Here is a 72,089-nt window from a genome sequence, read left to right as displayed (position 1 = left end):
GGATGTTCAAATGAAGTTTTAGAGTGTTAGGATTGATGGTCTTGAAGTTTAGAATGCCCATATATATAGGAAAACCAAAATATGACCGTTCAGTGGCATTATGGTAATTCCTGAAAAAATTCCCAACGGCTAAAAATCCGACCGTTATAGTGTTCTCGGAGTTCCGAGAATATTTCTCGGAGTTCCGAGAAATTCTCGGAGTTCCGGGAATACAAACAGAAGTGAGAAAATGTTACTGGACCATTTCTCGGAGCTCCGAGGAATCTCTCAGAGTTCCAAGCTCGGAGCTCCGAGAAGCCTATGTCAAGCAGATTTTTACTTCTTGTTTTTAGGCTTCCAACTTTACACCAAGATGGGATTGCTATGAGAGTTCCAAGGTGTTGGAACACCACAAGGACAATCTTTTATACATTTAGGGAGTGTGTTTATTTACTTAATTATGCCTCTTAAAATCTAAAACTAAGATTGGATCTTATACATTCAAATATGACTTTGATCTTCAATGGATTCTTCAAGTCTTCATTTGTCTTAGACTACGATGTCTTTGGCCTTCATGATGTGGTCCAATGAGATCTTCTTGGCCTCAATCCAAGCAATGTTGTCTTAGCACCAATGTGATCTACAACTTAGATAATCAAACACATTAGTGATCATAAATCGCTTGTGTATTGGAATCATCAAAATAAGATGGGAATGCCAATGTGAAAACCATTGGGCTTACAATCTCCCCATTTTTTATGATGACAAGCACAAGAGATTTTTCAATAAAAGCATACATATTTTCCTTACACTAGAATTCTCTCCCCCTTTGGCATCAATCAAAAAGATTGGGGTAAAAGAGAAATAAAGGGATGAAATATGCAATTTAAGGCTGCCCCTTTTTCAAGGAAAAAGACAAACCTAGAAATCCCCCTATTAAGAATTTTTATTCAACATAAGAGGGGATATTTTAATTATCCATAGAAAGATATTCAATTTTAGAGCAAACCCCTAATCTAAGCACATATGATGAAAATCATATGAGGGTTTTGGGAACCCAAGCTTTCTTGGATTCACCACTATCCCTAATCTTAGATGCACATTGGAATTTGTAATGACCATTTATTCCACAATAATGGCATCTAACATGAGGGTTAGATACGCTAGTCCTATCATAACATGCATGTTTAGGTCTTTGACTAGTCTTCTTTAAGATTATATTAATAATTTTGTCACCATTTAAGAATCCATGGAGACATAATCTTAACCTTTCATTTTCATTATGAAGATGGGTTATTTGATTTAGAAAATCATTAAAATCATCTTCATAAGATTTGGAAGAGCTGTGCTTGAGATTTGGAAGAAGATTCATTTTTCAAAAAATTAAGTTCATTTTCTAATTTTGAAATGGATTTCTTTTGAACTTTATTTTTAGAAATTTGAGAGTGCAAGGTTGAGCACAATTCATCATATGATATTTTTTCACTATCACTACTAGATGAATAACAAGAGGGGTTAGAATTTACCTCAACTTCATGGGAGAGTGTCATGAGGCAAATATCATCCTTCTTTTCTTCCCCTTCACTTGAGCTTTGTCCCGAGGTGCTCAAAGCATCCCAACCGGCGGCAAGAGCCTTGTGCTTCTTCCAATCCTTCTTTCCCTTATACTTTGAGGAAGATGACTTGAGAAGTGGACAATCCGGTCTTTTGTGTCCAATCTTCTTGCAATTGTAGCATCTTAAAGCTCCCTCAACTTCACTTTCTTCTTTCTTCTTCTTTTTATCCTTTTTATGCTTTTTTCTCCATAAGCTTTTAAATTTCCTTAGAGCTTCTTCTTCATCACTATCCGCCTCGCTTGAGAATGATGAGTCCACTTTCACCTTGAGTGCTAAGGATCTACTCTCTTTTTCTTTCTCTTTTGGCTTCTTCTCCTCTTGTCGGCTTGTGAGGAGCATCTCATGAGTGATAAGAGATCCTACAAGCTCCTCCATGGTTAGTGTCTTGAGATTCTTTGATTCTTGGATGGCTGTGACTTTTGGGTCCCAATAAGGAGGAAGTGACCTAATCAATTTACTCACAAGCTCATCAGTAGGATAAGATTTACCAAGATTTGCTAATTCATTAGAAATTTTAGAAAATCGAGTATACATTTCGGAAATACTTTCATGTTGGTCCATTCTAAACATTTCATATTTGCTCTTTAACAAGTTTAAAATCCTTAACTTGAGATGTTCCCTCATGGGTAACGGCAAATGTATCCCAAATAACCTTGGCGGAATCAAAAAGAGCTACTTGATTAAACTCCTCCATAGATAGGGCGCAAAACAAAGAATTTATAGCTTTGTAATTTAAATTTGCATGCATTTTCTCTACGACATTCCATTCTTCAAATGGTTAGGAAGGCAACATGTATCCATTTTCAACAATGTGCCAAAGTTCCACATCTATCGAAAGAAGATATATGCGCATCATTGTCTTCCAATGTCCATAGTTGGACCCATTAAAGAAGGGAGGTATAGTTGTGGAATGGCCCTCCGGAAGTCCGGTTCCATTTCTATCCGGCATTTCACAATTAGAAAGTTGTCAAAGATCTTATGATCTTTCCCTTGTTGAAATTTTTAAAGAAAATTTACCAAAGATTTTAAGAAATGAAAATCTTTTAAGAGCCAAGGCTTTGATACCAAGTGAAATTCCAAGGGTGGTCCCGAGTACGGCAACTATGAGGAGTGAAAATTAATTAGGTTTCTAGCAAGTTTTAATCCTTTTAGAAACTCAAACCCAAAATGGAAATTAAGAGATCAACAATAAAATTCAAGCACACAAGTTAAATCTAGAGGTGCAATGCAAAATAAAGAACTAGAGTTCAAGAGAGAGTGCACCCGAGATTTAAAGTGGTTTGGTCCTCAAAACGCGAGGCCTACTCCACTCCACCAACCAAACACGTTGATTGCTTCACTATGCGATCTTCTTAACTTCGGCGAAGATCAATGCCGATTACAATTCCGAATGCCTTTAACCTTGGTGGCAATCTTCACCACGGAGAGTGGGCTACGCTTCTTCGAACACTCGCCCAATACAAGGTCTTTGAATAAGAAAGAAACAAACAAAAATCCCTCACAAGGGTTTACAAGAATTGTAGAAGATGTACAAATTGAGCCTATGATCCAAATCCTAATCTTTAGAGGATGAGAGGCATAATCAAGTTTGATTCACTCTTTGGATGTTCAAATGAAGTTTTAGAGTGTTAGGATTGATAGTCTTGAAGTTTAGAATGCCCATATATATAGGAAAACCAAAATATGACCGTTCAGTGGCATTGTGGTAATTCCTGAAAAATTCCCAACGGCTAAATATCCGACTGTTATAGTGTTCTCGGAGTTCCGAGAAATTCTCGGAGTTCCGGGAATACAAATAGAAGTGAGAAAAATGTTACTGGACCATTTCTCGGAGCTCTGAGGAATCTCTCGGAGCTCCGAGAATTCTCTCGGAGTTCCGAGAAGCCTATGTCAAGCAGATTTTTACTTCTTGTTTTTAGGTTTCCAACTTTACACCAAGATGGGATTGCTATGAGGGTTCCAAGGTGTTGGAACACCACAAGGACAATCTTTTATACATTTAGGGAGTGTGTTTATTTACTTAATTATGCCTCTTAAAATCTAAAACTAAGATTGGATCTTATACATTCAAATATGACTTTGATCTTTAATGGATTCTTCAAGTCTTCATTTGTCTTGGACTACGATGTCTTAGGCCTTCATGATGTGGTCCAATGAGATCTTCTTGGCCTCAATCCAAGCAATGTTATCATAGCACCGATGTGATCTACAACTTAGACAATCAAACACATTAGTGATCATAAATCACTTGTGTATTGGAATCGTCAAAATAAGATGGGAATGCCAAGGTGGAAACCATCGGGCTTACACTCCTAAATTTTGATGGAATATTACGAGCACCCTAAGGTACTATGTGTATCAGTTTCGGTCCGATTGGATTTATATAACCACTATCGGTAGCACCTTTTTAAATCTTGAAACCACTATCTTGGAAACAGAATCACTATTTCTGACTTAGGGACCACTCTTTTCATACTGAAACAACTCTTTTGATATTGGAACCACTCTTTTCATAATGAAAAAGCCAATCTTTTCCTACTAGAAACACTCTTTTGATATTGGAACCACTCTTTTCATAATGGAACCACTCTTTTGATATTGGAACTACTCTTTTCATCATAGAACCACTCTTTTCATACTGGAACCACTTCGTTCGGGAGTTCGAATGACCTTTCAGACTTCCGATAAGAGTCCAGTAGTTTGTGATGGAAATGGTACCCAATCAGGAGTCCGATGGAAATAATCGGAAGTCCGAGTCGGACTCCCGATTGGGTACCACTTCCATCACAAACTACTGGACTCCTATCGGAAGTCTGAAAGGTCATTCGAACTCCCGAACGAAATGGTTCCAGTATTAAAAGAGTGGTTACAATATGAAAAGAGTGGTTCCTATGTGAGAAATAGTGGTTTTAGCTTCTCCCTGGTTTTAATTAAAGGCTTCAGTTTAGTTGTTTTTTGTTTAAATGAACAGTTTAGTTGTTACAAGCTTTGTTTTATAATAATGGAGGATTCGGATCTGAATCACCATGACACCCTTAATCCTGTTGAATCATCAGATGATGAGTCTGGGTCAGATCTAAAACCCTCCTTCAAGAATTTAAAGAACTGGTCACCAGGCTTTGAACCAACGATCAACCATCCTGGAAGAAAACCTGAGTCTAGAATATCTGATGCTAGTGACTCTGAGACCCAAAATTTAACCTTCTCTCAGTTAATCAAACACAAGATTGACTTATTGCCAAATCCAAGCAAGAAAATGAAGGATCTACTGGACCTTCTAAACGATGGAGATGTATCATATTCAGCTATCATTCCAAGAGAAGATGAGGTACCCGAAGCTCATAGATAAAGAACTTAGCAACTCTCCATCAAAGCCTAGCTCTTCTATTAAAAGGAGGAAGAATGGCAGGAAGAAATCAAAAAATCAGAACCAAACCCACATAGAAGAAGAGGAAGACATCTATGCTCTTCTCAGCTACAGCTTGAAACCTCAAAAAGAAGCTCTATTCCTATCTGAGTCCGATCCCTCTTTCTCGGTGGAGGAGAAACCCTTTGAAGTAGAGATCATCTCTCCCAATGACAAAACCACCTCAGCACTAGTTCAAACCGTTTTGAATCCAAACCAGAGTACTGAAACCACCTCGAAATTTGAAAGCTCTGGTTTTCCCTCTTTGGTGCTAAACCCTAAAAACGTTTCTACCCAAAAGGACAAGCTCCCTCTCGACTACACTCAGGCCCTTAGTACGAACCAAAATCTGCCCCAAAGTTTAAATCTTGGACTCGCAGATATTGCAGCCTATCCTCTGTCGTGTACTTCTCCCCAGCCTGTTGTAGACACCCCATTTTGACCGGACCCTTTTTCCCAAAATCGAATAAAATCCCAATCCTGAAATTCCCGAAACCAAATCCAAACGTGAGAAAATTCCAAAATTTTATCCAATTCATCTTGTCCTTCAGTGGATATAAATCTCCCGAAAAATGGTTACTGCTCTAAGGAATACCCCTGCAAATTTTCAGAAAAATCGAACAAAATCTGGAGGAAAAGACAAGAAAAGTTTGTCCCATTATCAATTGCGCTAAGCAGAAGAGGGGTCAATTATTGAAGCGGGGGTGTGTCACTACCAATACCCGTGTACGAGCAAATAAAGAAGACAAAAAGCAAGTGGGGTGTGCAAATATCAAGGCAAGGGTGTGCTAATATCAGCACACCCTTTTCTTATAAGAGGCCCATCGACTAGGGTTTTAGGAGAGCCCCCATTTTCTAAAAAAAGAAGGGAGAGCCTCATATTTGGGCAGCTGCAAGAAAAGAGAGGGAGTAGCAGAGAAGGGTCTTGACCTCCATCGGCCACCATTTTCGCTGGCCAACTTTCTCCCCCTTGCCACCATCTTCCATAGCCACCACCACCAAGCTACCTCTTCCTCTTCCACCCTTCTTCTACCTCCACCATCTCCTTAAGAATTGGTTTGGGAATTGAAGAATTGGTTTAAATTTCAAGGGTAGATGAGTTACTGAGAAGAAAGAAGAAGAAAGAGGAGATCGATTAAGAGCTTCTAATTTTTCTTGGAGGAGGAAGAGCTGATCCAATCCGCAAGGGTAGCATCGAGATTAGAGATCCAAAGCTAATCTATTTGACCCAAGACTCAAGTAATCTCTTCCTTTCTCTTTAATTCAAATCTAATAGGTGAATCATATTCTTTAGAATGATGTAGGTCTGCAATTTTGGTTTGGTTATCGTGGATGGCTGAGATCGCTTAATCTGTTAGATTTCTTCGTGTAGTTTAATTGTAGGAGTTAAAAGGGGTTGGATCTCAATTGGTTCAAATTATTAAAATCCAGTTATACATAAAAAAGAAGCCCCATTTCTTGACACTGTCTCTGGGCTATACATCAACATAGCCATGTCTAATGATTCCATAGAGTATTTCCTATTTTGATTAATTATATGGAGTTTCCTTTGTATCCTTACCCCTTTACCCTCCTTGTCCTCCTCCTTATACTAGGATTTCTCATAGGGGTTTAGGGATTTCTCTTTCTTTAGGACCTTTGTTTCTTATAGGATTCAGGGGTTCTACCTTGTCTTCTTTCGGGACTACTCTCCTCATGTTCCTAGGGATCCTACTCGAGCTTCAGGGTTCTTTCGACTATAGGGACATTTTCTTGGGTTTCTTTTTCATTCAGAGTCATTCTCCTTATGTTCCTCGGGATCCTTTTCAAGCTTCAGGATTTCCTCGATTACAGGAACACTCTCGTCGGGTTTAGGCGATGACGGACGGCAACCTCTTGAGCCAAAACCCCCTTTCGATCAAAAGGGAAAAAATACATAAAAATCAAATAACAAAAATCCAAAAAACATAAAAAAACACTCAAAGCGTATTTCGAAATGTTGTTTCGAACTACGTTGGCTTGATCCCTTTCCACAGGGTACGTAGGCATCTTGGGATTTTCGTCCCAAGTTCAGTCAAACTTTTCAATAAAATCATTTAAACCCTTCAAAAAATCATTCAAACATTTTCTAAAAATTCTTTCAAACCTTTCACACCAAAAATCAAAATGGGCAAGGATGAATGATTACCAAGTCACTCGGAGCCTTCCTTTCATTTCATTTCCAATTTTGATCGTGGTTTTCCAGTTTTATCGGTTTTCTGACGTTTTATCGGGTTTTGGGACGGGCGACGACGTAGCGTGGCCCCTTCACAAGGATTGTCCTCGCTGAGCCCAACGATAGGCTATGACGATCGTGAGACTTATCCGATCTTTAGCGGATCAGGATCGCTGAGCTTGATTCATTAGAATCGCCCCCTGGGCCTATCGTGCGCTCCCTTTTCTTTTCCCTGGCATTCTTGGTCCTCATGTACCATTGATTTTCCGATTCATTTCTTTCCCTATATCTTTTAGCTCATTGTGTGTTTATCTTTGATTTCTTATGTGCTACTGTTAGCTTGCTTACTTTCCTAGCATGAGATTGATTATTATTTTCTTAGCATTATCTCTTACATAGGCTCGCATGCTAGTGTGTTTATTCTATTGCTTTGGTAGTTTACTGTTGTGCTTATCTCTCCTCTCACCTGCTTAGTTGTAGTATTTATTCATCTTATCTTGATTATTTGCTTAGCTGTAGCTGTGCGTTCGGATGTTACTGCTTTTCTAGATGTGATGGGTTAGGATTAGATGCGGTGAGTTAGGATTTGGATGTTTATTTTCTTTTGCCCATCCCCGGGTCATGCATGCTTAGATAGACGTTTTCTCGGGGATACTCGTTCCCATTTCAACAGAGACCAGGTGCTTGCACTTGGGCGAATTGGGGGCGCTTAACACCTTCCCCATTCGTCATCAGGCACGGACTTTTGTATCTCTGGTTATCCGTTGTAACAGAGTATTTCATAGGATCCAGGGCCTGCTTCCTTGGATGGTGACTCTTCTTTGTTATAGGTACATCTTGGTTCCGGGCTAGTCCTTGAATCGAGAGGTATCTCATTTATATCGCCACCCATGCTATGAGTGGCTCCATTTCGAGAGTTCCTTGGTAGAGCTCTCCTTCACATTGTGGAGATCTTAGAGGATCGGCGTGGGATCTCGTGTCCCTCACCATTCGTCCTCGGGATCGGGGTCCACACCTGTCCTTCTTGATCAAATCAACATTGGTACTACTCCCAATAAGAAAATCCTGCAAAATCTGGTAATGGGAAAGATATTCAGCTAAAGTTGGTAGCAAAAGGCACTTCGGGAGAGAGGAAATGTAGTATTAGGGTATCCTACCAGGAAATAATATATCTATTGTTGAAAGGACAACAAATGGAGAAATCTTCTTGAAACGAAGCCCAATGAAATTTCAAATTCCCGCCCAGATCCTTGTTTTGAAAAGACCCCCGCCTCTGCTGAGAACAGGTTTGTTTGTAGTACCCAAAAACCTTCACACATTCCTCTGTTTTTAGCTGACAAGTAGAAAAGAGACAGAACTCATGTGCTTTGAGAAAAGTACGGAATGCGGGCCGATGTTTAGTGAAAATACGGATCACGGGCACCTTCTAAAACAAGAAACAAAAAAGGGCTAAGCTTCAAAATCGGGTGGGAAAAAGACCCCAATACCCTTCTGACAACAAGAGGACTCCTCTTATTTTGCGCTCTGTGGTACACCTCAATCATTCTCTTCAAAGGTAGTTTTTTCAGTAAAACAATACACTTCTTTGGGGAAAAATGGCGCTGCATTTAATGCACATCCCGTCCTCATTAATGCATGACGCGGCAACGTGCTGCACAATCCACGTCGTAGAAAGTAGAAGGGGAAACGCCGGCGTACAGGTGTAGACGTCGGTGCCCATAACTAAACGCCGACGTCTATATGTAAGCTGCTGGCATTTTTAGAAAAAAAGGGTGGCGTTTTCAACGTAGACGCCAACGTACCTATACAAGAAACCGGCGTTCACTTAGATACGCCGGCGTCTTTGTTGGTACGCCGGCAGTTGTATGACAAAAACATGTCCAGAAAAGGTACAGAGCGCCAAATTTGAAATCTTTGACACTAACGTGAAGCATGGCAAACAAAAGCACATCTCCTTAGACTTGCAAGTCTTCCACAAGAAGATATTTGCAATGTGGTGATGGAAAAAACTAGGTAAGAGGTACTTGAAGAAGCTCTCCTTGAAGTTTGTCTGCGATCAAAGATGATCCCCATCCCAGAGAGTTGGAAGGTATTTGAAGTTCTCTTTCAAAGTTTGTAGAATGTCTGTTTGAAGCTCTCTTTTATGTATCAACAGTAACATTAAGGGTTTAAGTCACACAGTTCTTTACACATCACTGGCATATTTGTTGTTGTGAGTTACTGCTGTGTTTTCTCTTGCTTCTGTTCTGCTGAATCTTGGCAATCAGGGTTAAGAAGATGGAAGGGGGTATAGTTACTTTTATGGTATACTATGATGGATGTTTGAGGGAGGATGGATTGTTTGATTACATTGGGGGTACTGCGAAGGCAGTAGTCTTAGACAGCAGAGTTCGACACTCTAGATTTTTATATGCAATCTGTAATATCATTCGAACGAGGAAAAATGATGTTTCACTGCGTATCCGTTCTCGATTCCTTGATGGATCCGTATAAGTACATTCTTTACGATATCCATGACGATCAGGATCTCTCTGCGGTTATGAGAATGTTTGACATGCAAGGGTTGAATGCTGTCATTATATATATATCAAAAACTGGGGTGGCTGCAAGCCATGCAGTGTCTCCTATACGTGTGAAGGAGGAGACTCATCAGGCAGCGTATCATGTACGCAGCAATAATGTGACAGAGGAGACCAATAAGCAGCGTATCATGTACGCAGGAATAATGTGCAAGAGGAGACTTATAAGCCAGCGTATCCTGTATGCAACAATAATGTGCAAGAGGAGACTTGCCAGCCAGATCATCCTTTGGAAGATGATACTTAAAGTGTACGCAGCAATAATGTGCAAGAGGAGACTTATCGGCCAGGTTATCCTATGGAAGAGGATACTTATACTGTGCGCTGCACCAATGTCTATCATGTGGGCTGCAGCTGCCCCAATGTGCAAGAGGATACTTCTCCTCCACTCTGTAATGTAAGCTGCAGCTATTTGAAACAAAGCCCTAATCTTCCGGAGGATAGTAATCCGCTGCCCGATGCATCCCTCCCCGATTCAAGCAGTCCCATTCTCCCAATTTTGTATGCATGTGATGATGTTGCAAGGTGAAATATCACGATTCATTGTAATTTTTATTTTTGCAGGTATCATCTTAGGAATGGAATCTCTTTCATCATGATGTTTTATATGTTCTTAATATAGGTTTGACTTGAATGAAGATGTGGAGGAGGAGGTTCCTTTTATAGTTCCCGATGCTAATTATAATCCAACGGGGGATGCAATTGACCTCGGTGATGATGACATGAACTACTTGTATGATATGGGTTTTTAGGTAGGCGTGGATGAGGCGACCGACGGAGACGACAATGGGACTGGGAATGAGGCAGGGAAAAATGCTCAGTTATGTTACTCACCTCTACCCAATGATGACGGTTCCAACTCGAACGCATATGATGACAATGGTATGATCAACTACGAGCTTGGTGATGCATTTGGAAGTGAGGAACAGGAATTGAAGGTTGGAGCCATATTTGAAAGGATATTTTTCCGACGACCATGGCTGATATAGAAGCAACCAATAAAAAGCATATGAATGGATATGCAAGATTGATAAGCAAAATTGGGCTAGTCTCTTCTTGAAGGGGATGAGATTCAATATTTATACATCAAATGCATGTGAGGTCTCGAATGTTGTCCTGAAGAATGCCAGAGAATATCCTATTGCCACACTAGTGGAGCACACGAGGCTGAAGGTGTCTTGATCATTTGCAAAACGTAGAGAAGCCAGTAATCGTTGGAAAGGTCCTCTGACTTCGTAGCGTTAAGATCATCCAATCGGCCAGTGATGCGGGAAGGAGGATGAATGTTAAGGCTCTCGATTCTCTTCTCTTTCAGGTGTCCTCGAAGTTGCACCAAGACAGAGTTGACTTAGGAGAGAAGACCCTGTTCATGTCATGCGTTCCAAACTTTCGAGATTCCATGTGCTCATGGCAGCCATTGGTTTTAGAAAAGCTGATGCGTTCAACTTCATTGAGAAATAGTACTGGTCGGAAACTCTGCGTGATACGTATAGAGAAGTGATTGACACAACACTAGACAGGTTGAAGTGACAACAACCTGAAGCTAGATTGCTGCCCATCGATCCGCCAAAATTTGAAAGACTTCCTGGAAGGCCGGAGAAAAAGAGAAAAGAATCAGCGTTTAGTTCTGGAGAACATAACAGATGTGGTAATTGCGGTCAACTTGGCCACAACCAACGAAGGTGCGCGAATGATCAGATCAGGAGACCTGTAGTTGATGTTGACCGCCTCCTACATTCAGGCCGTTAGCTAGGTAAAATCTACACCAAGATTTTTTTAAAACAGTATAACTTAGTGTCGCTTGTAATCCAATAATGTGATACCCTTTGTCTGGTTGATTGCAGGTCAGAAATAGTTGGGCAACCGCCTTTCTATTCGTGAGTATGTACATAGAATACTCATTCCATTGTCAGTTGTCTTCCTCCAAACTCATCCAAGAAATGCAATGAATTTTATCCACTTGGTAACTTCAGGATTCCCCACTTGGTAACTGGGTAAATTTCAGTCAGAATTCCAGTGCCGTTCCCAGGTTGATCATGTGGTTCATTCACGATGAAAATGGCTGACAGATACATGTGTATGTGGCGTAACGGTGGCGTAATAGTGGCGTACCGGGTTGATTTATTTCTTTGGTCTCTGTTGCGGAAGTTTGTCTCTACTTAATGTGTCGGTGACTTATTATAGAAACGACAACATTAATATGTATTGAACACATAACCCTAACCCTAAGTCGTTTCATTTTCCCTCTCTCTCTTTCTATATATATAAATATATATAAATATATATAAATATAAGGACTCTAAGGAAACCCTAGAGCAGAATTGTTGCCGCAGCTCTAAGGGTTTCTTCAATTCTCCTCCGGCATAGATACATTTTCACCAAATACCTTGGAAAATTATGGGTAGGAAGAAGTACTATTTAGTTTTCAGGGGACACCAACAGGGAATCTTCACTTCATGGCCTGAGTGCGAGCGCCATGTAAGATGCTACAGTGGTGCCGTCCATTATTCTTATACCACACTGGAGGAGGCAGAACAACAACTAAGGGAGTACAGGCTTCGGCAATGGTAGTATCAGCGATGTTGAGGGTGAGGAGGCGAGCAGATTGCCCCTGGGTGGGTAAGTAGTATCATTTACTCCTAATGTGCAGGCGTAGTTTTTGGTGACGTATTGTTGCACGGTTGAAGGTATTAGTAGGAAGAGGGGGTGGGGAAGTAGTAGTAGAGTCTGTACGGCTCCTTATAAGGTTATTGTTCCCACTTCTCTGTAGCGAGTAATCATTAACGTTATAAGTAGTTGTACACTCTCTACTATTGCTTCCTTATCCCTTCTTCCGACTAATTCCTTCAACCGTCCAAATTTAGGTCAACCAAAAACTACGCCTGCACCTTAATAGTAAATGATACTACCTCCCCACTCGAAGACAATCTGCTCACCTCCTCACCCTCAACATCGCTCATACTAACATCAATATATTCGTGGGAATGTCAATGTAAATGTGTGGAAATTGTTAGTGACAAATGACATCGTATGATGTAATGCTTGATAATTTAAGCGACTGGATATATTATAATTTGCGTTCGTGAAAAATATTGTACAACTTACTCCTGTTTCCCCGCCCCTTTCGTCCGACGAATTCATTTAAATCATATTATATGGTATAAATCCATAGAGGGAAATAAACTCCCACGGAATAAGTGGGGTAATTTCATTCCAAATTACATTGATAGGTTGTTGGTGGATTTTTTTGCAAGGAGGTGATGGAAAATTACATTCCCCCTTTAGCTTGTTGCATGGTGATAGGGTAAAGAGCGAATGCAATCAGGAACAAACATAATGTGGAGCTCGACGAGACGCTAAGTAAAGTTCAATGCGCCAGTAGAATCAGTACGTACATCACCGGTCTTTTTAGTACGCCACCTGATATTCTTAATACGCCACCGGTTCCTAGTGGTACGCCACCGGTACATACTTGTATGTCGCCAGTACATACTGGTATGTCGTCGGTATTACATGAAAACCACTGGAAATTTGGTACGCCGGAGTAAACGCCACATGAAACGCCCCCGGAAATGACAACGCTATTGCTTTTACCCAGTTGATGGGCAAAGAAACTTCATGCAGAGCTTAACCAAGCGCTACCTGGAAGTTCAATGCACCGCTGGACTCGTAGTGGTACGCCACCAGTTCTTAGTGGTACGCCACCGGTATGTAATGGTACACCGCCGGTACATAATGGTACGCCACCGGTATTAGATTAAACCACTAGAAATTTTGGTACGTCGGAGAAAATGCCACATGAAACGCCACCGGAAATGATAACACTATTGCTTTTACTCAGCTGATGGGCAAAGAAACTTCATGCGGAGCTTAACCAGGCTCAACGTGGAAGTTCAATTGGCACATTAGAAGAAAGATATTGGTTAAATATACGCTTTGTCCAGGTGGGAATCAATTAGCACATTAGTAGAAAGATATTGGTTAACAGAACCCATTGCCAATGAAACTAAAAACAGAGTTATTGGTTAACAGAATTAACTACTAACAGCGGTCACAAAATACCATTACAGGTCAAGAGCGTACTCATGCTCGTACAGATGAAAGAAATTAGAAACTATTGTTAAAATACAACTTTAGTTCATAAAGAAGGTGATCAATTTAACATCCACCCTCTCACCGCCCACAATTAAAAGTTCCTCAGTGCCGCAACCAAGCTCCTTCTGTTTTCAACGGTGGCGTACCTTCTGTCAGTTGCTGTTGGTTAGATAATGTCCTTTGTAATGAGCTCATATCCATAGTGCCTTCTAAGGTAAGGTATATCTTGCTGATAGGAAGGAAATATATTGTAAGATACATGATATAATAAATATAACCTTCTGCTGAAGAGATGGAAAAATATGGACAATAATTTTACCTGCCCGAAGTCCATACCCTTGAAAATTGAAAGACGGTCAATGTAGCGCATCATGAAAATACCGCAATCGGACATGCACCAATTGTTATATCATAAACTAAGCATCATATCATAAACTAAACTCACAACATTGTTGAACAATGAGAGTGCTATGTAAACTTACTCATTATGTTGTTGCGGACAGTCAAATACCTCTGTGATAGGCCAACAATCAGCTTCATGACCGCCCAAAACTATCAACCATCTAACAACATCCAACTGCGGACATAGCATAGTAAAATCAAATTACATTACAACACATAAATAATTGAGGCAATGACAAATACTTACAGTTTTGCGAACCGGTGCTTCTTCTACCCACTGTCTATCTTTGTTATACAATGAGTTGTATATAGTGAACACCATTCCATCGACATCGGTAAGCAAAAGTATGTAATGTCCTGAATGCAGAATTGGGATGAAAATTCTGCGAGCCGGTCGTATTTCTTCCAGCGGAATAAACGACTTCATATACAAAGTAAAGTCTTTATCCGGATTCGTCACGGGGAGCACATGAGCTTTCTTCTTACCCACTTTGGGTGGGTTCGTCGGGACTTCTGGGTTAATCAATTGCTGCATAGTCATACAATCAGAAGAGTAATGCGAGGTTCAATTTGTCAATGCCTATTGTGCATTACAAGTATCTTGGTAGAACACGTGCTTAAGTGAAAGGAGACAGGTAGGACGTGAACCCTTCCCTCCGATTGAGCCGCCAGTCTGCGATTCACTTTACGAACATATGCATCGATGCCTATGACAAGCAAACATATAGCACCACTTATACAGACGATTATCTAAGTAAACAGAAATCAATAGTTTTGTCTCATTAACACTGGTAGGAACAAAATTTCTACTCACATCGTTGATCACCTCCTCCCCCATTTCAATGACGGTGCTGAGGTTGTGCTTCTTCTTGTCCTCGGAATGTTGTCTCTTAAACTCTTCAATGACCTTCTCTTTGTCACGCTCCAACATTTGAGGAAGCGGAGGAGGGTTTCCACAGATGGGACATGGACAGATTCTGTGCTTTGTTTCTCAGTCACGTCCTTCTCCTTCCCATCTTTCACCGAGGTTGGAGGCTTCGCCAACTGACTTGCCTTCTGATTCTTCTTCCTGTTTTCCTTCTCATGGGCAACAGCTGTGCCTTATTTGGTCGCCGGCTCCGACTCCTCCTCATCTTCCATCAATGTCGGAAGCTTCAACTAATCACATGTTTTCTGCTTCTTCAACCCTTTATGCTTTTCCCCAGGGCCAACAGTTGTGCTTCCTTGGGTTGCTTGGTTATTTTTCTCAACCACAACCTTGTCCTTCGTAGCTTCCGACAAGGTTGGAGCTTGGGCACATGACCTGATCTCTGCTTCCTCATAAATTTCACCTTATCCTGGGGGGATCCGTTGTCCTTGGTTCTTCGGCTTCCGGCCGTGATCGTTTATTATTAAGTGTCTGTTTCCTGTCATTAATAGCACCCTTGAAAGGGTATTCATTCTCAACTGTCTCTGCAGCCATATCCACATCCTCCCCCTTGGTGACCTTAACTTCTTTCGTCTTCTCCCCAACAGGTAAATCTTTTCTTTGCTTCTTTGCAGCCTTGCCATCTTTCAGCTGCCCTTTCTTCGATCTCTTCTCCCCAACAGATAATTCACTGCGGAGACGATTGTTTTCGGCCCGCAATTCCTCGACCTCCTTAAGGTCAGCCTCCAACTTCCTCAACTCTGCTTCTTTTCTTTCCAATTCCTCGGTCGTCTGATTAAGAAGTGTTTCCTTACTACTTACTTCTCTCTCTCTCTCTCTCTCTCTCTCTCTCTCTCTCTCTCTCTCTCTCTTAGAGTCAAAGCAACATCCCTGTTCTGAAAATAAACCTCTCTAGAAGCTACCTCATGTGCAGCTTCAGGGGCAATATTTGGGCTACCCTGAGAAACAAAGCATGGCACAGAAGTGATTACAAGTAAAAGAATATGGAAGTAACTAGTATTGAGAACATCTACTATACCTCATCAGTGGGTTCCTGATGTTCAAAACCCCAGTTTCCAGCTGCCTCCGCACCCTCCTGCACACCACCATGCCCTATCTCTTCTGCTGCAGCCTAATTACAGAACATGTTCACGTACATAAAAAAATAGTGTAACGTTAAACATTATGTGGTAATCTATATCACTCACTGTGGGTTGGCTGGCTAACAACTCCTTATTTGACAATTGTAGCTCAACAATGATCTGCAAAATTTCAAACGACTCACATACATGTCAAAGCTCTATAAATAATTACGTATCCACAAGTTAACACTGCATCAAACAATGATATTTTCTTACCTTCTGACCCTCTTCAAATCTAAAATACTTTTTGTACAGTTCCCGGTCCGTCGACTTCCCGGCTCTGTATCCCTCCCATCTAAAATACCGTGGAATGGCATTCGGATTGGAGGGATATACGTAGCCGGTGTGCTCATAAAACCAGACCTGTGATTTCACGAGCAAGAAGATTATACACTTAATCAAATGTAACATATTGATCATTGAAACTTCAGAGTGTGGAATAATAAGTATGCGATCCTAACCTGGTATGCAAGTACCGCACGGTAAAAATATGTAGTCTTGTGTCCCGCCTCCGACTTTCCCTTATTATCCACTAACATATCATACACCTTATTTCCCCACGAATAGTTAGAGATCTCTCCAACATCATCAAGATAATCCCAAAAGAGAGAATCGACATTGTGCTTCGATGTAACGAATAAGAAAGTCGAAAACAAAAGCAAAATAAGTAGCCGTACACTCTCGTCCACTTTGAGAGGATCGACTACACATTGTTTCAGCTTATCAAATATTACAGCACTATCAATGGAACTAAATGTGGCAAATGTCTGCCTGAATGGGGTAGTTTCAGGCTTACCCTATTTAATTGGCTCCCCCTCTATGGGCAACCCAAATATGGCACTAACATCAAGGGCAGTAAATGGTATCGACTGCCCACCAAGTTTAAAGGACTTGCCCCCTGTCTCCCAAGTAGGAATCAACTCTTCTAGAAGGGCTTTATTTATAGGCATGTCATCTATTCTCCGCACTAGCGTGGCGAATGGAGTCGTCCCCAACAATGCCAGATGATCCTTCGTTAAGGCTAATTGTTTGTCGTAGTATTTAAATTTCTTAGCACTGCACCTCGAATCATACGGAACCTGCAAACAAGACAACCGAATTAAGTTATTAAACTGCAATCATAATCAAACCTAACTTAATGACCCAACCCATCTCATGTAATGGTAGATTTACTCTTTCTCACTGCCGGGTCAGTGAGGAAGAGTTAAATTTTTATGTGGATTTAAATAAAATGCCAAAGTAGATTTTCAAGTAATGGTAGCCCTCTGTCGCCATGTAAAAAAGCCAAAGAAGATTTAAATAACGCCAACAGGAAGCGAGTACACCACCGAAAACGTCCATGGATACCCTAGCACTATCAATTTTACCCATAAATTGAGGGAAGGTCAGATCGAAAACCGCTAGCGGAAATGCCACCGGAAATGCCAACGCTCTCAAGTAAACACTGGAGGTGCCACCTGAAAGCCAGTGCTCTTAATTGAACCCCGTTACTGCAGAAGGGTCGAATCGATAGCGCTGCAGGAAACGCCACCTGAAACGCCAGCGCTATCGGATGAACCATATGACTACAGAAGGGTCGAATCGATAGGACTGCAGGTAACGTCACCTAATAAGCCAGCGCCATAGGATGTACCCTAACACAGCGACAACACTGACTCGATATCGATTCAAGAAACGCCAACTAAAACGCCAACGTTATCGAAATTTACCCAGTAATTAGAAAAGGTCGAGCAGATAGGTAAGTGTTTTTTTCACATGACCATTTAACCTAAAACGCCAACTAAAATGCCACCGGTTAGGTAAGTGTTTTTTCACATGACCATTTAACCTAGAAAAGGACGTTACCCGGTGTGGTCCCCGCCGTCTCTTTTCAAATACCACGTTACTTACAGTTACAGTGTAAGAAATGCAGGAAAAAAATCATTCGTACCTCTCTCTTCATCCTTCCAGGCTTCACTGGTGTTTCCACAGGAGGAACCTGCGCCGTTGGTGCAGTTGTTGCGGCCTTCTTGGATTTCTTCGGTCCCATTTTGCCTTTAGATTGTGGGGGGATTTGATGAACGGAGGGAGTTTGATGAACGAATGCAAGGGTGGGTTGAACAAATCGTTGAAAGGCAAGGGTTAATATGAAGAAGATGGTGAATACAGAGATATGGAAATGGTTGAAATGACAGGGATGCGCAAAGGGTGGGACGGTTTTAGTTTAAATTTTTTACTAATGCCGGCGATATTAATAAAGGATGCCACCATTCCATGTACATGTCCACATGTTGTTGATTCCACCGTCTATGAATATTGGCGACGGCCAAGTTTTAAACGAACCCAAGGGACTTTGGTTCACACATTTTTGAAACCAAACCAGCTGTCAACAAAGGCGCCACCGTTCGAAAAAGTTTATTTAGGACGTGTCAAGCATCCTTCCGTCTACACTTATTTCCAACGGCCAGAATCCAAACAAACCCACGCTTCTGTCTGTTCAAATACGCATTGAGACGAACCCAATGAAACCTCGTGCAGTGCGCCAAACGTAAATGGGGGTGAGATGCATTAAATACAGGGGGTTTTCCCTAAGAAGAAACTAGTAAAACAATGAAAAAGTGAATGATGAGGACCAACATACGAGGATCCCTCTTGATGTCAGAAGGGTATTGGGGTCTTTTTTCCACCCGATTTTGAAGCTTAGCCCTTTTTTAGTTTTAAAAGGTGCCCGTGATCCGTATTTTCACTAAACATCGGCCCGCACTTTCTCCCCCAGATTTCTGTTCATGAAGGTTCAGCCAAATTTGAAAACCCAGTTTCAAATGAAAAATCCAGCCTTCCTCATTCTGTGGAACCTGCTTTGCTTCCTGGCCTTGGAAATTCTCAACCTAGATCTTCTCCCTCCTTATCACAAGTCCATAGTCCAAACTTTGATCCTGAAGCTCAGAGCAAGATATCCAATGGTGCCATCATCAGCGAAGGATCACCAAACCCCTAGAGAAATCTTTTTGCTGAATCTCCAATCTCTACCACCCCCACAAATCTTGACCACATTATCCCCAATGATGCAGAGAAAACTAATTTGGATCTTCCTTTTGAAGATGAAGTTATAACAGAGCATGGGAAAAATGGCTAAATTGTCTTGTTGGTCATTTTATTGGAAAATGACCCTATTTTGTCTCTCTCCGTGAAGGTCTCACCCGTAAATGGAAACTCCAAGGTACTCTTCAAGTGTTCACCATGGGCAATTGTTTCTTCCTTTTAAAGTTCTCTTGTGCGGAAGACTGACTCGCATTCTAGAACAAAATGGCCAAAACTACAGTGGAAGAAGACCTTTGATTCTTCAAAGATGGGATCCGAATATCTCGATGGAAAAGTAAAAACTGAAGGAAGTTCTGGTTTGGATCAGATTACATGGGTTCCATCTAAACTTTTGGAATTCTCATTGCCTTAGTAGAATTGTTAGCTTGATAGGGAAACCCCTCTATATGGACACTCATACGGCCGAGTCCTCTAGGCTTAATTATGCTAGATTTTGTGTGCTAGTCAATGCCGACCAATCCCTCCCAGACTCTATCAAACTCCGTACTTCTTCGAGGGAGATTATTCAGCAAATAGCCTATGATTGGAAGCCTAGAGCTTGTTCCTTTTGTAGGGATTTCAGCCATAGATCTGGAGAATGCTATCATCAATCTAAGCAGGCCCATTCCCAGCCTAAGAAAGAATGGAGGCCGGTCATTAAGACCCCCAAGGAGGCAGGATCTGAATTTCAAATTGATTATTCTACCACCCCCAGTGCCAAACAGATTGAAGATCTTCATGTCCCTATTCATCCCAATGCTTCTACACCTTCAGATCTACAAGATCAATCCCGCCCCAACAGGTTTGCCGGCCTTGAAGATCTTGAAACCACCATATCAGCAAATGAGAATCGCAACCAGCTGTAAATTTGTCATAAAAACCATCCTGATGCTCAATCCACTCCTTTGGATCATGGTGCTTGGCAATTAGTTCAGAGAAAGAAGAGCAAATCACCCTTCACCTTTCCATCCACCCCTGCATATAGACTTCCCCCTTTCCCCAAGTTATCCCTTGGGAGAAGTGCTTGATGGATTTTGCTGACTTTTGTTTGGAGTTTTGCCATTGTGCCCTCTTGGTTGTTATTTTGTTGTTTTTTGGTTGGGCCTTTGTTTCTTTTCTTTGATTATTTTGTTCTCCTCTTGCCCCTGATGGTAGGAGTTGTTGCTTTTAAGCTGTTAATCTTGTATCCTTCTTTATCTTATTAATATATCTGGTAGGGGTCCGCCTAACCCCAGCTTACCTATCAAAAAAATAGAAAAAGAAATATTGGTTCCAATATCAAAAGAGTGGTTCCATAATCAAAAGTGTGGTTCTAGTAATAAAAGAGTGCCAAAATCAAAATTGATGTTCCAAAACATGTACTCCTCGGGCCAAATAGTGGCTACAAGGTCTAAATTCTACCAATGTAAGTATCATGTGCAGCAACAAGGGTCCCCAAAACAATGCGAGTTTGTCCAAGGACGCAAGGTCAACATTTTGAGTGTTTCCAAGTGTGGTTCCGACGCATAAATTGTGGTTCCAAGTGTTTACTTAGTGATTATGAGTGTTTAAACCACTAATGATACACTCATGATCACTTTTACAACCAGTGGAATACTATTACAATGTATGAACCACTATTTACACCCTTGGAACCACAAGTTACACTCGTGGAACCACTATTTAATCAATCGAAACCGCTAAATTGTGGTTCCGATGTCAACATAATGGTTCCAAGTGTATACATACTGATTATGAGTGCCTAAACCACTATTAATACACTCATGATCACTTTTACAACCAATGAAATACTATTACAATGTATGAACCCCAATTTACACTCTTGGGACCATAATTTACACCCTTGGAACCACTATTTAATCAATCGAAACCATTAAATTGTGGTTCCGAGGTCTACATAATGGTTCTGATTGTATACATACTGATTATGAGTATCTAAACCACTATTAATACACTCATGATCACTTTTGCAACCAATGAAATACTATTTTAATGTATGAACCCCTACTTTTACACTTGAAACCATAATTTACACTCTATGAACCACTACATAATCAATTGAAACCATTAAATTGTGGTTCTGATGTCTACATAATGGTTCCGATTGTATACATACTGATTTTGAGTACCTAAATCACTACTAATACACTTATGATCACTTTTGGAACCACTGAAATACTATTACACTATATGAAACCCTATTTTACACTCTTGGAACCACTATTTAATCAGTCGAAACCATTAAATTATGGTTCCGAGGTCTACATAATGGTTCCAATTATATACATAGTGATTATGAGTACCTAAACTACTATTAATACACTCATGATCACTTTTACAAACAGTGAAATACTATTACAATGTATGAACCCCTATTTACACTCTTGGAACTATAATTTAAACTCTTGGAACCACTATTTAATCAATTGAAACCACTAAATTGTGATTCTGAGGTCTACATAATGGTTCCAACTATATACATGGGTTGTTCTCAATGTTTAAACCTACGTTTGATAATGTTTACAACCATTGAACCATTGAGAGAGAGAGAGAGGTCAAAACATACATGTACCAAAAAAGACACCACTGTAAAGAGGATGAAAATAAACCCTATCACAAAAAACAGAAAAACATGAAAAGAACATGTGAAACCTAAGTAAGTGGAGGAGAATGGTCCAACCGGAGCATATGTTTATCACCCAAAGCAAACTAAAGAGAACCAATGGAGCTTTTTTTCAAATGGCAATGGCAATGGACTTTCTAACGTATGGCAATGGCAAGCTTCAATGGAGTTTCTCATGTTTGGTGAGAAAGGGGGTAGGTGAAAAGTCCATGGGGATTAGAGCTAAAAGGTGGAGCGAAAAGCAAGGAGGGTATTCCTGTCCTAAAGCACTCTAAAGGTACCTGACAACCCATCTTTTATGATTTTAACAACTCTACCCTTGATTCACAATTTCAGCAAATTGTGGACCCCAATCCGAGAGAGGCAGGGGATGAGACCCCAGAAAGTCTCTAGATCATCCACGTGAAGAAGAGCTCTACCAAGGAACTCTAAAAAATGTGCCTCTCACAGCATGAGTGGCGATGTAAAGTAAGATACCTCTCGATTCGGCGACTGGCCCGGATTCGAGACCTACCCTAAACAAAGAAGAGTCGTCATCCAAGGAAGTCGGCCCTAAATCCCATACTATGCTCTGTTGCAATGGATAACCAGAGATATATAACAGGTTCGTGCCTGGTTACAAATTTGGAAGGTCCGAAGAGCACCTCATCCGCCCAAGTGCAAGCACCTGGTCTCTTATGCCATTTATTTATCGATTTTGAAGAGTTTTGAGCAGAAATCATGTGAAATGGGAACATATATTTGCGAGATGACGTCTATCTAATCATGCATGTCTTGGAGATGAATAATAAGCACACACAAAAAGATAAATGAAAGAAGTGTCACCTAAACATAGCTAGGTTATGAGTGTCATACCTAATTGGTGTCTAAATTCTGATGGACAAACACATGCATGCTACAGCTAAAGGTATAAGGTCTATACAGGAAAGGAAGAAAACATAAAAAAAAACACAACATAACCCGATTCCATATACGACTCGACACGACAAACCCTAGACTCTAATGTGACACTTGACTCGGACCAAGATGGCCATCCATCCCGGCTGCTCTACGTATCCCGGCCTCGGGAAGAATCAGAGTCAATGTAGTTCGATGACCTATTCTAAACTACAATGCCTAACCATCTAAGACCGCTATCCTAGACTCGATCAACTAGACCCGACTAGTTTTTAAAGTTTTTTGTGCAATTGCTTAAGTTCAAGTGAATTGTAACTTTTTAGGACTCCCTATATGCCCTAACTAATGCAAGTTGGTTAGCCTTAAGCTAATGCAGGTGGTTCATATATCATATGTGTCACTAGGCTGTGTGTCCTAAGAAAAATCATGGGTTAACTAAGTGTTTCCTAGTCTAGCCATCGGCTCGACTAAGTGTCTAACCGACCACGTCTCGAGGCCTCCTAACTCTAGGGACACTCACATGACAAGACACACAAAGCATCAACATAACCAAGACAGACTCCTAACTCTAAGATACCTTAAACATCTAGGACAGACTCCTAACTCTAGGGGAAGATCTTTTTGAAAAGATTTTGAAGAATTTTTGTATTTTTGGAAGGTTTGAAATGTTTATTTTGAAAGGTTTGGCTGGACTTGGGATAAGAATCCCAAGCTGCACTACGTACCTCGTGGAAGAAGATCAAGCCAACGTAGTTCAGAAACAGACTCTCCTAACTACTCTCTTAATGACTCTTGACATTTAAAAATTTTTTTATTTTATTTTCTAGTTTCCAAGTGTTTTTGGAGTTTTGACTCAAGATGACAGAATCCTATCATCATAAGGGTAGGACAGACTCCTGATATCCCACAAAGGTTGGACAAAATCCTATACTTTGCGGGGGGTAGACAGAATCTCGACTTTGTAAGGGTTGGACATAATCACGTCTCTGCAATGGTTGGACGGCATCCTATACCTTGCAGGATCTGAATAAAAACACATGACTTGATGAGAGGTTGGAGAGAATCATAACCCCTATGATGATAGGACAAACTCCTGAAAGACTGACTCTCTAACTAAAGACAAACTCTCTAGCTAAGGATAGACTCATATATGAAAGGACCGGCATCCTATACCTTGCAGGATCTGAATAAAAACACATGACTTGATGAGAGGTTGGAGAGAATCATAACCCCTATGATGATAGGACAAACTCCTGAAAGACTGACTCTCTAACTAAAGACAAACTCTCTAGCTAAGGATAGACTCATATACGAAAGGACCGACTCCTAGTGCACAACCCTAAGAGGGGAGTGCTAATGAGACTAGGCTAGTCTCCTAAAAGAAGAGGAGATAAAGAAAGGTGCTAGTAAGACTGGGCAAGTCTCCTAAACACCGAGGTGGGCTCCAAGTGTCCTTATCATTGCCCTTGCAATGATAAAAAGGAATAAGGCATCTAACAGACCAAGTTAGTCTTCAACTAGAAAGGAGTGCAACTTGTGAGACTAGATTTAGTCTTCTATGGGTTGACGCACTAATGGGACAATGCATGTCTCCAAAGGGTCTGACTTTTCTATCGAGACATAGCTTGTCTCCTAAGAGGGTGGGCTCTAGATGACTCTTTCATTGCCCTTGCAATGATAAGGAGAAAGTAGGGTTCAAAGGATATCTAAACATGTCTAAAAGACTTGACAAGTCTTCTAAATGAGAGGGGGATTACTACTAAGACTGGGTAAATCCCCTATAGGATGGGCTTGGGCTATCACCTTCATCGCCCTTTCACAATGAAAAAGGGAAGAATTTTTAGATTGGTATCCAACTATTTATGAAAAAGTAAAAGGATTAAAAGATTTCACATTGAAGCTTAAAAATAGCAAACACCAAAACTCTCGGCCAACAATCCATTTCACAAAATTACCATATTGACCTGACATCATTAATTTTAGTAGCCTCCTTAGGGTCGACATATTTATGGTTACCTTAGAATAACACAGACCAATCTCTAGATGGAATTTACATTTTTAATATTGATGAAGCCAAGACAAACCTCTATCAGAATTTATGACAACCAATCTTAAACAGCGAGAAAAAATGAATCAATTATAAACAGAACACTATATAGACCAAACATTAAGTCAACCAATTCCCATACTACAAAATAGAAATTTAATCTCAGATGAGTAGTACATCTATATATCACTTTAACCTATATCATGAGAAATAAGCATACATATTACAAAGAAAACAGAGTCTGTTATATTCAGTATCAATGAGAATTCACACTACTAAAGGAGCAAAATCCTTATTTCATGTCTCAATACTCCATAAGGAGTTGAAAATTTATACTATGATGAGAACAGATTCTCTATTTAATGTCTTTGATAATCATCATCCAAGGATTATAGAATGTAACATTATTCGCATACAAATGATGTCAAATTAGAAATCATAGAACCACAAAATACAATTCACAACCAAGTCCAAACCTTAGATAATCAAATTTTCTAAAAATGATGTCAAATACAACTCGACATAATTTTAAGTAAAGCTAAATCCCCACCAAATTCCAAAGATATCTACAATGCCTAACTCCATTATATTCCTAGCAGTATTATCTAAAGATGCAATTTGACCAATCACTTTAGCCATAGAATCAGCTCAAATATTTTCCATCAACAGGTTAATTTTACCTCAAAATTTCTAACACAATTAGACGAGAAATCTGTTGAAACTAAAAAAAACAGAGAAGCCTCCTCTTTCCAGCCCTAATTTAGCTTCTTTTATAAGCTTTAATGGTGTTAGAAGGTTTATTGCATAGCCTAAGGGGCATAGTGATCTTTGTATGTTCTCTTTATATAAATACTAAAGTGAGGGGGAGTAAACAGAACTTCTTCCTTTTTCTTCTCATTCTCTTCTTTCACTCTAACATGGTATCAGAGCCCTAGGGGTTTTGTGCCCTAGGGACCTTGGAGAAGCCCCTCTTCTCCATTCTCCTCCCGCCCCTCCACTCTCTACCTCCCGCCTCTCTCTCTCAAACCCTCGCCCCTCTCCCCTGCCCCAACCCTCGCCCCTCTCTCCCCTGCCCCAACCCTCGCCCCTCTCTCCCTCATGCCCCAACCCAACCCACTTGTCCCTTGCCCCTCTCTCACCTCCCGCCCTCCCTCACCTTCACGCCCCCCCCCCCGTTCCCGCCTCTCTTGGCAGTGGAAGTTTATCTCATTGCCAAAAGGAAGGTCTACACCATACGTCGTGACCCTCCTGCGGCTTTGGATCCCACTTATGAGTAGTGGGAAACAGATGATGCTCATATCCGTAGTTTACTCTGGCAGAGTATGATCCCACATATTTCAGGGACTATGATGCAGCTTTCGACTGCAAAGAGGATTTGGGATCATACTGCGGTTATGTTTTCAGGCGTCGGTAACCTCTCCCGTATTTGTGCCACATATTCTGAGTGGATGCATCTTCGGCGTGGTGACACCCCTCTTTCTACATACTATGGTCAGTTTGTCTCTCACTGTCAGCAGCTCGACATTTTTATGCCCTTGACGACACTTAGCCGTCGCCGCTCGGTAGCGGGATCAGCTTCGAGTTGTTCAGTTTCTCGAGACCTTGGGCCCCGAGTTTATGTTTTTTTGCCAGCAGATTTATGGTTTTGGCACTATGCCTTCCCTCGATGAGGTCTATCAGCGAGCACAACAGTGTCTAGGTGGAGCCTCTCTTACTCCTACTGTTTTTTATGGTCATGCTACCGCGGCATATGCAGTAGGAGATCGTCCTGCCCGTGGTAGTGGGATGTTTGGCCGAGGCCGTGGCCGTGACTCTAGCCGTGGCGGACGTACCATGGGTACGGATTTCTCTAGTGGCAGGGGATATGGTGGCCGACCTCGTCCATATTGTACACATTGCCGGCGCCAGGGCCACCGTGATGAGACCTGTTATGTGCTACATCCTGAGCGTCGTCCCCCGCCGCCATCTCAGTTCGGGCGATCAGCGCACCTTTCTACTCTGGAAGACTCTGATCCTAGAGCATCTTCCTCCGGATCCAGCCCAGCTGTACCGTCTTTCACTCGGGCCGACTATGATGAGCTCCAGCACCTACGCTTGGCCGCCCATCCTCCTAGTGCTGGCTTTGCACAGCCACGTAGCACTCCTGCCTCTCTTCTCAGTAGCTCGAGCTCCTGGATCATTGATTCGGCAGCCTCGAACCATGTGACAGGTACTCTATCATCACTCAGATCTTTTCACCCTCTTTCCTCTCAGTCTATGACCCTCGCTGATGGCCGTACTACTCCCATTTCTGTACAGGGAGTACCTCTCCCTACCATGGTCTTACCCTCTACTCTATGCTTTGTGTTCCCCAGTCTCCCTTTAACTTATTTTCAGTCAGTCAGCTCACTAAATATCTTAACTACTATGTCTCATTTTATCCATCTTATTGCTTATTACAGGATCTTGCGACTGGGAGGACGATTGGTAAAGGACGTGAGGTAGATGGGTTGTATCGTCTGGATGGAGGTCCCCCCGTACCATTTTACACAGTTCTGTCGACGCCTACTAGTGGCACTGCCACCTTGGTCATCCATGCATTGAGCGCTTACGGCGCACCTCTATAGTTTCTGTTCCTATTCAGTCTTTTCAGTACGAGGCCTGTGAACTTGAAAAACACCACCATGTGTCTTTTCCCTCTAGGCTTGTTAGTCGGGCCTCGCACCCTTTTGCTTTAGTGCACTCTGATGTATGGGGTCCCCTGAGAACTCCTTCTATTTTTGGATATAGATATTTTATTGTTTTCATTGATGACTATTCTCGCATGACTTGGCTGTATTTGCTTCACGATCATTCTGAGGTTTTCTCTGCTTTTCGTACTTTTCATTCTGAGGTTACAAATCAGTTTGATTGTTGTGGACCCCGATCCGAGAGAGAGGTGGGGGACGAGCCCCCAGCGGCCTCTAGGATCATCCACGTGTGAAGGAGAGCTCTACCAAGGAACTCTCGAAACGGTTGCCACCCTAATAGCATAGCACGAGTGGCAATATAAAAAGAAAGAGATATGTCTTGATCCGGAGCCAAGGCTTGAAACCAAGACATACCTTAAATAAACTCAGAGTCGCCATCCATGGATAAGCCATGGAACCCCAAAATCAAATCCTCTGTGCAATGGATAACCAGAAATATATATGGGTTCGTGCCTGATTACGAATGGAGAAGGTCTGAAGAGCACCCCCAATTCGTCCGAGTGCAAGCACTTGGTCTCTTATGCCATTTTTATTAACTCCAAAGAAGTTTGGGTAAAAAATATGTGAAATGGGAACAATCCTCAGGAGTTGTCTACCTAAGCATGCATTTCCTGAGAATACAAATAATAAATACACATAAAATAAAATGAAAGATGTGTCACCTAAGCATAGCTAGGTTATGATTGGTATACCTAATGGGTGTCTAAATTCTGATGTGCAAACACATGCAAGCTATAGCTAAAGGTATAGGATCAGTACAAGAAAGTAAGAAAACACATCAAATCATACAATAATAACACAACAAATCCTAAGACTCTAAATGATTAGCCCGAATCTTCGGATGGTCTGATATTCATCCAAAGAAGCCTACGTATCCCCGCCTCCACGAGAATCAAGGCAACGTAGTTCTTCGCGCCTATTCTAAACTATGATGCCTAAGACACCTAGACCTCTATCTTAGACTCGATCTAAAAGACCGGACCAGTTATTAAAGTTTCTTATACGATTATTCAAATTCCAGTGAATTGTGGATTTTAGGACACCATATATGCCCTAAGTAAATGCAGATTAGCCATAAGCTAATGCAAGTGGTTCCTACAACCTATGTGTAACTAGGCTGTGTTCCCTAAGGAAAACAAATGGTGGACTAACGTGTCCTACTCTAGTCATCACTCGGCGATGTGGATCGCCGACTGACCGGACGGAGGCGTTCCTATAACTCTAGGACAGACCCCTAACTCTAAAACAAGCACACCACAAACAAACAACCTATCAAAAGAAAATCCTAACTCTAAAACTCTCTATCTAGAAGAAACTCCTAACTCTAGAGGAAGATCTTTTGAAAATGAGGTTTTAAAGGTTGCTTATTCAAAAAGATTTAAAATGTTATTTACAAAAGTTTGGCTGGACTTGGGATATAAATCCCAAGCTGCACTACGTACCTCGTATAAGAGGATCAAGCCAACGTAGTTCGAAAACGAACTCTCCCAACTAAAACCTAACACTTCAAATGATTTAACGGTTTTAATGTTTTTCAAATGTTTTTGATATTTTTTAAAGTTTTCAAATATTTTTGAATTTCAAATTTCTAATTTTTTTGGATTTTAAAGCTTTTCCAATGTTTCGGACCTTTAAATGCTTTCACTCTTAAAGGGAACACTCAAGCACAACCACAAACTAGGGCAAAGCCCTAAATCCAAAGGGGAAACCCCGAACAAGCAACTAACGCCTCAAAGAGACGATCCACAACAAGTAAAGAAGCGTCCCAAGAAGAGAGAAAATGATCCAAGATCCCAAGCAAGCAAAGCTCTAATAAGACTGAGTTAGTCTCTAATCAAAACGAAGTAATCAACAACTCTAAAGGAGAAACTCCTAACTAATAACACTAAAGAGGGGTACAAATGAGTCAATGACTCTCTAATAACGCTACCAAGAATGGGGTAAAAATGAGTCAAAGACTCACCAGAAGAAAGGGTTATTCTAACATGAGGCTGGGTAAGCCTCGCAAAGGGGAAACTCTCTAAATGAGACAATGCTTATCTCCGAGACACAAATGACGCAAACAAGGGTTCTGATGAGATTGGGTAAGTCTCCTATATACAAAGGAGGGCTCAAAGTATCCCTATCATCGCCCTTGCAATGAGAAGGGTTCTAATATCTAAAAGACTAGGCAAGTCTACTATAAAAAGGAGGGATATGCTACTTGGACTAAGCAAGTCCCCTAAAGATGACGGGCTTGGGCTATCGCCCTCATTGAAACATAACAATTAGTGGCCTCGGAGATCATTATGACCATCAATGCTCCTTTTCACAAGTTCTAACCTTAAAATTCTGCAAGGCCCACTATGGTACTCATGATTTCAAAATATCCAAAATCCACAAAATAAAATGCCAATCTCAACAAAAGAAAATGGTCATATCAACAAATTCTTTACACCTCTAAGCCTTTGCTTATCTAAACAAGACAATGCATTATCTACTATCACATAATGCACAAAACTCAACTGAAAGCAACATATCACTGAACAGGGATGAAATATTGGGTAGAAAGTGAGCTAGATTTGTGCCAAGACGAAGCAAAATTGTGAACTAAAAATTATGCAAAACCCACGAAGCAAAAATATTGGACAGCAGATATGCAATATAGAATACCAATTATGTGCTCCCATTCCTCCCAAAGTCTTAACAGTTAAGTACATAGCTAGTGGGGTTGTAGCCATGTGCCTTTGTCAAAACAAAAATCTCACTAGGGAAGCATATAGGCTTACAGGACAGCGGCTCTAAGTCATAGCTTAAAAAAAAGGAAATTCAACCATGAAGTGTATAAGCCTATATGACAGCAGCTACCTGTAATAACCGTTCAAATGAATTCTTATTTTGTATTAATGATAACAACAAATGCAATGACCAACACCATGACAGAAAGGTGACCTCGACTAAGCAAAGCTCATGATTCTCTCAGTAAAGATGCCATAAAATCCACATAAATAAGATGTGGACAAACTACCTCCGAGCAAGGGAAGATAAGCCAATGCGAAACAATTGTACACAATTGCATTAACTGATAAGTTGGATGACCATAAGAGCAATTCAACAAGGCACGAAAGATATTGAGGCAAAACCACTTATCACTATCGAGTATCACATATGCAAAGCATCCAAAGAAAGGGAAGAACAAAAGAAGACTCAAACCCTTTTTAGTATAACAATGCCCAACACAAGGAAAGCAATCAAATAATCATAAGGAAAGAACAGAAATGGGCTGAGTTACCTGATCGATGAACTACTAGTTGCGATGAGCGTAGATCACCTGAATCGATAATGCTGGTCGATGGTTCGACTTAAATTGCCGGAGATGATCGGATTCTATGGGTTAGTGGCAGAGGCGAGAAGAGGGTTGTAGGAATATGGCTGAGAAGAGGATGATGGGAGGTGGCTGATGGTAGTGGGTTTAGGTGAAAATCCGATCGGAGGTTGTGGGTGGGCTGGCCGGATTCAATGGTGGCGGCCGGAGCTAGGGGTGCGGGGTGGTATTGTCGAAACAGAGGGTTAAAAAAATGTGAAAACCCCTTTTGCTACAGCTCCTTTCTGTAAGAAGAATCAAATGGGTTTGAGGTGGATCTTGACTGGTAGAAGGTTGAAGATGGAGATGGTGGGGCCGGAGGAGATGGCCGATAAATGGAGGTGGCCGGCCGGAGATGGAGGCTCGTTGGAGGAGGGTTTGGAGCTAGAAATGGAGGAGGAAATGGGGTTGAATATGGGTTTTAATGGTTGTGGGAAATGAGGAAGGTGATGTGGGTTTTGAACTGGTTGTAGCTCGAAAATGGGTTTAATAGCTTGGAAAATGGGTTTAATGGGGTACGGCGGCTGGGATGGTAGTGGTGGTGAGAGGAGTAAGGGAGATGGATTTGCAGAGTCATAATGGGGAAGATAGAGGTGATGTAAGAGGACGGCCAAGATGGGGAGGCCGGATCTCCGGCGAGACACCGGAGAAGATGGGGATGGGCAAAGCTTTCCACCTTCTCTCTCTCTCTCTCTCTCTCTCTCTCTCTCTCTCTCTCTCTCTCTCTCTCTCTCTCTCTCTTCTTTGTGATTTTTTTTTATAAAAATAAGGGTGCTGATATCCGCACCCCCACTTAATGAGGCGCGCCCGCCAGATTTGTCTTATTCGGCTTGGGCGCGCCCATCACAGGATAATTCACCCCCCTTGCACACCTTATATTTAATGGCTTGGTAAAAACACCCCCTGGTGCAGATAAATTTGCCCCCCTTTTGGTCTGCATTGCGCTCACTCTCTTGCCTCGTTTACTAAGCAAACATGCTCGGATTTCAATGAAATTTCACGGGGATCTTAGGGAGACCCTAACCTATCTTAGGGTAGAATTTGGGGTCCTAACTCATTGATTGGATAGGGCTTCGCACAAGCATCGCGAACATGGGTCAGGTCAAAATGGGGTGTCGACAATTGTACCCTCAAATACTTGCGCACAGATAATGCTAGAGAATATTTCTCCACTACCCATGGGTTCTAGGATTTTCTTTCTAGTCGGGGTATTCTCCACCAGTCTTCCTGTGCTCACACCTCTCAGCAGAATGGTGTGGCTGAAAGGAAGATGTGCTCTTTACTTGATGGGGCTCGCTCTCTTCTTATTCAGATGCGAGTTCCCAAGAGCTATTGGGGTGATGCTGTTCTTACTGCATGCCACCTTGCCAACCGACTTCCATCCTCGGTTCTTGGTGGCTTTTCCCCCTTTGTTGTGTTATACCCTGATCATGACCCCTTTCCTATCACCCCTAGGGTCTTTGGGTGTGTGTGTTTTGTTCACCACCTTGGTCCTGGCTTTGATAAGCTGGACCCTCGGGCTGAACGATGCATCTTTCTTGGGTACTCCCGTTCCCAGAAAGGTTATCACTGTTACAGTCCTCGCCTGCGTCGGTCCTTTGTGTCTGCCGATGTCACATTCTTCGAGTCTGAGTCCTACTTTGTATCTTCTCATGAGACTCCTTCCACAGTTCCTGACTCGGACCTTTCTCTTCCCCTCCCCGCCCTTCCGGCTCCTCTCCTCTCCCCTCCTGTATTAGTTCCTGAGACTATTCCTGTCTGTGATCCCTCATCTTCACTACAGGCTCCTGAGGCTACTGAGGCTCCTCCTCCCGCTCCTCCGCAGACATATCCTCGTCGGCCGAGATCTACAGCTCATCCTTGTTTGCTGAGATCTACAGCTCATCCTCCTCCGCCTCCGCCATCGTCCTTGCAGTCGGAGATCACACCCCCCACATCTCAGGTACCTATCTCTCCTACTCCTACTTCAGATTCTCCCATTGCTTCTCGTACTCGTTCTCACAGTACTGCTCACCCTATTTCCTCTGTTATTTCATATGATTCTCTCACCCCAATGCTTTGGAGTTTTGTTTCCTCTTTGTCCTATGTTTCTTTGCCACAGTCTTTACCAGCTGCACTTGATCATTCGGGATGGTGTACGGCCATGGATCTTGAGATGGAGGCCCTCCAGGCCAATCAGACATGGGAGTTAGTTCCTCTTCCTCCTGGGGCTCGACCAGTTGGTTGTCGCTGGATTTATGCCGTCAAACACTTACTTGACGGTACTATTGAGCGCCTTAAGGCGCGGTTGGTGGCAAAAGGCTATACTCAGACCTTTGGTGTTGATTATTTAGAGACTTTTTCGCCGGTCGCCAAGATTCCGTCTGTTCGTGTTCTTCTATCTCTTGCAGTTACACATGACTAGCCTCTGCATCAGTTAGATGTCAAGAATGCCTTTTTACATGGTGAGCTTACTGAGGAGGTGTATATGGAGCAACCTCCTGGGTATGTTGCTCAGGGGGAGATGTCCTCCTCAGTATGTCAGTTGCGGAAGTCTATATACGGTCTCAAGCAGTCTCCTAGAGCTTAGTTTGGACGATTCAGTGATACTATCATGCACTATGGCATGAAGCAATGTGCAGTTGATCACTCTGTCTTCACTTCGGTTGGTGCTATTGATAGTATATGTCGATGACATCATCATTACAGGCAGTGATTCAAAGGGGATAGGCAGGTTGAAAACCTTCTTGCAGAAAGAGTTTTCAACCAAAGATTTGGGTCGTCTCAGATACTTTCTTGGCATTGAGGTTGCATATTCTACTAGAGGTCTCTCCCTCTCACAGAGGAAATATGTACTAGATCTTCTTGAGGAGACAGGTCACCTTGGAGTGAAACCTGCGTCTGCTCCCATGGACCCAAATGGGAAACTTCTTCTAGAAGAAGGAGATTTATTAGATGACCTTGGCAGATATAGGAGGCTGGTGGGTAAGCTCATATATCTTACAGTCACTCTTCCAGATATATCATTTGTTGTTGGCTCAGTCAGCCAACATATGAGCTCACCCCGTACTTCTCACTGGGCAGCAGTGATTCAAATTCTTCGCTACTTGAAAGAAGCACCAAGGAAAGGACTCGTATTCAAGAAGCATGGTCATACCCGGGTAGAAGGCTTCTGTGATGCAAACTGGGCAGGATCTCCAACAAATAGGAGACCCGCCACTGGATATTGCACCTTTGTTGGTGGCAATCTAGTGTCATGGAAAAGTAAGAAACAGGACATAGTCTCCAAGTCGAGTGCCGAATCAGAGCATCGTGCTATGTCTCATACCAGCGGGGAGCTTATTTGGTTACGTTCTCTCCTTTCAGAGATTGGTTTCTCTTCATCTGCTCGAGCTCAGCTATATTGTGACAATCAAGCTGCAATTCACATAGCTACCAATCCGGTCTTTCATGAGAGAACCAAGCATATAGAGGTTGATTGCCACTTCATTCGCCAAAGGATACAAAGAGGCGAGATTCATGTTTCTTTCACGAGATCTGCTGATCAGTTAGCAGATGTGTTCACAAAGCTCTTAAGCTATACAAAATTGAGTGACATATGTAACAAGCTTGGAATGTACAATATATACATTCCAGCTTGAGGGGGAGTGTTAGAAGGTGTATTGCATAGCCTAAGAGCATAGCGGTCTTTGTATGTTCTCTTTTTATAAATACTAAAGTGAGGGGGAGTAAACATAACTTCTTCCTTTTTCTTCTCATTCTCTTCTTTCACTCTAACAAATGGAATATTTTACCCCCACTACTTCCCGGACAGTCCTCCATCTAATGCATTTATGCCTACTTTTTATGCCATAAAGAGGTCTAGGCAACCATAGAGGTGAGTGAAAAGGACTGTAGATTCGTTCCCCTTTTCCTTCCATAGACAACCCCTCTCCAGTGTATTCATCTACTCTTTTATCCTTCAGGGGTATCTTGATAGAAAATGACAGCAAGGAAAATCATATATACCATTTTTTTTTTACCCAACATAAGAATCAAGAATCATCACAGTTTTAGCTAAAAGAACAAGCTTCACTCATAACTATGAGGTACATCAGCAGGTGTTACAATCATACGTATATCTGATCATGAAGCAAAACAAAATTGATATTAACTCTATCTTAGTTCAGTTCTTACAATAGAACATACTATATTTTAAGGTTTAATGGATAATGGTAATGTCACAGACTTCATGACCTTTCAATACCGATAAAAAAAAACCATGGCTGCAAATACCAAAATGAAGTGATGGCTTCCCAAATCAAAGTTTGTGGGGGCTGCCATTATTAAGAATGTGAGGGCTGCTATTAATCACAAGGGTGATGGCTGCCAATATTAAAGAATAAAGCTAATTCATCACTTCCCTGTCATAATGCCACACTTTTTATGAACACAGACCCATACCAAGATTCAATCCTCAACTTGTCAAAAGGCATTTTCAACATCCACTATATTAAGAATATAGTATGGGCAAACTCAATCCAAGACAAAGATAACAACATACTCTTAGGCTATGAAAAATACATCAAACAGTCCAAGGGGAGCTGAAATCTCTAACACATAATTTAGCATATGAAAAGAGAACTAATCAACGTGCCATTAAAGATGGAATAGAAGTAATTACCTGAGTTTTGGGGCTGAAGATAATTTTAGGTTCATATGATGATCTTCACAACTTTAAAAGACACTAAAAATTCCAGCTTAAATTATTGGCTTCTCCTTATAATTTCAAAACAGTTACTAAAACAAACTTTTTTTAACAAGTCAAGTGTCATTTTGAAACAGGGGAACAAGGAAATTATCCAACTTTTTACAAGGTAAACTTTGGATTGGTTCCCCACTTAACTGCTTGTGTAGACTCTCAACACTCTCATTATAATGTTTTATCGATAGCCCTGCCTATGAATTATGACATCTTCCCTATCTGACATTTAATTTGACATGATCATGCCCCTGTTGCACTACAGGTACACTCAAATTGATTCCTTTGGAACATAATGCTCATGAATTTGTGAATGATAAGTAAGCTGAACAGATTATCATATATTCCATAGAAACAAAAGAAGAGACTTCAAACCTCACTCAATGAACATAACATCCACAAATATGCTGATCTTTCTCTGTTCAAAATATTTTGTAAATTTAAAGAAAGAAAGCAGAGACAATGGAATTACCTTTGATAGATGAGATGTAATTGTCGTTTACCTTCTCTTGTGAAAGTGATGATGAGGTTATCCAAATTTCCTGATTCTTCTTCCATTTGAAATAGATTCAGATCTTGTAATTCCTAGGGTTTTATACCAAAAAGAACACAAGCCTAGGGTTTAAAGATGCAGTTCATAATTAGAGCTCAAAAAAGCTTGCCGAAAAATGGTGATTTACAAATAAAGCTCGAATTTGCTATGATTGATAAGAATTGCTAGAATTCAAGGAGCTAAAATCAGATCTTGAACTTAAGACCTTAGATCTAAAGTTTTGTCTGAATCTAAGGTTTAAGTTGAGATGAAAATAAGATAAAAGGTGTAGAAACTAGTAAAGAAGAGAAGAACATAACTTGAGGAAGGTAAGCCGGCCGGATCTTGTCGGAGAAGAAGATAAAGGGTTAGGGTTTCAGTTTGTGGGGAAAATCTCTCTCGCTCTCTTTCTCTCTCTAAAAGGGGGAAAATGAAAAAATAAATCTCAAAAATGAGCTTGGATTTGGTATTTATAGATGTTTTTGGAAGTTGATATTGGCACTCCAAATTGATGGGCGCACGGGATTCTGATAAGGGGCGCGAAAATTGATGAGCACGCGATTCATCGTGTCCTTTCTGGCCCAGGTTCGGCCCCTCACAGGATAAGCTCGCCCCCCTTTCAAGATACATTCACCCCGCTTCTGAACTTGTACCATGACACTGTCTTGGCTCGTTCACTAGGCAAACATGTTCGGATCTTGACGAAATTTTATAGGGACCTTGGTGGGATCCTAAGCTAGCCTAGGGTGAAATTTGGGATTCCAATTCATAGATTTGATGGGGTTTATAATTTACACGAAGAGATTCAGGCACGGTCAAAATGGGGTGTCTACACAAATGTTTGCATTTTTTTAATAATTTTCCCTTATTAATATTATAACCAATCTTAAATCTACTATATTCATTAGGGAGGGAGTTGAGGATATAGAACACCAAGAATGACTCAAAGATCTCAATCTTTAGGGCCCTCAATTGCGCAACAATATGCTCTCACACTTCTTTATGTGTAGTGTGCTTCAAAGATACAAGTTTGCTCATGAGAGTCACAGCTAATGCCTTGTCCGAATTGACAAACTATTCTTGAATAGCTTCCATAAATGCCATGGCATTGGTGGTCTTATGGATAGATGACCTGATGCTTTGAGCTACATGGCTCTAAGTGGTTCGATCTCTCCCACTCTTTATGGAGGTCTTTCTCATCTTGAGTACTATCATCTGTAGGAGTGGGTGGTTCATCCACTGAGAGTCAAATCAAAGTCCACTCAAAAGTTTATTGATAGACCATTTGCCCTTATTAATATTATATCCAATCTTAAATCTACTATATTCATTAGGGAGGGAGTTGAGGATAAAGAACACCAACAAAGACTCAAAGATCTCTATCTTTAGGGCACCCAATTGCGCAACAATATGCTCTCACACTCCTTTGTGTGTAGTGAGCTTCAAAGATACAAGTTTGCTCATGAGGGTCTGTAGACACCCCATTTTGACCGAACCCCCTTTTTGCACTTGATTTGATTAAAACCCAAGAAAATATATGATCTGGTGACCCAAATTCGTCCTTAGGGCGGATTAGGACCCCAAGAATCTCTCTGCAAAGTTTCAGAAATTTCTGATGAAAAATTGCACTACGAACAAGGCAATTTTGTGCAGATATCAAAAATAGGGGGTGTATTATCCAGGCAGATTCGCACATTTGTGCGCTCATCAAAATGAAGTGCCAATATCAAATTCCCGAAAAAAACTATAAATATTAATCTAGCCCTCATTTTCTGAGATCTAGGGTTTTTTTTATTTTCTCAAATTAGAGAGAGAGAGGCGAGATTAAGGTTTTCTTCTATTCTTCTTCATATCTTCTTCTAATCTTCTCAGATCAGCTTACTTTCTCTGATTAGAAATTCCGACAAGATCTCAAGCTCTGGCCAACGAGACTACGGTCGGATCCCGGCAAAAATTCCGATCTAACACAAGATCAAAACCCTAACTTTTTCCAGTTATTCTCCGGTGGATCTCCGGCAAACTCCGGTCTTTGATTGCTGATTTCTTCCTTGCTGGCCACTAAATCAGTTCATTTTCCTGTTTTTCCCCATTGTCTAAACCTTCAATTCATCCAATCACTTCTTCTTCTTCTTCCTTCACTACTCCAAACCCTAAGAAATTAACTCTTCACTTCCAAATTATTTTTTTAGGGATTATCCGATGAAAGTTTCAAAATGAAAATACTCTATAAACTTTAGATGAAACCCTCCTGTAGCCCTTCCTTTGAACTAATGATAAATTGATGGTCTTCGGAAAAAGATAATTGCTTAATGGAGTTGAAGAAGTGTTAGATGGTGGATCTACACACTCAGAACTCCAGCAAGGTTGGCGAAGATGATACTCCTTTCCTCGGATCTTTCTCAGATCAGAGAGAACAAAAATCTAATCGAAATTTTGGAATTGACGAAGTTTGAAGATGGTAGCAGCAGGCTCCGAACATTATCCCTGTAACTCTCACTCTCTTGATCTCTCTCTATTTTTTATGAGAATCTCCTTTTTTCCCCTTTTTTTATTTCTCAGATCTAAAATTTGGAAGGGAGCTAAAAGAGATTTAAGAAATTACCAAAAGATGAGAATGATATGGTTGAGTGGCTACCGACCGGAAAATAACCGGCGGCAATGGTTGATCGGAGAAGAAAAACATGAAACCCTCTTTCTCTCTACTCTCCTACTCTCTGTAGCTCTGTGTACAACCAAATCACGATCTCATTCGATCTATCGAAGCAGAGACTTTCTCTCTCTATAGCTCTGATCTCTTTCTCTCCTCTTCCAAATCTCATATCTGAATTTCGAGGCTTGGAATCCTACCTGAGAAGAAAGAAAAGGGGTAGGGTTTGCAAGAGGTGGAGATCAAAGATATAGGGAGTAGAAGCAGATGTTAGGGGTAGCTGAAAATTGAAACTAGATCTGGCCGGCATGGGGGTCCGATCGGAGAAGATGGTGAGAACGAGTTAGGGTTTGAAGCAGATTTTCTTTCGTTTGGTTTTTTTCTCTGCTAGGGCTTTCTTTTGAAACGAAAAAATGAGAGCCTCCTAATTATTATTTTTTCGATCTCTCCCTCTCTGCCTTTTATAAGCAAATGCTAAACACTTTTCCCCCTTTAAGTTTCAGGTACACCCCTTTTCAAGAGTATGCAACCCTACTTTTTAGTTTTCAAATATGTATTTCAAGCAAGAGCAGGGGGTGGCTCGGATGGGAAAAAGGATGGGATAAATTATCTTTTCCTCTTCCTTACTGAATTGATATGGGCACACCTTGTCCTGATATTTCACATCCCTTTTCATTGATTTTGAAATAATAAGGATTGGGGTACGACTCGGGTTAAATTTCCTGGGGTTCGGATTATTCTTCGCTCTCGGGAATTAGGGTCCGGTCAAAATGGGGTGTCTACAGGGTCACAGATAATGCCTTGTCCGAATTGACAAACTATTCTTGAACACATTCCATAAATGCCATGACATTTGTGGTCTTATGGATAGATGACCTGATGCTTTGAGCTACATGGCTCTAAGTGGTTCGATCTCTCCCACTCTTTATGGATGTCTTTCTCGTCTTGAGTACTCTCATCTGTAGGAGTGGGTGGTTCATCCACTCTGAGAGTCAAATCAAGGTCCATCCAGCCCAAAGTGAGTATAACCCTATCCTTTCACTCATAAAATTATTCCCACTAAGAAAGGGATTCTTTTAGATTCAAAATTCAAAAGTACTGACCGATTACCTGCAAAACATAAACCAACAACTCATTCTCACTACGTGCTAAATTCCAATAAAGCAAAACCCATATTCACATATCCGGTTGTAAATGCAACGCCTTACTTTAACCCTCATATGGGCCGAGGTTACAGCATGCATTAGATTTACCCTTAGCAATCGCATCGATCAATTAAATTATACTTTGGTCCCTTCTCCATACATATGGGCCTAGGATAAGAGCCTCCATCTAATCTCATTGATCTCACGATTCCAATCAATTCACAATACACAACCGAATTCTTGTGGGGCAAGCGGTTATGCATTATAAATCCATTGCAATCTTACATACCATTAGGGTAAAGCAACTAAAAAGTTGCACTTTATGTGTCAGTGGGCACCAATAATGCACCAATTATCACAGGCATCCTCATAGCCATAAGATGTTCTGGCCCCTTCCAAACTAATCAAATACCTTTTTATAATAGTGTCTATGGGTTTATTGAATATATGACAGGTCTTTATGTCATGTTAAAATAATTTTACCTTATGGGGTATAATAACATGATTGCAAACATCCAATACAAACTGAAGGAATTGCATATAACAAAAACAACTAAATTCAAAGAAACATACAATAAATTTAAAGTGAAACAATAATTCTTTAAATCCAGATTAAAAACATTTGGGACAGTTATAAACTTCATTGCTGGAATTCTGGATCGATCGGATTCCCCTCATGAAGAATCCAAACTAATTTACAAAAACCTTCAAGTTGTATGTAAAACAGAATATACACAACTTAGGCCTCTTGTAATTAGAATCCGTCAATCGAATCAGTCTATCATAAGTGGTTGGATATGTTCCGCAAAAGTTTGGGAGTGAAACCCAAACCTTAGACCTAACTTTCAATACCCTTTAAAACTTGGAATACCAAAAGCAGCACCCTACATATCTCTGATGATTCTAAAATCATAGTCATTGCGTCCGGAACTCTGAAAAAATTTATGGTACAATGTACAGCTTTTCCAAACAGTGATTAGAAAAAGCCCAAATACTGCACTTAAATTTTGAGTTCAAATTTAATGGAAGGAAGACACACCCTTTTTTTATTAAAATTGTATGAACCGAGCCTCTAATTACTCCAAAATCACCTCCAATGGATCCAGAATACCAAAAAATTTTAGGGTACAAAACAATTGAAAGTTATCGAAATAGGAGAGTGTGGCTAGCAAAACAAAAACAAAACAATTGAGCCGCCGTAAGTGGTGTTGGGTTCATGTCGTCGGCAGCTATACATCCGTACGGTCGGATTGACGGAAACCTCGCCAGAACGCCAGCGGTGGCCGGATTTCTGTTGGTGGTCAATAAACATAAAAGCTTGATTTTCTCGTTGTTATTAATGGCATTTTCGCTGCTCATTCTCTGGAAACCATAACTCGATTTACATCATCCGCTCTTCACAACTTCATCAAATTAAATTCGATTTAACCATAGAAGGGAGTGTGAATAAAATTGATTCGAATTCATTGTCTAAACAAATTGATCTATCTTGATAAATCGCCACAACCCGAAGGTTGTCTTTGATACCAATTTCTAAACTTTAAATTACTTTGTAATTAACATGGAACTTACCTTGGGTCATGGTGATTAGAAGTTGAGATCGCAAATTCCCTCGAACATTGTTGAAACCACGAACACCGCCGCGCCATGAAAAATGAAAGGGTTTCTAATATGTAGAAGACCTTAAGCTCTATCGATGGAATCGCACAAATTTCCTCTCAAATTAGGGACCTTCTTTAGATGGAAACTTTAGCTATAAACTATGCATGTTCTCCCATCAATTGCATTACATATTTATAGATTTTGGGATCATACGTTTTTGAATCCCTCCACACGTCAAACACTTTAGTTTCTCATAAGTTTAAAATACTTGGGATTTATCTTAAAGACTCCTATGCAAACACAACTCAAGTGGATAAAGGATCTACAAGAACCAATGTGAGCCACTCCAAAACGCCAACAAGAATGAGTTTTTGGTCAAGGTTTGAAGCTTAATCCAACAAGTTAAGATCTAATTTCATCACCAAAAAGAAAAGCAAGAGCAAGCACACATGAAACACATGCATGTAAATTTGTGTTGAATATAGCATGCCCTATAAAAACAAAACTCCAACTTCATCTATGAATGTTCACCTACAGTTTTCCCCTTCTTATCACAAACTTCAATGACTGGGGACAATTGGGCATGTTCTCTTTGTGAAAAAATCAATTACTCCAAAAGTTTAAGCTGTTGGAGATGGCATTATCTGATCTTTTATACTATACGCCCACTCACATGTGGCTCCTCTTTCTAGGGTTGGCCTGCACGTGGCATATGTGGCTCCTCTCTTGGGTTTGGCTATTGCATATGGATTTTTGCTATAAATGAGGTTTGAACTCAGGACCTTTTGCTCTGATACCATGTGAAACAACCAATTACTCCAAAAGCGTAAGCTGTTGGAGATGGCGTTATTTAATCTTTTATACTATAATACTCTTGGGGGGTTAAATTACAACATAAAGGGCGGAGAGAAGAAGGGAGGGAAGGTTGGACAAGATATGTCAAAGAGGTGAGGGGCGGAAAGTAACCTTAAGTTTTAGAGAAATTAAAATATCAGGGGCGATCACACACATACGTGCCTACCGGCCTTGTCTCAATCCCTACATTTCTTAATTTTGTTTATTTTTTATTTTTCATTTATTGAATGATCTGACTGTTGAAATTCCTCCTGACACGATCATTGATCTTGCCACTAATCCGACTATTTGACCTCCAACTGTGATGCTAAATATCATGTGTGTTTTCCTTTTGAAACACAAAATTTTAATGATTGGACATTTCAAAATCTAATAGACACTTTGGGCTTTCAGAGGGTTGTGTTCCTCTGATTTTTATGCGAAAAAATTCACAAAGCAGTGAACCGGGTTTTAATTTGTTTAATTAATTCCTTTATTTTTTACTACTGATATTCACATTCTCATGTTTTGATATTGGGGCAAACTCACATTGTCTTTTATTATTTAACTGGCTTTCGAAAGGCTATTATAATTTCCAAAAAACTTTCAACGACAAATTAAAAAAGAAAAAACATAGTGGTTTCTGATGCAGGTGAAAACCACAAAAAACGTACGATTTGTCATTGACTACAAAGCGGGGAATGAGTTCAGCCTCAACCCGACCCGAGTCCGACGGGTTCAACCCGATTTTGGCTCGGGTTGGATTAGGGTTGAGGCCTTGGCAACCTAACCCAACCTGAACCCGAACTCTGTCCTCTAATTTTATCTTGATTTTATTTGGCCCAAGATGAACCCAAACCAACCAGAACCAATTTTGGGTTAGATGGGTTTGGTTAGGGTTGAGAGACTTAGGGGCGGGTTGGGTTAGGGTTGACCATCCTCAACCCGAGGCCAGGGCCTCGGTTTGAGGACGGGTTAGGGTTGAGGGAATGCTGTATCGGGTTGGGTTAGGGTTGGCTTCAACCCAATCCAACCCGACCCGTGTTGCACCCTTAGTCAATGACTACAAATCGTGGAATGAGTTCATTGTTTTTCAAGTTATATTTTTGTAATCTTATTTGTAGCTTACATAGGCATAAAATCTTGATCGTTTAACTTGATTTTGGTATTATTAGAATTTTTTTTAATTACTCATTTAACGAGCTGGAGATCATGCGATTTGGATGTGGTTTTAGGAAGTGATCGTTTACAAACGTTGTACATACCTATGATTGGATTTCTATTTTGATATTATTTTTATCAAGTTTTTAACTTCTATTTAGGTTACTTTAGATAGACAACTGAGATTAATTGCTGAGGTCCGAAGTTAGCTTTTAAGATTTGTTTTTTCTTATAAATAGATGTTATGACTTCTTGGAATGATCTAATATCAGTGGTCTTATTTTTCATTTTTTGTTCAACAGGACAATTGGTGGTGTTACATTTGTCTGGTTCCACACTCTCCGATCCTGCAAATCAAAAAGAGAGAAAATACGTGCATTTGAGGGTTTTGTATCCTGGACTCCTGGACGTGATTGTGTGTGGTTATCTATCTCACCACATATTCATTATTCTTAAGCATAAACTCACCCTAAAGAGAGTTAAATAATGTTTGCAGCATTTTAGGTTATAAAATCTAGAGATTTTATTCGAGATGTATGGTTGTATATAACCGTATTTTTCAAAAAGTACGGTACGGCTCACTCCATAGGATGATCCAAACCGTCCATTTGTTGGGCCATAACCAAAAATCATTTCCAGAAGATGATCCTAACCCTCAGATATAAAGAGGGATTGCACATCGGGGCACAACCTATTTACTTTGTGGCCCACCAGATGGACGGTTTGGATCATCTTATGAAGTGGGCCGTACCATCATCCTATGTAGTGGGCCGTACCGTACTTTTTTGAAAAGTAGGTGTTTACACTGCCACACCTCATATAAAATCTCTATTATCTATTGCCATACTTTTCCTTTATTGAGAACTATCAACACCTCATAAAATCTCTAATATCTATTGCCATACTTTCCCTTGATTGAGAGCTATCAACACCTCATATAAAATCTCTAATATTTATTGCCATACTTTTCCTTTACTGAGAAGTGAGAACTAACACCGACAATGTTCAAAAAAGGGTACAAATGATTTCTTTTATATGAAATTAACTATGTTTTTGCGACAATGAAAAGGGACAGGAAAAATGACCCGCTTAGATCATTGCTGACTGGGTGATCCGACGTGGACTTGTGATGATGTGGATGCCAGCTGTTGGATGGTGATTGGGTAGCAGATGTCTATAGGGGATCCGGACCATGTCCAATTTGCAAGATTCAAGTTAACGGTGACCGTTGGATTATAGAAATCCCACCACACGTGATCGCTGCACCTCATTGCTTTACTTAGGCAACGTCCCATGCCACCATATCGTCCAAATCCACAACAAGCACTATCCACATTCTTGAATCCTGCAAGAAAAAATATAACAAATATATGTTACAAGAAAGAGAGATTACGAGTAGAGTATATCCTGGTCCCGCATTGAATAGATCACATAAGTAATGTCACGAGATCAACGGACCCAATTCACTGATCATGTACCTAAGTACCACCATACTGAAAATTAGGTTTATTAGAAATCCACACTCCCTTGTTTTGATATTGAAACTTTGCTCTTGTTTTAAAATTCTACAGTTGGATGTTGATAGCTTTTCTAGTTGTAGGAACCAATGAAGACGAGATGAGTTCCAATATCAAAAGAAGGGGGATGGGAATATCATCTTCCTTTTTAAAAGAAGGATATCAAACTTTTAAAGGGTTTGTATACAAGGTAGTAGTTATTTACATCTTAGCCTTGTGATAAACTGACAGATACACCCGCCTTCTCTTTATAGACGTTTTTATCTGACTGTTTTGGAGTACAATATCGATTATTTACACCAAAATAGTTATTTAAAGTGTCCAAATGGCTGACTGATTCTTAGCAAAATTGGGTGTCTGGTTCGCAGCTGTAGAACATCACAGTAAAAATACACATTACCGGTATGTAGAATCAGTTTGAGTTCAAAATCGATTCTACACACTGATCCAAATGCTTCATCTTGCAGAGAATCTGTTTTGGACACGAAATTGATGCTCAAAATACAAAAAAAAACAAGGGCTTTGGCATTCAAAGAGCCTTACATGTGTGAAGGAAAGAGAAAAACTTAGGTAACTAAATTGTTTTGAAATGTTGGTTGTGTAAAAAGTTAATAAAAGCCATAGATTACCAAAAAATGCCCACTAAATTTAAGAAGAAGAAAAAGGAGAAACTGTGTACCATAGATTTGAGGATTGGTGATCATAGTACTGATCCCCCTATATACATCGCAAAAGATTATGCGGGCATCAGGCAACCTGGCATTTAGTGCAAGGAGGTTCGCCGAGAGCATGTTGTTGTATGCCACGACGAGCCCATTGATCTTGTCGATGCAGCCTCCACGGGTTGAATCTGTAGCGTTATAGGCTTCCCATTGGCTGCGAGGGGTGCAACCCAAAGGCCCTATTCCCATGCATATTATCTTCCTCACATTTGCATTATAAAGGTCCTGCAATTTAAAATGTCAAACATTTCAGTTTCATGCTCACAAAGGAGGAAGAGAAGAAGAATTCAAGAAAACCAACCTCATGTAGTTTTGATCTTTCTTTGACAAAAGCCACCTTTAACTAGGCTTCTAGTTTATGAATCATGGTTTTATCTCAGGTACATATAGCACATGATAAAAATCATACATCACCCATATGTCTTACTATCTAATAAAAAATTGATGGCTCAGATGAAATAATCTCAATTTATAAACCTAGATTGTCCTCTAATGGCATTCCAACTCCGATAAAAAATTGATGGCTCGGATCAAATCATCTCAATTTCTAAAGCAACATTTTCCTCTGATTTCATAGGGATGACAGATTTATTCGTCCAAATAGCATTTTAAAGAAAATAATTACACCGGTCCCCTTTTTAAGGGAGAGAAAGAGCCACCTTATAGCTGGCTTTAACAATTTTTTTAATGCATTTAAGTAATTCTATAGGTAACTCTTCTCTTTTGAAAAAGAGGAGCCGCAAAAATGCAATTTGTGAAAATCCCTTAGATGCAATGGCATTATGATAGTCCAACTGGGAAGCTGTGGCAGCCATATAATTATGTCTAGATATTAGTGTTAGTTGAGGTTTTCTTTAATGCTTCTTATGGTTATGTTAAGACTTGCTGGTTTTGATTCTTGACTACTTAGGAAATTGTATGTTGTCTTAGAAGTTATTATAGGGTCTTGAAAATAGGCATGGAAGTTATTATTGAGTCATTTTCAACTTATTAACTACCATGCAACTATATTTATATATCAATGAGAATGAGCAACAAAGCATTGAATTTTTTATTAAAATTCTCCATAACAAATTGTTGTAATTTGGAGCTGACTGAGATTACGGAGTTGAGAAAATGGTAACGACACTACCCACTTGGTTTAAACTTCAGTGATTAGCTGTTGATAGCATCTTACAGCCATGAAAAGGAAATTAAAAAGGTGTAAAACAAAATGTGTAGTGTCATGATCAAAGCATGGCAATATGAACACTAGACACTAGTATATATATATATATATATATATATATATATATATATATATATATAGAGAGAGAGAGAGAGAGAGAGAGAGAGAGAGAGAGAGAGAGAGAGAGTACCTCTACAACTCGAGTGATCTGATTCACAAGCATTCGTGCAATGGCTTGGTGGCCAAACCTCTTCATGATGCCAGAGCGATCATGCAAGAGCTCAATGTAGTCATCTTTGCCGAATGAGAGGTAAAACAAAGACGACTCTATCACTTGTTGAGCCTTTTCTAGACCCAATTGAAGCTGAAGCACTTGAAACGTCTCAAATACCTGACGAAGTTGTTGATTCAAACCTTGCAAACCCGCTCCCCAATTCATTATCGTAGCCTTAGAATAACCAAAATTCAGCCCCCCCAATATACCTTCAACCGTCCCATTCTGACCGTAGAACATTGGAATTTCTCTCAATCCCATTTTCTCCGCTGCACAAATCATTGGTAGGAAAGATATCAGTACACAAAAAATTCGCAACCCTTTTCACGTGAATTGTGGCAACCCTTAAAAGGGGCGCGAATTATCCTACAGGGGATGCGAATTTTAAAATCACCCAGATTGTATTATAAACCCGTATTTTTCAAAAGGTACGGTACGGCCAATTCCTTCGGATGATCCAAACCGTTCATTTGGAGTTGGGCCACAACATAAATAAAAAAAACGTTTCCATTGAATGATTCTAATCCTCCAATCTATAATGTGCAGTCCCTCTAAGATTGGCGGGTTAGAATCTGTTGTGATGAACGGTTTGGATCATCCTATGGAGTGGGCCGTACCTTACATTTTGAAAAATAGTGGGTTGATACGGCCACACATCATATAAAATCTCTAAATCTGATATACATAGAAAAAGACCAAGGGTAAATTCGCCCCACTGTAAGATAATTCGCACCCGTTTAAAGCGAATTAACATAAAAGCGTTAAAAGTCTGCCACATAGAGTGGTGCGAATTTCCTACAGGGGGTGCGAATTTATCTTATTAGCAGAAAAATACACCCAGCAATCCCAAGATTAGAATAACAACAAGATTAGAATGGAGATTGGGGAAATGATATTTCCACTCCCCAAGATTAGAATAACAACAAGGAGACAGTTAAACAAAAAGAAATGAGAAAATCTGTGTTTCAATAACAGAGAAATCAAGAAAATGAATGGGTAGAGAGAGAGAGAGAGAGAGAGAAGGCCGTATTTACCGAGGATATCGGGAATAAGTCGCCGATCTTTGCCGATACAGAGATATGACGATAAATTTCCTTTAAAAAAAGGGTATAGAAAGATATTATCGCCGCAGTTAACAGAAGAATCGCCGAGGATGAAAAATGCAGAGACGGAAGAGTGGCCTTCAACGGAGGGTAGAATAGGAAATCGACCCAAAAAGATGAGAAAGATTGAAAGGGGAAAGAGAAGGAGAAGCCTCGAGATTCTTCTACCCATCTCTTCTTTGTTTGTTTGCAGAACTTCAGAGATCGAAACTCTATTTATCTTTCATCTTTTTCTTGGCATTCGCTTTCTTTTCTTTTTTTGGTCTGATCTTAGTGTGTTTCTCGGCCAAGAGAAATGAGGGACTTCTAAATTTTAAATTGGAATTCCAAAGAGGGGTACGGTATTCTATTTCTAAATTGAGGTTAAACAGAAGATAATAGCATGGGTAGAATTGGAAACAAAAAAAAAAGTTGTTAGTAATGAGGATGAAAGGAAAATGATAGGAAAACACGCTTGCGTTAGGGTTGTGACAGACAGTCCTTAACATGTTGCCACGTGTGCGAAAGTGGATATATTTGTCATTGTTAAAATTTAGAGGAATGATAAACTTAAGGGCGCCCTTGCAAAAAAAAAAAACAAGATGTTTTGTGTCTTGTTAGTCAAAAACTTCAATAGCTGAAATGTAAGACCAAGTATTATCTGCATTTCCTTACAAACACTGAAACACATTGGGTTAAGGGCTGTTGAAGGGTAGGGGCCCCTCATGCAATTCACCAAATTATGCTCAAGAAGCTCTAGCTCGTAGATATAATAATGCTATGCGGAAATTCCACAAAAGGAAAAATATAAATAAATGAGAATCGAAGAGGGCATTTCATTTACTAAAGTGTTCAAGGACCAGTTTGTTTTAGGCCTTGTTTGTTTAAGATTATGCCAACCGATTGAGAGTTAAAAACGAATTATTGGAATCAAATTTACATTTAATTTTGAGTCCAATAATTGGTTTTGGACTCACAATCGGTTTGCATAATCTCAAACGAACAGGGCTGATAGAGTCCAAAACTGATTATTCGACTCAAAATTGCCCTCATATTTTATTCCAATATTAGTTTTGGAAACTCCAATGTGAAAGTGATATTTGCTTCAACATGGGAGTAGAAGCTAGAGTTTTCTTGGATGGCCTTAGCTTTTGTAAGACTACTAATATACATAATATCATCATATAGACCGATAGTAAAGTTTTAGTAGCTATAATAAGAAACAGAATTTCACACACAATTTTGGGCGGGTGTAGTTGCCAGCCCAAGGTGATATTCTCTCTCTCTCTCTCTCTACAATATCGAGCAGTTTTTCATCACTTCCAATAATATCTCTATAATCTCATTTTCATTTCATCAGCTGTAAAATATCTATCAATCTCAATTTTCATTTCTTCCTCCCTAAAGTTTCTCTCAATCTCCATTTTCATTTCATCCTGCCTAAAATATCTCCTCACTCTCGATTTTCATATCATCCCTCCCAGAAATCTCTCTTCCGCCAATTTTGTCTTTCCATCAACGACTCCGACAAATGCTCCCCAAAACATCTGAAATGGAGTATCGATTCCCTTTGACAAGGCAATCAGAATAGGAAAGGAATCTCACGAGCATTCCAATTCTTGATTCCGGCAATCCAAACGCACTCTTAAAGTGTAAATACCTGAATTTACCCTCCCTTTAAAATTTGTCCCCCTTGTGAATCAAGGGTAATTTTGTGATTAGAAGTTAGATTAGAATTAGGGCTTCTTTAGAAAAGCCTATAAATATAACTTTAATAGAGATTAAGAAATCCTAAATCATCTTTGCAGCCCTAAGAGAAGATCCGTGAAAAAGAAAGCGAAGAACAAGGTAAGAACTATGTTCATCTTTGGGTTATGTTTTTTTGAAACCCTAAAACAAGGATTAGGTAATCTTGAAAAGATAAAAATGAAGGTTTTGATTTTTTTTGTTTAAGATATGTTAAAAGATTGACCTTCGATTCCTTAGGGTTCGCTTTGTTGCAGAATCCCTAACGAATCTAGGATCGGATCGTCTTGACTTTTTAGAAGTTTTGGCCTTCGAGAGTTTAAAGTACAAGTTTAGATAATTTGTTGATAATTATGTGTATTGATTCGAAGCGTGAAATTGGGTTTCATGGATTCCTCTCCTCGATGGTAAAAGGAAATTTGACGAACAAAACTTCATTCATGTATCAAAACAATTCAAAATTGGGTTGGGTAAACCCAAGTCCAAATCGATTTTGGAACTATTGGATCATGGTCCCATCTTGTAGGAGCCTTTAGAGCCCCTTTAGGAACACTTATGTCGCGCCGTGCTCTAGGTCTTAGGGTGTCCTAGAGTTAGAAGTCCAGCCTAATCACGGTCGGTTGCTATTATTAGCAACTGATTCATAGATTAAGTTCACTAGTTAATCTTTTTTTCCCTATAGGACAAGCCTAGTTAACCTAGGATGTAGGACCCACCTGCATTAGTCTAGGGAATGTCTTGCACTTAGATAGGATCATATAGTATCTTAGATGGAGTTCAAAGATAATAAAATGTAATCAACATGAATTAAATAATCTCTCTAAAACTGTTAAGACAGTCTGTCCAGTCTGGATTGGTGTCCTAGATGAGTTGGGCATGTAGCTTAGTTTAGGTCACCAAACTACGTCGACTCTATTCCCAGTGAGGCTTGGGTACGTAGGATTAAATAAGAATCTTATTTTCTATTCTTGTTGAAGAAAAGTTGGAAAGGTATATTTGATTTGAAGAGAGAAAAGGAATAAAGTGGAGATCTTTTAGGAGATCTTTTTACAACCAACATGGCAACCAAATTTCACAAAAATGTGAAACACCCCAAGTTGGGATGGAAAATACGTACATGAAATCCCAATAGGCAAACCAAGAGGGGGGGTGAATTGGGTCTAATTCAAAATTTTGAATTTGCAATGTGTTAAACCCTACAAATTGAAAGTGCAACTAGCCCTAGTTACATTTAAGAAATAATAAGTGAAAGACATTACCACAATATTTGCACACAAAGGAGAGAAGAAGTAAGAGACAAGGAACACACGGTTTTAAGTGGTTCGGGACTTGGATCAAACACCAAGCCGTACATCCACTCTCCACGTCCACGCGTGGGTTCTAATATGTTGATCCTCCACAAGGTAGGATCAAAGTGCCGAGTACAAGCAAGCTTCTTCTTTCTTGGACCGAAGTGTCAAACCCTCTTACATGCGTCTTCTCCTTCTTAAGGACCGAAGAGTAAAACCCTCTTACAATCAAGCTTTCCTTTGGTGAAAGTGTAAACCCTCTACTTTCCTTCATAAGGGTGAAAGTGTAAACGCTTTTTCAATGAATGAAGAAAATGAAGAACAAATACTTAGCCTCTTAATAGGCTTGAATTACAAAAATGAAAGCTCACAATCTCTCCAATAACAAAGACAATACAGCCTAAGGAGATCTTCTTCAAGTATGGAAATGAACAAGTTTAAGCTTTGAAGAAGGGTGTAGAGATTTGAAAGTTTTAGCTTAAAAGTAAGGATTTTGAAATACCTTGAACTTGTATTTTAAACCTAATATGGTGATTATTTAATTTACTCGTGATTAGAAAGGTTAATTATGATTAGTGGTTAATAAGAAGAATAAGAATGACTAAGTGATTAAGTGAGATTAGTGTCTCTTATTTGACCTATTTAATTATTAAGCTAGAGGGGACACAGGTGAAATTAATAAAAGGTTAAGGGGGGTATTTTGGTAACTTCATTAGGGGACACAGGTGCAATTAATAAAAGGCTAAGGGGGTATTTTGGTAACTTCACAAGGGACACAGTGGAATTAATGAAAGGCTAAGTGTATTAGTCAAGGATATTTTGGGTATTAAACATTAGCATGGCTGGGAGAGAGGAGAATGACACTTGGAAATCCAAGTGCCATCACTCTCTCATGCAAAGCTTATAAATCCTTATTAATTCATTTTAATTATGAAAAATGAAGAGAAAAATAGAAAAATTCAAGAGAAACTCATGTAAAAATTTGATAAAATACATGTTATTTGATTTGTGGTCTAAAAGTGTTTGAAACCGAAGTTTTATTACAAAGAAGTGGAAAAAGAGAAGAAATTTCTTAAAATTGTAGATTTAATCTTGTCTTTCGAGATTCTTTTGATTCCTGTGTAATATATACTCATTTTTTAAGAATTTTGGTTAACTACAAAGTTGTAGATCTTATTGTTCTAGTATGATTACATATAATGTTTTTGTGATTTAGTTCTGAATTGAGAAAGTTATAGTATTTTTACTAAACTGTCATTTTTAAAGACATGAAATTATGATTTTCATATTTTAGGATCACTTCCGGCTAGATTTGGACAGAGTGATGAACATAGAATTTATTCAAAATAATATTTAGAATAGCTTTTATGTTTATGACCTATCCCAGTTTTGAGTCTACAAAAAGATATACGGAGTTTAAGATTTCAGTTTCTCTTGAAAACTTATTTCAAATATGAGGTGGGAAAAGTCACCTTTTAGGCAAGATTTGGCCAGAGGTGTCAACATGAAAATTTTTTGGAAATATTATATCCAACACTTTTTATGTTTTGATCTAAGCCCGGTTCGAAATATTTCAAGATTTATGATTATTACAAAGTTTCAATTTTGGAAGAAAAAGACAGATTTTGTGCATTTTGAAGTTTTAAATTTCCGGTCATTTCCTGTTGGATTTAGCCGGAGTTGTCAACTAAACAGATGTTCTTTGGTTTACAATCTACAAGTTATATGTTTACAAGTTTTGATAATTCATGCATTTGATTTGAGTTTTAGAGGGTACAAAAATAAGGTAATATGAATTTTTGCTTAAAAGTGTGTTTTGGATTTTGAATCGTGGTTTCACCACCTTATATGACTTATACTTAATGTTTAAGACCTAAGAAAGGCATTGATTTGAAAATTTCTAATATTGTAAAGTTTCAAGAATGTTATTGGTGAAGCCTGATCTCAGTCTAATCTGGAAAGTACTGTACACTTTACCCCAACTGCGGCGGTCCCAAATTTTTTAAGGTATTTTTGAACTGGGGGTAGTATTGTACTTTCATGAATTAGGATTTTTCACTTATTGTAACACGTCTGAGAACGCCATATAAAAGGGTGTGATATCAGAAGCCGCCCTAGAGAGGCGTGAGGTTTGTAATCTCTTCTTCAGAATAGTGGCATCGTTGGCTTGTCGCTCTGCTGTGGACGTAGCCCATACCAAACTGGTTAGGTGAACCATGTAAATCTGCGTGTTCTATTTGTGTGTTCTTTCGTTTATCTTTTGCGTTGTTATTCTGCTGCGTTGTTAATTCCTAACAAAGAAGAAAAAGAAGAAAGAGTAAGAGAAAAAGGAAAAGACAAAGACTCAGTACCTTTCCATGTGCTTACTTTGTTACGCAAACCAAGTGAATAAAAGACATGATTGATATGAAGAAGATGTGTTAGTAATATATATATATATATATATATATATATATTATATATATATATAAGTTTTTCTAGTCGGGCGACTAGAGAAGCTTCTCTAGTCCGCCGACCAAAAAACACAGTGCGCCCACATTATTTGGATAATCCCAAACATTCATTTGATAGGCCCTGGCATAGATCGGGTGTGCCCAAAAAACAGGTACATAGGATCATCCTAAACCTTTGATTTGTGGAGGTTAAAAATGGACAGATTTGTGGAGTTTATACGCGTCCATTTTAACCTCCATAAATCGATGGGTTAGGATGATCCTATGGAGATGATTTTTTAGGCACATCCTATCTACGTCAGGGCCCGTCAAATAAATGCTTTGAATCATCACAACAACTTGGGGTCACTGTGATTTTAACCTCCACTGTCCATTTTTAACCTCCACAAATTGAAGGGCTAGGATAATCCTATGGAACTGATTTTTTTGGGCACACCCTATCTATGATAAGGCCCATCAAATGAATGCTTTGGATCATACAAACAACATGGGCCCACTGTGTTTTTGGTCGGCGGACTAGAGAAGCTTCTCTAGTCTGCCGACTAGAAAACCTGTGTGTGTGTGCACGCGCGTGTAGAGAGAGAGAGAGAGAGAGAGAGAGAGAGAGAGAGGAAAGTGAGCCCACGCGGTCGTTGTAGACACCCCAGTTTGACCGAACCTTAAACCACCTTGTTTTAATAAAAACCCATCAAATGAGTGAATTAGTGTCCCAAATTTTACCATAGGGTAGGTTAGGATCTCAATAAGGTCCCTATAAAATTTTATTAAAATCAGGCAAAATTACCTAATAGGACGAGCGGAGTTAGCAATATAGTGTAAAAAGGGGAGTGTATTATCTAATGACCCAACTTAACCAATAAACAGAATGAAATATTTGCTACGGGGGGTTGTCCAAGAGCTTAACGGGCATAAATCATTTTGACTAAATTTTTCATTAAGGCTTTTCCTATAGACCCTCCATTATCTAATGAAACAAAGTGAAATAATGCATAAGGGGGCTGTCCCGAGAAAAAGTGGGGGTCGAATATTTGGCAAACACTATAAATAAGAGACTGAAGCTCTCATTTTGACATTCTCATCTTCTAAGCTAGGGGTTTTTTTTAGAGAAGGAAAGAGGGAGAAAGAGAAAGAGAGAGCTAGAGAGAGAAAGAGAGAAGGGGAAGTTTTTTATCACCATCTCCGGTGAATCCAGCCGGATTCCGGCCGATCCCCGGCCACTTCGTAGAGATCTCATCCCTTAGACTTGTCTTTCCCATCTTTCCTTCTTTTTGAGCTTTAGAAACCCTAGTTTGAGATTTTCGATCTTTGATTGTAACCTAGGATCTCCGAGCCAAGTCAAAATTCTTAGATCTAACTTGTTTTGACTTTTGAAAGCTCTGGATCCAATTTCTTTTACCATAAATTTAAGAGTAGTTATCTCAGATTAGTATAGATCCATTCTCTTTTGAAACTTTCTGGATCTGAAATATGTAAAGATTTCCGAGGTTTTTACGAAGAAGAGCAAGAGAAGAAGGAGCAGATTCACTTCACAATCATTTTTCCTAGTAATTTCAGAAGAGGCAGAGAAGGTAAGATGCTCAATATTTCTTCTTTTGTCATACAGATCTAGCTACTAAATATTTGCTATTCCTGAATTATTCAATGCGTTGACGATTGGCTATTCTAGCTTGAAATTCCAGTAAACGTAGATAGAATAAGATGTCTGGTTTGATTTTCATCACTACATTTAAAGAAAAAAGAAACAATCTTAGAATGTTAGCTGTTTTCAAAAGATTTTTGTAAGTTTTATGTGTTTTGAGTACAATTTGAAATTGCTTCAGATGAGGTAAAAATGAATTTCTGAGGTTTTTACGAAGAGAAGCAAGAGAAGAAAGAGCAGATTCACTTCACAATCATTTTTTCTAGCAATTTCACAAGAGGCAGAGAAGGTAAGATGCTCGATATTTCTTCTTTTGTCATACAGATCTAACTACTGAATATTTGTTATTCCTGAATTATTCAATGCATTGACGATTGGCTATTCTAGCTTGAAATTCTAGTAAACATAGATAGAATAAGATGTCTGGTTTGATTTTCATCACTACATTTAAAGAAAAAAGAAACAATCTTAGAATGTTAGCTGTTTTCAAAAGATTTTCGTAAGTTTTATGAGTTTTTAGTACGATTTGAAATTGCTTTGGATGAGATAAAAATGAATTTCATATTATTGAATGAATGATTTTTCTTCATTGATCTGTAGAAGAGATTGCCTGTTTAACGGATAAGTTAGAGTTAGCATATGATAGTTTTGAATAATGTTTGTTTTCTTAGAAAATTACGAAATCATATCTGGCTTTGTGATGAGAGTAGATTCCTTATGTTTTAGTCAAGAAGTACAAACTTGCTTGATTTGATTGCAAATTATCGGTCATTGATGAATTTCATTATTGTACTGAATCAGTAGAAGCAAAAAAATTCTGAGGGTTTTATGTTTATTCCGAAGCTTTGTTCTAAGTTTCTCTCTAGTAAAATATGTCTGAAGCCAAAAATTTGTTTAATTTTCTTTGGGTTTGTCTTGATCTTTTACTTTATTTTGACAATTCATTGTATTAATTGAGTTTTCATTGGATATGTTTTAGTATATTAGTATAACAAATCTTGATAGGAGCAGCTCTCATAATTTTTAATGTTTATAATCGATCTATATTAATTGGTTCTAAAGTAAAGTGTTTCATTGCTTATACAGTTAGTTATCTTCACATGTCTTACTTTTAAGCATTAGTTTATGGATGTCGTAGTCTTGTAATTCAAAAAGTACATTCACTTATATTCAATTTTGTGATTTAGGATATACATGTAAGTGTTTAAGGTTATCAATTAGTAGAGTAATAGCTTACACTCTGCATAGTATGTGAAGATTTTGTTTATACTAAGAATGTTTTTAGTATCCTGATAACATGAGAATCAGAATTTTTCATCTTACCTTTAGCCTGATATGGTATACTTTGGCATGGCAATAAAACAAATAATAAATCCTGAGGTTATGTGGCCTTGTAGTTCTTTGAGTCATGAACAATTTAAGTTCAGTTTTTTTGAAATTGTTAAGTTCTCAGGTAATCGTTCAGAAAACTACTTCAAAGTTTTTATGCTCAATTTATAATTCCGAGGGTATTTGATGATGTTGATCGAAGTGTTTTAAAATTGAATTCAAGTTTTATTCATTAAGCTTTATATATAAATCAAACCAGTATTTCTTTAAATTTTATTCACTTACTGTCTTTGGGTGGAAGTTTTGTTTGTATGATTTTTGGTAAACGATGACATACCTTAATGATTGTATGTTTTCAATTGACATGTTTTGTTTCTTTGGAAATTTTCAGCAAAGTCTATATGTTGAGCATTGCTATCATTTTGAATTGTAATAAGTATAATGAAGTTGGTACATAGTAGTATGATAAAATATGGAGATGGTTGTAGAAGTGTTTTGTCTGATGATATAGGTATGTTCTTGTTTGGAGATGGTTCGAGAACAATATATTCTTTTATTCCTCTAGATGGACCTAAAATACTAAGGATACTTATGTTTTGGGAGTAATTATGTTGATTGGCATTGGTCTGATTCAGGTTTGTTTAAGTTTAGCTTTGTTGCCTGCTAATGAACGGATGGGGTTAATGGTTGCAATGGCTAGAGTGTAAAAATGTAGTCCTCAAGATTAATCTGGTTTGCAAGTACTGTTGATTTATTATGCTATTTGATAGTTGTTAGTGTTCATAATATAAGTTGGTATTATATTTATAATCAAAGAATTGGTATCAAATAGGATAATTGGTTATAGACTTATTAAGAGTTATCAAGTTTTACAATAATTATGCCTGATTGATGATTATTATTTTTATTTTTTATGAATCTATGATTATGATGGTGCATTCTTAATGAAAGAGGAAATACAGGACAAACCCAAAAACAGGTTAAGTGAGTTAAAATATTTGATATTTACTCTATTAAAGTTTGTTTATCCTAATAAAATCAGTGGAAGACTTTTCCTATACTCTTGCCCTTCTAAGGATAATAATGTACTGAATATATCTGATTGAACATAGGGAAAAGGGGTATGGTCATGAATGTTAATAAAGGGAGTTCTTTCTTATTCATAAAGGTGAACTAGAAATAACTTCTTTATGCTACATGCAATCTGGAGTCATCTAAGTTGTCTATCATATAGGCAAAAATTTAGTTTTTATGTTTTATTATCAGTTCAAAAGTATCATGTATAATGCATTTCTTTCATTGGGAATGAGAATCTAGGCTCATGGTTTTCATGGCAAAGAATGAGACTTGCTTAGTCCCTTAGATGCTTTTCCTAGACATGATCTTTTATCATTGCAAGGGCAATGAAAGAGTTATCTAAAGCTCACCCATTTTAAGAGACAGGCTTTGTCTCATTAGGAAGTCATTCCTTTAGGAGACTATCACAGTCTCATTAGGGAGTCACCCTTAGGGGACTATCCTAGTCCCATTGATAGAGCACCCTTTTATTAGTTAGAGACTAACTCAGTCATTAGCTTAACCTTATTTGTCATTGCAAGGGCAATGATAAGGTTATTTGGAGCCCATCTCTGTGTTTAGGAGATTTGCCTAGTCTCACTAGAACACCAGTTGTCTCATCCTCTTATGGGAGACTTGCTTTAGTCTAGTTAGCACTGCCCTTATGGTCATAGCCTAGGAGTCTATCTTTTATATTATGAGTCAGCCCATTAGCATAGGAGCCAGTCCTTTAGCTTAGGAGTCTGTCTTTTAGATATGATAATGTCCTCTAGTTTAGTTATCTCTCCTCTTCCATAGAGACTAGCTCAGTCTCGTTAGAGCCTCACTTATTTGGGATTATATTTGATAAGGGACATTAGTTCATTTATTTAAGGATTCCCTTTTAGCTTTAGGGACTCTGTCCTTTAGAGTTGACACTCCGTCAGGCTGTGGATCACGGAGTGTTATCTTATAGGTTCCCTTTAACTGAAAGGGTGAAAACACATTGAAAATGCAAAAACATCAGAAAGCTAAAAGACAAAAACAACATAAAAAACACTAGAAATCCATTTTGGAAAAGCTGTTTCCGAACTACGTTGGTTTGATCCTCTTCCACGGGGTACGTAGGCAGCTTGGGACTGTTATCCCAAGTCCAATCAAACATTTTAAACAAAACTTTGCTAACCTTTTCAAAAATATTTACAAACCTTTCAAAACAGAAACTTCTTTATGCAGTAGGAATCTGTCCTAGATGTATAGGAGAGTCCTAGAGTTAGGAGTGCCTCAGTCAGGTCAGTTGTACACATCGTAGAGTGATGAATAGAATAGGATTCACTAGATAGCCAATATTTTCCTTTAGGACAAGCCTAGTTGCAATCAGGGATAGGATCCACCTGCATTAGTCCATGATTAAACTTACATTTAGTTTAGGAGAATATAAGGATTCCTAAAATTCACAATCAAGTTCAATCTAATTAATCATCTTCAATAAACGTTAATCACTAGTCCAGTCTAGTTGATCGAGTTTAGTTTAGTGGTCCTAGCCACAATAGGCATTGTAGCTTAGATAGCGCCACTGAACTACATTGATCTTGATTCTAAAAGAGGCTTGGATACATAGGCAGCTTGGACGGCCATCCGAGTCCAGATCGATCCTGTGCACATTTTTTAGGATATTAGGGGTTTGTGGTCTATTACTTATTATTATCTTTAGTATAGGGGCATGTTAGTGTGTTTACTTCTTTAACTTGAGTATTCACTCTTTAGATACATCTCTTGCGTAGTTTTACATGCCCATTCACATGCTTAGTAGTAGTATTATTATTTTTTATTACTTTGATCACATGCCTGTTCACTTGCTTAGCGGTAACATTACTTATCATTTTCTTGCTTTGCTTACATATTTATTCACATGCTTAGCTGTAGCATTTACCTGCTTATCTCATCTTGATTATCTGCTTAGCTGTAGCTCTTTACTGTTTATCTGCTTATCTTATCTCATTATATCTGCCATTATCTGCTTAGCTGTAGTATGCATGTGCTTGTTTACTGCTTTCCTATATGTGATAAGTTAGGATTAGGTGTGATGAGTTATGATTAGTGGAGATAGGTATCAGGGTTATCTGATATTGGATTGGCTCTAGTCTTCTCCACCTCCCCATGAGTGATGTGAGGTTCATATTCTATATGTACTCAGCTTGTATATATTTTCATTTTAAGAGGGGGAGACGGCGGACTCTACTATTCATTCCAGTGTCAGGTGATACTGATATCAACCCTCCTTAAGCATGAATGTTTTTCTCTTTCTGTTGTGGATGTTATTGCCCATCCCCGGGCCATGTATACTTAGGTAGATCATTCTTCTTGGGGATGTCTGTTCCCATCTCATGATGTTTTGCCCAAAATTTTTCAAAAATAATAAAAATGGCATGAGAGACCAAGTTTTCTCAGGGAGTAGGTACCTAACACCTTCCCCACTTGTAACCAGGCACGAACCTGTTATTTTCTGGTTATCCATTACACAAAGTATATTATGGGTTTCAAGCCTTAATCCTGTATGGCGACTCTTCTTTTCAGCTTCCCATCATATCCTTGGATATGTGTGAGGACGTTATATTGAGGTACGTCTTGGTTTCGAGTTCTACTCCAAATCAAGAGGTATCGCACACCGCCATAGACTCATGCTATGAGAGCACTGTATTTGAGAGAGCCGCAGCGAAGCTCTCCAACTCGTTTGGAGATCGAGAGGCCGCGGGGTCTCATCCCGCCGTCCCGCCTCGAGATCAGGTCCCACAGGCTGGCGACTATGTTGGGGATCGCTTAAAATTTAGCCTAACTCTGTAAAAATGCCATTATTATAAATTTTGAAGAAATTTGGGCGCAAATTGCAACAATGGAAACCTTATCATTAGAATCCAGGGGCACCAAATAGGTGCGTAATAAAACAAGGGCTCACACACTCACTCTCATCCCTGCATATTATTATCTGTTTTGTGGTTATTTTCTGCTATGGATGTTGTGGATGTGATATGAGATGACCTATTTGGGGTTCTATCAGTAGGAGCTACGAGGACTATACCCGTCTTCACTCAAGCATCACCGCAGCTATAGTATACTTAGCTCTTGGACACTTCGTGTGTAAAATAGGCATAGTTCGCATATCGGAGGACACTCACGATATACACTGAACTATGCACCCGGCTAGGAGGATCTCAGCCTTACCCCCCCCATATATTATTGCATTTTGCCGTTTTGTTTGCATATAGGACGGACATGTGTTGCCAACACATGTGTGCCTAGAGTTAGGAGCCTTGTCCTATTCATAGACTAGGGTAGTTCACCATGTGTGGCTACAAATGCGGTGTTAGCACACAAACACAAGTCAATGAGTCAAGACCTTCTTGACTCCTCTAGATTAGAACTAGGAATGGTGCCCCTGGTTAGGGGATATGTGTGTGTGTGTGTGTGTGTGTGTGTGTGTGTGTGTGTGTGTTTATTAGATTAGGGCAATCAATTATATCAATCCATCTTTCATATTTAGATCTGGTCAGTGGCTCTTACTTGCCATCATCATGGACATGGTTTATCCTCTGTTATATCAATCATAGATCTGATCCTTGTTCATCTGCCATCGATTTACCTACCCTGGATCATATCGAGATCATTGATGGAAAAGTTTGATCTTGCCTGTATCCTTAAGAGTGCATGATTTATTGCCAAGTCCATCTTTATAACTCCATATTTAGGGTTGACCTTATTCTTATCATAATTGCCTTATTTGATTATCAGGTAATTCAACATGTCCAATGAAGTTTTGCAGCAGTGGATTAGTGACCATAGGGGACGTCATCTTTTGGGGAACTCTGCTGGTCATGATATCTCATCTTTTTACCATCTGGCCTCCCATAAGATAGATTGGAACCTTCTTAAGGCAGCCGATGATTTTTGGAAACCTGATATCCATGTATTCTGCTTTCGCATGTAAGAGGTCTATCCCATTTTTGACGAATAGTTTTATCTGATGGATTATGTCCTTCTGGTCCTCTGGTCAAGCTTGACTCCAAATTAGGTTATCATTGCACCTTCAAGAAACTCATACCCCCTTCTGTTGCACCTGTTGAATCCTTCTTAGGGGAGAAAGGTGTGTCTATCTCTCAATTGGTGAAGTTCTTTTCGTCACCAGGGAAGTTCACTATTGAATTCCAGACCAGTCGTCGTCATGCCTTGGTGTTATGTGTTTACTCTAGATGGTTGCTTACTAAGGACACCCATTATGCTTCCCCTTTGCTCCTGGACTTTGGGTACCAAATTTCCAAAGGGAGTAATCCAGTCCCTACTATTCTTGTAGAAACCTTTAACGGATTGGATGACATTGCTAACAAAGTCAGTACCTCTTTCACTGGCTCTCCGGTACTTTTGTACATCTGGCTTTGCTTGAAACTCAAAATCTTTGTGCCCTCGAAAAACAAAGATTTCACCTTGTCCATGTTTGACATGTGGGAGCGCAAAACTTTCTCCTATAGTAAGGAAGAATGGGTTGATTGGTTAGGTTCCCGTCAAGCTAACCAAATCACTTTGAGGTTACCTGTCTATCATGATGCAGTAACCCAGACCTGAGCAAGTGGGATTCACAGTTCCTAGGTTTGGAGAAAACTTCCTTCTATATCCCAGATTGTATCTTTCGTTAGTATGGAGGTCTCCAAATCGAAGTCTATCTCACCAGTTCGTCCTCCCATAAAATTTGACCACTTCATCGCCAAAGATATCATGGATGATTGGGATCACAAATCAATGGAGTCCTTGTGGCCTATGTGATCCAAAATTCATGGAGGAGTGTCCGAAGGATATTACCGGTGGTTGATGAAGGGCATACAAGAGCGAAATCTTAAGAAGGCGAGATTGGAGGAAAAGATTGAATGAGAGTTTCATTCTAGACATTTGTTACATCCTGATATTCAGATTTATGTTTTTGTTATCAGTGGACGTCTTTGTACTCCAATTTGATACCATCAGCGAAATTTGTTCTTGTTTTCTCTTATCTCTATTTGTACGGAATATTTCATCTCAATTATCATTGTTTTAATCTAGTATTTTAACTTCCATCTCAGGATTCTAAAGTTGAGCAATCATCGCTCTCCAAAAAGTCACCATATTAAAACCTGCTTGGTCTAGACCTTCTTCAGTGTCTAGACTCATCCGTCAGTTTGATTTCCTAGTCACACCTAGACAAACTTTACCTTCTTCACCAGAGTCACCTAATTCGCCCAGAATCAGTCAAATGGTAGAATCTATAGACATGATAGCTGAAATGAGGGAAATGATGAGAAACCTCACCCGGGAAATGGCTACCATGAAAGAGGAAACAATACACCTGAAGGCCCAATCCCATGATAAGGCCTCAACTTCTAGAGAGCCTGTGGCCCAACCTCCTCCAGCCGTATTCCTTAACCCAAACAAACCTACCGTAGAGATTGACTTAGAGGATGAATAGTACACCGATGAATACTGTGCACCAAAGCTTAACAAAGAAAAGGAAATTTCTGACAAATTAGAGAAGTTGGCCCAAGACATGGAGAACATAAAGTTTCAGGCGTCAAAGAAATTTGATATATCGGAATTCACGATGTTTCTTGGGGTTGCCTTACCCCTAAAATTCAAGACTCCAATTTATGACAAATATGACAGGACTGAGTGTCCCCGGAATCATATAAGGGGGTTCATTACCCTTTCCCAGCAATATGGTCTCACACCTGAACAGATGGCTGGGTTATTCCCGATGTCTCTTATCGGAGTTGCCAAGAAGTGATTTTTACGCTTAAAACCTGAAGAAGTCAGAACCCTCGAGGATATAGCAAACAGGTTCACAGAACAATTCTTAATGGAAGAGGGTATAGAGGTTATAAAGAGAGATTTTAAAATGTTGAAATAAGGTCTGCAAGAGACCTTTACCTCTTTCATCCGGAAGTGGAGAAGGAAGTCTGCACAGTTGAGCCGAAGGCTCTCTGAAGAGGATCAGATCAAGTTGGTCGTTAAGAGTATGTCTTCGCAATACTTCAACTTCATGGCTCCCCAGCATTATTCTGATTTCAATCATTTAATCAAGACATGGACCAAAACTGAAGATGCTTTAGCAAAAGGCCTGAGGGCCAAAGCCTCATCTGACATAAGAGAAGGGAAGAGACCAATGGTTGTACAGAAGGAGGTGCATAATGTGAATTATGCTAGGCCTGCAACCAAGACAATATCAGAAGTGGCAAAACCAATGGAAAAGAAACCTCCTAGGCACTTTGACCCACTCCCTTATTGTGGACCCCGATCCGAGAGAGAGGCGAGGGGAACGGGCCCCACACGCTGAGTCTCAGGATCATCCACGTGAATGGAGAGCTCTACCAAGGAACTCTCGAAAGAAGTGCCCCTCACAGCATGAGTGGCGATAAAAGGTGAGATACCTCTCGATTCGGGGACTAGCCCAGATTCGAGGCATACCTTAAACAAAGAAGAGTCGTCATCCAAGGAAGTGGGCCAAGGATCCCATACTATACTCTGTTGCAACGGATAACCAGAGATTATAAAGGAAACGTTCGTGCCTGATTATGAATTTGGAAGGTCCGAAGAGCACCTCGTCCGCCCAAGTGCAAGCACTTGGTCTCTTATGCCATTTATTTATTGATTTTGAAGAGTTTTGGGTGAAAGTCATATGAAATGGGAACGAATATCTCCGAGAAGACGTCTATCTAATCATGGATGTCTCGGAGGAATAATAAGCATACATAAAAGAAATAAAATAAGTGTCACCTAGGAGTAGCTAGATTCTGAGTGACAAGCCTAAAGAGCTAAGTTATGAGTGTCATACCTAATTGGTGTCTGAGTTCTGATGTGCAAACACATGCATGCTACAGCTAAAGGTATAGGATCTGTACATGAAAGTAAAAAAACACATCAAAACATAAAAACACAAATCAATCCTATATATGACAGGACAAGACAAATCATAACTATAATGCGACTTGACTCGGACCAAGATGGCCGTCCATCCCAGCTGCTCTACGTATCCCGGCCTCGGAAAGAATCGGAGTCAACGCAGTTCGATGCCTTATTCTAAACTACTATGCCTAACCATCTAGAACCGCTATCCTAGACTCGATCCACTAGACTCGACTGATTTTTAAAGCTTTTTTGTACAATTGCTTAAGTTCATGTGAGTTGTAATTTTTGGGACTCTATATGCCCTAACTAATGCAAGTTGATTAGCCTTAAACTAATGCAGGTGGGCCCTAAATCCTATGTGTAACTAAGCTGTGCATCCTAAAGAAAACCACGGGCTGACTATATGCTTCCTAGTCTAGCCATTGGTTCGACTAAATGTCTACCCAATCAACTCGAGGCCTCCTAACTCTAGGGACACTCACACGACAGGACACACCATATCAATACAAATCAAGACAGACTCCTAATTCTAAAACACCCTAAACAGCTAGGACATACTCCTAACTCTAGGGGAAGATCTTTTTGAAAAAGTTTTGAAGAATTTTCATATTTTTGGAAAGTTTGAAATGTTTATTTTTAAAGGTTTGGCTGGACCTGGGATGTGGATCCCAAGCTGCACTACGCACCCCGTGGAAAGGGATCAAGCCAACGTAGTTCGGAACAGAATTCCTAACTACTCTCCTAATGACTCAAGATTTTTGAGATTTTTGGTTTTTCAAATATTTTTTATGTTTTTGACATAAGAGGACAGAATCCTATCATCATAAGGGTAGGACAAACTCCTAAATATCCCGCAAAGGTTGGACAGCATCCTATGCTTTGCAGGGGGGAAAAGAACAGAAACACAGCTCTACAAGGGTTGGACAGCATCCTATACCTTGCAAGGAACTGGATAAAATCACATGACTTGACGCGAGGTTGGACGGAAATCTAACCCCTATGATGATAGGACTGACTCCTGAAACCGAAAGACTGACTCTTAGCTAAGGATAGACTCCAATGCTAATGGAAAGACTTTCTAAACTGATAACTATATGAGAGGGTGCTATATAGACAAAGCATGTCTTCTTATAGAAAGGGAAAACAAGGAAAGGTGCTAATGAGACTGGGCAAGTCTCCTAAAAGAGAGGTGGGTTCCAAATATCCTTGTCATTGCCCTAGCAATGATGCAAGGAGAGCCAACTAATAGACCAAGTTGGTCTTCTAGTGAGGGTATAACTGCTTGAGAGACTCGGGCAGTCTCCTAAAAGAGTTTGAATTTTCCTGAGACACAGTTTGTCTCTCTAAAAGGGTGGGCTCAAGATGACTCTTTCATCGCCTACGCAACGAATAGGGGAACCTAAGGTCTTAAGGGATATACATCTAAAAGACTTGGGCAAGTCTTTCAAATGAGAGAGGGGAGTACTACTTGGACTGAGCAAGTCCCCTAATAATGGGCTTGGGCTAATGCCTTCATCGCCCTTGCGATGAATGGGAGGGTCTAGGAAGGATCTAACGACTTGAGGTTGTCTTTATAAAAGACAAAAGAAAGAGGGATACTACATGGACCAAGTAGGTCTCCCTAAAAGATGGGCTTGGGCTAGCGCCTTCATCGCCCTACTCTAACACACATTTAAAACATCACAATTTAAATAAAAGGGCGAAATCACATTCTCTTTCCTACTCTTATGTCAATATCAAATTTCCTAGTATTTCAAATTTTCATCATATCAAAACACACTAAAAAAGAAAAACTAGTAAAATAAATGAGCAACTCAGGTTATAAACGAATGAAAAGGAGCTAACCTGCATATCTCACTATTAAAGACTGAGTTAGGGAATGAAATTAAAGAACTTTTTTTAAGGAACTTAACTCATTTTTACTAGCACAGTTATCATTTCAAAATAAGGGGAATTATCTATATGAAGACAAACCTAAAAATAAGGAGAAAAGATTTCACAAGAACTAAGCAGGGGTTATGTTCATTCTTTTATGACAAAAATCAACAAATGTCGGCATGCACCCATCAAAAGAATGTATACAGATGAAGTGACTTCAAATTGTCTAGCACATTTACTTCAAGCCATTTGACAAAAATTCACTCAATCATAATTCCTTGATAAGGAAATATCACTAGAGGTTATAAAAATGTCAACCTAATAGGTCTCGGATAGAATCTCAGCTTTAATTTATGTGTCCTAAACAAATTAATAGAAGCACATTGACCACAGAATATCAAGTTAATGCCTTAACCCCAATAACCAGCATTTTTTTTATACAACTGAGAAACAGGAAATATAAAGCCCAATTAGATGCATAACTCCTTAAGAGGGCATTAATAAATCACTGTTTCAAACATGATAACACTAATGCTAACCGCCATTCGATTTCTTTAAACCCAAGAGGATTACAAATAATATAATTGTCAATGCTACTATTTTAGCTAATCATTGAACTCGTTAACAAAGACCAGACATACCCATTACAGATCATGTTCTTCACATCAAAATACAAATACATGACTATCTTTTGAGGATAACCAACAGTCACACTATTGACTCTCAAATAGTACCCAATTTTATCATATACTAGCATAAGAATCAGACAAATTTAGAGCTTTATATTATCTTTTAACCCATGTAAAAAAAATATTCTGTGCATGCAAAATTATCTGTGCAAAAATCATCCATCATCTCCTGTAGTGATAACCTGTACATAGCATGCTAACGTAAAAAGATGGTCAAAACACATGAACAGGTTATACAACAAGTTGTACAAATATCATGTTTTAAAAGTACAAGCCTGTAAACCTATCAATATTGAAATAAAATAAAATAAAAGGATAGACCAAGAGACCTGCGATGGCTATGATATCCAATTAAAAGGGATTTGGGGTGGATCCAAAACTAAAGACAATATAGAAGAAATTGGGGGCTGGAACTTGCGACAATTTTCAGTACAACAAGAGAAAGATATACGATCACACAGGCTAAAGCTACAGAGCTTAATCATCAAGCTTCCAGAAGTTTTAACCTGGCCTTATCCATAGGGGTTCCATAGTCATATCTTCAGCCAACCGGAATAATATAAATGGAAATCCACTCAACCGAGCGATCAAAAAAAAAAAAGCTTAAAGGATAATCTCTCTACAAAGGACTAAATGACCAAAGCATTTAAGAAAAATGTCACAAATATAAGGCAAATAAGCACTGTCACTATCACCGCACAGTATATTCAAAAGATTGTATAAACTAATTTTCTTCAAACTTATTAAAACATAAAGCTCATTCCCTTTCATACACACAAACAAAACAAGTCATAGATTATACTAATTTTACAACCTCATGAGTTAACTAATGAAAATTAAAACAGAAGTTATTTTTTATTTTTTAGACATTATAACGAAGATACAAATACTCCAACTTCAATGACACTGTCATCTAAATCATACTCTTAGAGATGCATCCACTCAATCTGAGAATTTACACTACAATCCTTTCATTTAAAGTTCTACGCTCTGCTGAATTGAAGAGAATTGATCAAGAAATATGAAGAGTAATGATCAGGACAAAACACCGAACAGAGATGATATATATATAAAAAAAATGAGGAAATATAAATTTTCGAAGATCATCGTAAGAATAAAAAAAATTAACCGTTTCACACATAATTATCAAAAAAAAAATAAAGATTTAAATCAAAATTACCTCACGGATGATATAAATTCTACTTATAATCAATAGATGAAGATATTCTCGCCAGAAACCACGAAGAATCTCCAAAAATGAAGATCAACCTGATTCGAATCTTTGTTGTTTCCTTCTTGATTAAGCTCGTGAAAACCGATGAAATAGATCAGAAACTTATAAGATAAGACTTGCACAGATCTCTGATTTTCAAGGTTGAAAAGGATAAGTCTTTCTCAGATCTAAGGTTTTAAGTTTCGAAAAGTTAGGGTTTCAAGGTGAAAAAGTGAAAATTTAGGGTTTTGGTTCAAGTGAAACTGAAGAGAAGCAATACATGTAAGTTTCAACATGTGGATCTGTGGACCCCGATCCGAAGAGGTAGTGAAGTGAGGGAAACTAGTCCCTACACCATCCTCTTGATCATCCACGTGAATGGAGAGCTCTGCCAAAGAACTCTCGAAACAGATGCCACCCTCATAGCATAGCACGAGTGGCGATATAAAAAGAAAGAGATATGTCTCGATCCGGAGCCAAGACTCGAAACCAAGACATACCTGAAATAAACTCAGAGTCGCCATCCATGGATGTGCCATGGAACCCTAAAATCAAATCCTCTGTGCAATGGATAACCAGAAATATATATGGGTTCGTGCCTGGTTACGAATGGGGAAGGTCTGAGAGCACCCCCGATTCGTCCGAGTGCAAGCACTTGGTCTCTTATGCCATTTATTATTAACTCCAAAGAAGTTTGGGTAAAAAATCATATGAAATGGGAATAATCCTCAGGAATCGTCTATCTGAGCATGCATTTCCTGAGGATAAAATAATAAGCCCACATAAAATGAGATGAAAGATGTGTCACCTAAGCATAGCTAGGTTATATGTGACATGCCTAATGGGTGTCTAAATTCTGATGTACAAACACATGCAAGCTATAGCTAAAGGTACATGATCAGTACAGGAAAGTAAGAAAACACATCAAAACATACAATGACTACACAACAAATCCTAAGACTCTAAATTATTAGCCCGAGTCCTCGGATGGTCTGGTATTCATCCAAAGAAGCCTACGTATCCCCGCCTCCACGAGAATCAAGGCAACGTAGTTCTTCGCGCCTATTCTAAGCTATGATGCCTAAGACACCTAGCCCTCTATCCTAGACTCGATCTAAAAGACCGGACTAGTTATTAAAGTTTCTTGTACGATTATTTAAATTCCAGTGAATTGTGGATTTTTAGGACACCCTATATGCCCTAACTAAATGCATGTTAGCCCTAGGCAAATGCAAGTGATTCCTACAACCTATGTGTAACTAGGCTGTTCGTCCTAAGGAAAACAATGGGATCGCTAACGCATCCTAGACCTAGTCATCAGTTGGCGATGTGAATCGCCAACTGACCGGACGGAGGCGCTCCTATAACTCTAGGACAGACCCCTAACTCTAAAACAAGCACACAGCAAACGAACAATCAAACAACCTATCAAAAGAAAAACCCTAACTCTAAAACTCTCTATCTAGGAGAAACTCCTAACTCTAGAGGAAGATCTTTTGAAAATAAGATTTTAAAGGTTTTTGAAGAAGGTTTAAAACATTTATTTACAAAAAAGTTTGGCTGGACTTGGGATGTGGATCCCAAGCTGCGCTACGTACCTCGGAAGAGGATCAAGCCAACGTAGTTCGAAACGAACTCTCAAACTACGCTTCTAAAAGACTCAACACTTTAGGCTTTTTAAGGTTTTTCGAATGTTTTTGAGTTTTAAAATATTTAATGTTTTGGGATTTTTAAATGTTTTAATATGTTTTTGGATTTTAATTGCTTTCACCCTTTTAGTCAAAGACTTAAGGGAAATATACAAAATAACACCCTAGGGACAAACCCTAGGGTGAATAAGGGAAACTATGCCCTAATAATACCGTTATAAGAGCAAATGAGTCAAAGACTCTCTAATAAGAGCAACTGATAACACTGAAAATGAAATAACGGAGTCAAAGACTCTCTAATGATACTGCAAAAGGAAAGGCGAGTCAAAGACTCTCTAATAAATCCAACTGAAAGAACAAATGAGTCAAAGACTCTCTAAGAAAACTGCGAAAGAGATAAATGAGTCAAAGACTCTCTAATAACATCACCAAAGGAATAGATGAGCCAAAGATTCTCTGAAAGAAATGGAAACACGATTCAAAGACTCTCTAAGAGAGAAGAAAACACGAGTCAAAGACTCCACTGACAACAACTAAAGGATATACGAGTCAAAGACTCTCTAAGAGATGGAAACACGAGTCAAAGACTCTAAAAACACCAACTAAAGGATATACGAGTCAAAGACTCTCTAAGAGATGGAAACACGAGTCAAAGACTTCAAAAACACCGACTAAAGGATATACGAGTCAAAGACTCTCTAAGAGATGGAAACACGAGTCAAAGACTTCAAAAACACCGACTAAAGGATAAATGAGTCAAAGACTCTCTAAGAGAAAAAGAACACGAGTCAAAGACTCCACTAATGCTAGTTAAAGGATAAATGAGTCAAAGACTCTCTAATAACACTATATTAAAGACAAATGAGTCAAAGACTCTCCTATAACACCACCTAAAAGGCAAATGAGTCAAAGACTCTCTAATAACACCATCTAAAGGATGAATGAGTCAAAGACTCTCTAATCAAGGGCTAACTCCTATGCGAATGAACTATCGAATAAGGAGAAGCTCACAAGTAAAAAGGAATAAGAATTTGTGCACATGTGGCAGAGGTAAAACACCCAGCCGGGCCGGACAGCTACTTAGCCCTAGGGTGCAACAAATGTGCGCCCAATACCCCATAAGGGTAGGAGTATGAAGCCAAGCCGAGTAGGGTGTTCTCCCAAAACCAAACGGCGCACAAAGAGGAGGTTTAGCAAAAGAATGAGACCGGGCGGGTCTAAAAGGAATAAGAGACCTTGTGCATATTTGGCAAAGGTAAAACACCCAGCCGGGTCGGACAGCTACCTAGCCCTAGGGTGCAACAAATGTGCAACCCAATACCCATAAGGGTAGGGGTATGAAGCCAAGCCGAGTAGGGTGTTCTCCCAAAACTAAACGGCGCACAAAGAGGACTAACGAGAGAATGAGACCAGGCGGGTCTCCCAAACATATAAAGATGGGCTCTAAGCAACCTTATCATTGCCCTCAAGGGGTACGCAAGGCTAAGACAACTAATTGACCAAATTGGTCTCTAATTAACAGAGGAACAAACTGAGGTGCAATCTCAGAGAGGATTCTACAAATGAGGCTTGCCTCCAAAGGAGGATTGCCTAACGAGACAAAGTATGTCTCCTAGTACAGGTTCTAGTATCTAAAGAAGTCTAAAAGACTGCGCTAGTCTACTAAGAGAGCAGAAAAGAGCTACTAGGCAATCTCAAATTTCCATTCAATTCTTAAATAAACAAATCAAATACTGAGCAAAGAAAGACTTATGACTAAAGAGTACACAATCTGTAATAATAGCAATCATAGAATGATAAACAACATTAATTAGTCCAG

General features: G+C 39.4%; 2 protein-coding genes across 6 annotated transcripts; both read right to left on the bottom strand.

Moving 5' to 3' along the window:
• Window positions 1–13,757: 13,757 nt before the first annotated feature.
• Window positions 13,758–36,696, bottom strand: LOC143888380 (uncharacterized). Of its 5 annotated transcripts, XM_077392772.1 has the most exons (11): window positions 36,592–36,696; window positions 36,212–36,324; window positions 16,782–17,399; window positions 16,537–16,683; window positions 16,387–16,440; window positions 16,218–16,310; window positions 15,086–16,137; window positions 14,519–14,978; window positions 14,352–14,446; window positions 14,189–14,206; window positions 13,758–14,098 (listed from the first exon to the last, which is right to left on the bottom strand). In XM_077392772.1, the coding sequence occupies exons 8-11, from the start codon at window positions 14,810–14,812 to the stop codon at window positions 13,972–13,974; spliced, it is 534 nt and encodes a 177-aa protein (XP_077248887.1). In that variant the 5' UTR covers window positions 14,813–14,978; window positions 15,086–16,137; window positions 16,218–16,310; window positions 16,387–16,440; window positions 16,537–16,683; window positions 16,782–17,399; window positions 36,212–36,324; window positions 36,592–36,696; the 3' UTR covers window positions 13,758–13,971. The 5 variants fall into 5 exon arrangements, with proteins under 5 accessions (XP_077248887.1, XP_077248884.1, XP_077248888.1 ...); XM_077392769.1 differs by having other exon boundaries at window positions 36,212–36,688; XM_077392773.1 differs by having other exon boundaries at window positions 36,243–36,688.
• Window positions 36,697–44,617: 7,921 nt separating this feature from the next.
• On the bottom strand, window positions 44,618–48,761 carry LOC143887424 (GDSL esterase/lipase At1g71250-like). Its single transcript, XM_077391510.1, has 4 exons — window positions 48,376–48,761; window positions 47,258–47,610; window positions 45,857–46,124; window positions 44,618–45,005 (listed from the first exon to the last, which is right to left on the bottom strand). The coding sequence occupies exons 1-4, from the start codon at window positions 48,614–48,616 to the stop codon at window positions 44,755–44,757; spliced, it is 1,113 nt and encodes a 370-aa protein (XP_077247625.1). The 5' UTR covers window positions 48,617–48,761; the 3' UTR covers window positions 44,618–44,754.
• Window positions 48,762–72,089: the final 23,328 nt, after the last annotated feature.

The sequence above is a fragment of the Tasmannia lanceolata genome, unplaced genomic scaffold, assembly GCF_043159265.1.
Source record: "Tasmannia lanceolata isolate RefF3 unplaced genomic scaffold, GAP_Taslan_0.1 ptg000012l, whole genome shotgun sequence".
NCBI classification, from domain to species: domain Eukaryota; kingdom Viridiplantae; phylum Streptophyta; class Magnoliopsida; order Canellales; family Winteraceae; genus Tasmannia; species Tasmannia lanceolata.
Note: the sequence above shows the minus strand (reverse complement) of the source record. Positions and strands in the feature narration are given on the sequence as shown.

Excerpts from the sequence above, each read along its gene's own strand:
- LOC143887424 (XM_077391510.1), bottom strand. The coding sequence starts at position 48,616 with ATGGGTAGAAGAATCTCGAGGCTTCTCCTTCTCTTTCCCCTTTCAATC. Across the intron at positions 47,611-48,375 it reads ACTTATTCCCGATATCCTCG|CGGAGAAAATGGGATTGAGA; the intron begins GTAAATACGGCC and ends TGATTTGTGCAG. Across the intron at positions 46,125-47,257 it reads AGATCACTCGAGTTGTAGAG|GACCTTTATAATGCAAATGT; the intron begins GTACTCTCTCTC and ends TTTAAATTGCAG.
- LOC143888380 (XM_077392772.1), bottom strand. The coding sequence starts at position 14,812 with ATGACTATGCAGCAATTGATTAACCCAGAAGTCCCGACGAACCCACCC. Across the intron at positions 14,447-14,518 it reads AAGCACCGGTTCGCAAAACT|TTGGATGTTGTTAGATGGTT; the intron begins GTAAGTATTTGT and ends CTATGTCCGCAG.